Below are 72,089 nucleotides of genomic sequence, written 5' to 3' on the forward strand. Positions count from 1 at the left end.
TTTCAGCTATAATTCCTCAAGAGTTGGCATAGAATTTATGAGCTATTAACTCATCAGCTAGATATTTTGTATCTTATTTTTGTATATATACCTCCCCACAGAACGTATTTGTGGTTGGTGATTTTCTCTCTAAGACACTGTCTTGTAAATTTTCAGACTATCTAATAGAAATGGCTGGGAAAGTTCATGATCTCTGCACTGTTTGATGTCAAAGTGATGATATGCATTCTGCTACAGAATTCCTGTGTTGATTGATGGAGCAATAAGTTATTCTAAACCATGTTTTGTCTTTCTATGTTTTCTTAATTCAAATATATGTTTCATTAACTTAGCAAAAGAGAAAAATAATAGCTGAGGACTTGTTTGAATGCACCCTCTGCTCAATCTTTGATTGTTAACTGTGTTTTCTTCAGAATTAATCATAAACATGAATTCTTAACTGCTCATGTTTGTATTCATTCTATCATTATGAATGTTATTCGGGAATTCTTTATTGCCCAACTGGCCTTACAGGCCAATTGGGCCTCTTTCTCTTGCAACTGCTGTTTCAAAACCTACATTTCTTTTGCTACCTGAGATTCCCATTCTTGCAGCAGTTTTGTTAGCATTTCCACATTAGCTTTTAGCTCTTCCTCTTTCTACTATTTCTCAGTTGTTTCCTTGTCTGTTGAAGGTCCTCCTTGCTGCTGTTGCCCTCCTAAAATGGACAGCCTATCTTCCTTGTGGACTTCCTGTAGCTACAACTGTTTTTTCAGCAGCTCATTCTCCTCCTATAGCTGGGCTCTTTTGCAGCTTTCTACATGCCTTACCATGGGCAATTCTCCCCTTAATTCTTTTAACTTCTCCTCCATGTTTCCTATGTCCTCAACTCCCTTAGATTTGGTGATTTTCATCCATGTGTGTGTTCTTATACTCTCCTTCTCTATTTCGAAAAATAATGGTACAACAAATTTCTGTGGGATGATTTTCCCACCCTCTAATAGATTGTAATATGAGCCCAAATCAGGTTGAGTGGAAGGTTCAGGTATTTTTTCGGTTTTTCTCTCCCCTTGTGATTATTTAGCTACCTTCTCCTCCAATTTCTCAGTCTCTTTTAACTTGGCTAGAGTTTCCTGTAGAGATGTTGCAGCTTCCTGTAGAACTGCCTTTGAGTCCATCAACTTAATTTTCTCTCTCGATGTAAAGGTTTTTGGGCTTCCTCTTTCCTAGCTGATGGATATCTTGGAAGGAGACTCTTCCTTCTGTTTAGTGGGTGAGTCATCAATGACAATAGGTTCCCTGGATGGTGGCTGAGATTTGCCTACTTTGATCCTTGTGCTTTTTCTAGCTTTGAAGTACATGGACGTCCTTTTTCTATTTCCTTTTTGTTCTGTAGGGGTGCTTAATGCAGCAAGCACAGCTGTTGCCTCCTTGCCAACATCTCTGGGGATTTCTCTTCCTATTTTTCTTTTCCCTCACTTCTTATAGAAACCTCTGTGTCCACTGTTTCTGTCTATATGACTGATATCTTAGGGTGTGTCTTTCCCTTTGCTTTTTGGGTCCCTGCCCTAGCTGTGGCAGTCTTCTTTTGGGCTTTCTTGGCCTTTTTCTTCCTAACCTTTGTCTTTCTCCCTTTCTCTGTTTTTGCTGTTTTCTCCTTTGCTGTCTTAGGTTCAGCAGTCTTACCAAATTCTTCTTTTTCTTTCTATTCTTCCTCTACTTTTCCCTCTGCTAGAATGCCCTGTGCTCCCTCATCATGTTCTTTTGAATTTCTTTAGTTTGCTCCCCCTCCTCACTACTAGATGGGGTGATGTTCTCAGCCAAAGTTCTAATGATATCATCCCTAGACATATTTCTAAAGGTTTCCCAAGCTATGGGGACAGTATAGGTGTGTAAAGAATCTTCCACCAACAGTTTGATGAGCCCATGGTGGGCCAACTAATCTGGGATCCCTTCATTTTTCTTTGTACCACATTCAATTAAGGACTGAAGAAGGAAATATGGGATACTTAGTTTCTTGGCTGGAGTGAAGTCCATCCCATGCCTTAATTCATGTAACAACCTAAAATTATATCCATAGATGATGCTAAACCTCCCTTCACATGTGATATACTTCATAATTTGATAACTAACTTCACTCTAGAGAGGAGGCAAGCTTGTCCTTCTAACTCTGTTTTTGTCTTCTACAGGATGCTCCTCGGGCAAAAAAAATGTTTTCTTAGCAACTTGGCCCAATTGTAGACCAGTAATTCTACTGATGAGCTAAGGGGTAAGTTCAAGGGTCAAACCCCTAAAACTAATTGTGGCATGTGTCTTTGAATGTGGTCTCAGGGACATTAAAATTCTTCAGTTATTTCCTCATCATAACCCTGAATCTTGTCAAAGAAGGATATCCAATTTTCCCGAGTGAAAAGGTCCACCACCTCAGGGTGCTTGTGCAACTTGCTAGAGTCTGAGGGTTCTTTCCTTATGAATCCTCCTGACATGGTGTTGAGTTCTCTTTTTATGTTTTAACCAGAAAGGAAAATGCTTAGGAAAACAAACAGTCAATCATTGCAACAGAGGATAGCTGAATTTGGTTTCTTTTGAACCCAAGAAGGAATTTCTCATACATTCCTTACAATATCAAGTAGCAATAATTATCTTGTTTTAAGACTGCTATCACCCAGAATTTGACTATCTGTTTATCAAAAGAAAAAAAAATTACGGAACAGAGTATAAGGGCACAGGTTCTTTTCTCAACAGATAGATAGATAGGCACAGTCATTTTTTCACACAATCACACAGGCTGGCCCTTATTGCTGCATGTATCTTTCTTACAGGAGAATTTTGAAAAAGGATGGGGAGATTTCAAATGCAGAGAGAAAAAGAAACTGTGTAGACTCGTGGAAATATGCAAGCAGACTTTCACTTTTCTTCTCAATGCACAAGCAGACCTTTACTCTTGTTTTTCAATCTAATGGTGTGTTCTATTCACCACCTTGCTCAAACAAATCATGCACAAAGGAGTTTTCTCAAGCCTACCTCGTTTGGAGCTTGAAATTCGATGAAATTCCCAAGTTTTCCTTCCGCAGAGTTGTTCTATGCCTTTCCTGTAGAATCCTTCCTGTAGAAGGCTCCCGGTTCCTGTAGAATGAAACTGTGCTTCTAACAGAGCCCGATAGGTGGGAGATTTTCAAAAACAGGCAGAAAAACTGGTGGAGGATGACTGGTTAACTATTTTTGAAGTGGTGGATGCGTACTCTAGTCGAGAACATTGTGAGTGCATAATGAACAGAGGGCGGTGCATGTTTAAACTAAGCATCTTTTAACTGTGGCATGATTCGTGGTGAGGGGATGAGGTGGCCGGACCAGACCATTGATCCAACGTCACAGCCATAATGTTTCCACATGTTTCTGATTGCCATCACCTCCTTTCTCCCATTACCGACCACCACTACTACCAGTCCCGATGATTTCTTCCTGAATGGACACTCCACACGTGCTGGTTGCACATCTAATCAGCAGTTTTGAATTTAACGGAGCTCATTGGGATTCCACGAGGATGTGTAACTGGCCGAGGGTGGCTAGTTGACTGGCCACCAATTCCACTCAATCCGAACCATTCCCATAGTCATGCAACTTTAAGATATAATTTATGCAATTGAAGAATGAGTTTAGGCACTTACCTGCGTGGTTGCGGCTGTGTTATGCAGATTTCGGGTTTTGGAACCCATTCCTCCATTTGCTGTTGCTGCATGCACACTGCATGCTTGGCCTTGGCTATTGTTGATGTTCATATGTTCAAGTAGAGCTCCATGCATGTTTCTTCTGCCATAATTTGTTGTCCCTGTCTCTGGAGTATGTCTTTCAGAGGGATCAGCTGCTACAGGATTCCTATAGGATGTCTTGTAGCTGCTTCCTCTCCTAGAATGCACGCTAGAATGAGCAAGGCTATACTGTTGAAAAGGGTATCGGCTGATGAGGAGTCTAGATGGAGGGTACAGGTATGGTGAGTGAAAAACTGTTGCTTGATTTGTCATTAAAAAAATTTCGCTGGTAGTATGAAGAAAACAGGATTTCTGTGTGTGACTGTGCAGGGAAAACAAAATGAGTGCAATCAAGGTGTACAGAGATGGAAAAAGGTGACATATGGTGATGGATGGAAGCAGGGAGGTTTACAGGCCTCATGGGAAGATTCCCAACCTTCAGGTCCTCTTCTGAGATCGATTTTGGCTTGTCTGTAGGTTCTACAGGATCTTCCTGTAGAAGCTGAAATCTTAGCCCGAATGAGACCAAATCTTAGGAAAGGGTAGTGGTCATGGAGGAATGGATTGTGAGGGATGCTTGCAACCTAGTGCTAACCTCTATCTTTGTCTTGTTCGATCCTCCTAAAACCTGTAATGACCTTCCTGCAACCTGCAATTTATCCGACAAAAATTAGGTTTATTTTTCTTGTTCTTTCTTTTTCTTTTTTCTCTTTTTTTTTTCTGAGATAGTTGGGGTGCCTCCAGGAGCTTTTCACCCTCACTGTCTGCCCTTGGCACCTCCAAGAGGTTTTCACCCAAGGATCTTTTATTCCTTTTTTCCGTTTCTACTTTTATTTTTTTTTCTTTCAAGGTGTGGGTGGGTGGAGACAGGGGCCTGCTCCACTACCAGCACTGATTTACCTAGAGTTTCAATGAACTCCTACTTAGAAAGGGGCTTCTTGTATATTTTCAATCGATGCCCATTGACAAGCATGGGGATGGATTCTTCATCAATGGTCCTGATAAGGACTGAACCATTGTTGTTGCATTTCTCCACTGTATATGGTCCCAGCCATCTTGTCCTCAGCTTTCCTTTGAAATCCTTGTATCTTGAATCATATAACAGTGCCCAATCTCCTGGCTGAAATTGCTTTTCTTTAAGGTGCCGGTCATGCCATATCTTTCTTTGAAGTTGGACCACCTCTGAGTGGAGAAGGGCCTGCATTCTCTGTTCATCTAGTCCATTCAGCTGCAGTAATCTTTCCTATTGTGCATGGCTGAGATCTAGGTCCAGCTGAGCTGCCAACCTCAATATGTTATATTCAAATTCTATGGACAGCAAAGCCTTCTTCCCGTAGACCAGCTCATAGGGTGTGAAACTTGTTGTAGCTTTCCAAGTAGTGTTATAGGCCCAGGTGGCCTTAACCAAGCGATCTGCCCAATCTTTTCTGCTGCTACTCACCACTTTAGTCAAAATCTCCTCCAAAGCTCTGTTAGTGACTTCCACTTGTCCATTTGCTTGCAGATGATAAGGAGTGGATGTTATGTGCTTAATCTTATGATGAGTGAGCAGGTCTTCAATCAGGTTAGAGGTAAACTGACTTCCTTGATCTGTGACTAATTCTCTTGGGTAGCCAAACTTGTAGAAGATATTTTCCATCAAAAACTCAGCTGCCTTTTCTTCTGTCGCTGCCTTGATTGCCTTTGTTTCTACCCACTTTGTCAGGTAGTCTATGCACACAATGATGTAAGACTTTTGTTTCGAAGGAGGGTTACCAGGACCCAAAAATTCCATGCCCAACCTCTCAAATGGCTCTAAAGTCACTTGAGGTTGGAGCGGCATCTCATCCCTTGGAGTCGGTTTCCCCATCCTTTGATATTGGTCACATTGGCTGATGTATCTCCTGACATCTTGATTAAGAGTGGGCAAATAGTAGCCTACCTGTAGAATTTTGAAGGCAATTCTTTTTGCTGCAAAGTGGCCTCCACAGGGCCCATCATGACAGGTTAGGAGGATGTTAAAGACTTCCTCCTCCCTGACACAACACCTCAAAATCTGATCTGGGCCAAGTTTAAACAGGTTGCCCCCAATCCAAGTGAATGGGGCACTTTTCCTCATGATCTTGCTCTTCTCTTTTGAGGATAGGTGTGGTGGGAATTGTGCTGAAACCAATTAATTTGCTATATCAGCAAACCATGGAGAGAGTACTAAAATAGCGAACAGGTGTTCATCTGGCATTTGATCATCCACCATCACTTATTCACCTGCAGGAAAATCTAGTCTAGACAGAAAATCAGTAGCAACATTTTCCTTACCTGGCTTATCAACAATGGTCAAATCAAATTTCTATAATAAAAGTAACCATCTAATGATACGAGCATTTACATCAGGTTTATTCATCAGATACCTAATTGCAGCATGATCAGTGTGTACGAATGTTTGATAACTAGTGATGTAGTGTCTGAACTTTTTTATGGAATGGACTACAGCTATCAGCTCTTTCTCAGTTACAGTATAGTTTAACTCTACCTTGTACAGGTTTTTACTAAAAAAATATATGGCATACGATAGCTTCTCTTCAACTTGTCCTCAGGCTGCTCCTATGGCTTTGTTCGAGGCATCTGTGTGAATGTGGAAAGATAGGGCCTAGTTTGGACCTCTCAAGATTGGGGCAGTTACCAGCTTACCTTTCAATGCATCCAGAGCCTCTTGACAGTTGTCAGTCCATGTAAACTCAACTTCTTTCCCCAAAAGACCAAACAATGGAGAGGCTAGCTTACTGAAATTTTTAATGAATCTTGTATAATATCCCGCTAAGCCTAGAAAACTCTGAACATCTCTTACCTTTTGAGGAGGTAGAACCCTTTAGATGATATCAATCTTGTTGGGATCCACCTGTAATCCTTGCTGAGAAATTGTATGACCTAGCACAATCCCTTCAGTCATTAGGAATTCACATTTTTCAGGACTGAGGGACAAGTTCATTTCAATACACTTGGTTAAAACTTTTCCCAGGTTAGTCAATGCTTCTTGGAAGTTGGACCCATAAGGAGTAAAGTCATCCATATAGATTTCCACCGAATCATGAACCAGCTCAGCGAATATACTCAGTACTGCTCTCTGGAAATTGGAAGGAGTGTTGCATAACCCAAAGGGAAGGACATGGTAGGCAAAGGTACCCCATGGACAAGTGAAAGTGGTCTTATCTTGGTCTTCCAGGCTGATTTGGATTTGATTATACCCACTAAACCCATCTAGGAAGGAAAATAACTTCCTCCTTGCCAGGCCATCTAACACTTAATCTATGAAAGGCAAAGGGAAATGGTCCTTCTTGGTAGCTTTGTTAAGTTCTTGATAATCTACATAGATTCTCCACTTCCCATTTTTCTTGGGCAACTTTTGTAGTTCTTTTTTGACAATGTCCTTGAGGGCTAGATTCATCCTCCTCTAAGGCTACCTGATTAGCTTACAATCCTCTTTAATGTAAATGTGATGTTTACAAATTGAAGGGTGGACTCCTTTCATCTCCTTATAGCTCCAAGCAAAAGCATCCAAATGGCGGTTCAATAAGCTACACAGCTCCTTCTCCTGAGAGGGGGATATGGATGACTTGATGTTCAAGGTTCTTTCAGGGCCAAATTCCACATTCTTAACTCGGGGAGAGGTTGTATCATTCACACAGAGATCCACTAAAGCATTGGCTTGGGTTTCTTCTACCAACTCTTCTAATGGCAACACACTGGGAGGTGGATTTTGAATCAAATTTTCAATAAGGTCATCCTTGGTTTGAGGACCTCCCCTAGTGGCTTCACTGTGCATAATGGTGCAGAGTAGACTTCATCCTCATCTTCCTCCTCTAACTAGAGAGGTAAGTCATGTTCTAGCAGAGCTTGGGTAGGAGGATATAGGACTAGCTGTTTGGAATAGGCCCATTCTTAATGGTCATGCTCCCAGCTTGACAACTGATGTAAACATCTGCAGTAGCTAACCAAGGTCTTCCCAAAATGATCGGGTATCCAGTGAGTTTTTCCTTTGGCTGAAGGACCAAGAAGTCCGTAGGGTACTCCCAAGAATCAACGGAGACCATGACATCTTCCATAATCCCTTCGGGGGTCACAGTGGAGCGGTTTGCTAATTGCAGTACTGTCGAGGTATTTCTTAGGGAACTTTGAAGGTTGAGTTTGAGGATAGTGTCCCTAGTCATCACATTAATGGCAGCCCCTAGATCGATCAAGGTGTTGGGAATTATGGTGCCATTGATGTGGACATCGTCTACAAGACTCCCAGGGTCCTGATATTTTGGACAGTTTACTTGTCCCAACATCAGGTCGGACAGTTGTCCTATGACATTGATAGTTGCGACATCTCTCTTGTGCTTGCCTGGGTGCCTGAAACATTTCTCTTTGATCAATTTGTTGTAGATTGGTACATCTTTTATGGCCTGGAGAAGTGGTATTTTGACACATAACTGTTTAAGTTCTCCCAGAAGTTCAGTCTCTTTTGGGTTTGGTTGTGTGGTTTCGTTTAGTCTCCTAGGAAAGGGTGGAATGGCTTTGGGTTCACTTCCCTATTTCTCTTCCTCATCCTCCTTAGGAGGAGGTTGGCTATCTGGGAGGACATTCCCAGATCATAGGTTGATCTCCTGAATCTCCCCATCATAGGTAGGGCATGTTGTCTCCCCAGTATATACCTGTTGGGCCTGTCTGTTATTGGGGTTCGGGTTTGGTTGAGCAAGAATCTGGGGTTGCCTTAGAGGAGCAGGAGGTAATGGTTGTGGTTGAGCAGGTGGTGGAGGAAAAATAGCGGGAGGAGAGTTCTACTAGGGCCTCCACCCCTATTGAGGTGCATTCCACTGAGGTTATGGCTGAACATGAGAATGAAACGAATGAGCAGCAGGTTGAGTATGGTATTGAGATCGGTATGACCAAGGAGGGGGTGTGGACTAGGAAGGATAAGCAGGGGGACCCCAAGAAGGTATGTGAGTGGATTGGTTGGGGTTGTGATGTCACTTGCATCCCCTGCTGGTACGGTTTGGGTCCATGTGGCCTCCTTTGGTTTAGGAAATAGAGTGGTTCAGTGGCTCTATTAGCCCCTTGGTACATAGATTTAAGTCCGAGTAAGGTTGGGCACTAGTTTGTAGGGTGATCTACCTCACAAATGAAACATATCTCTACGAATTTTAGTGGACACTCGCTCCTAGGATGCTTCCTTGTACGTTTGGGACAAAAGATGGCCAAAGCCCTCTCAGCTTCCTCCTGCTTCTGTTGGAGTCGAAAGGTGTGCATTTGCATGGCAATGGTCTATCTCACCTCACTTTTAAGGTCTTCCATGTGGTTTGCAAACTCATGTTTGGAAAAGGTGGTGTTGGCTAAAAGCCGACCCCCCCTACCTCTTTTCCGAGCTGCCCTAGAATGGTTTCTAAACACAGTCTTTATGTCATCATAGGGTAGTTGGTAGATGTCTCCCCCATCCATCAAATGGAGGGTATCTAGAAGGTCTTCAGGGACTCCTTGGAGCAGAACTAGCTTCAGAGATTTAGGGTCAAGTGTGCACCTGGCCCTTTTATAACGAAGTTGGAACCTTTCTTCATTGTCTTCTAAAGATTCACCACTTCCCATGGTCATCCGAAAGATTTCTCCCTTTTTTTCCTTTGACCTACAGTGATCCTGGTATTTTTTGTTAAAGGCTTGCTGCATCTGAGCCCAATTTGTGATATTATTTCCAGGTAACCCTATGAACTAGCGTAGTGCTGCATCCTTGAGGGTAGTGGGAAAGAGTTTCAACTTTTGCTCGTTTTCTGCATAGTCATAAGTTCGACAAAGGATAGTAAACTCAAACAAGAAGGTATCAGGGTCTTCAGTGGTCAATCCATGGAAGTGAGGTAAGGCTGAGGAACTTATGTTTTTCATTTTTGTGTCCCCATTGGTCTCTCGGATGGAAAAGGTACCTTCTATTCTCTCCTCATCTCCTATACTGTTTCTGTGTTCAGCCATGGTCTCAGGAGGAATGCTTTCTTGCTCTTCTTATGTTATAGGATCTTTGTATATCTCTAGAGGTTCACTACTAGGTTCTTCTAGATCACTACCATCAAATAAGAGAGAAGGGTGACTCAATGATGTGGTGGGGGTGTTGGGTAATAATTTTCCTGAATTATATCTATTCCTACGAGGCATGAATTAAATATTTTTGGTTAATTTTTGTGTTTTTATCTGCTTGTACCTGCAAAACTGAATTGATTGAACAATAAATTGCAACTAACTAGAATAAACCTTGCTAGAATGAAAATTGTAGAATTGAAATGAAAGTAGGAAATGACTAATCTATGCTGCTGAAATGAAATTGAAGAAATGAAATGCTAAGCTACGCTTGCAGAATGAAATTGCAAAAATGAAATGCTAATCTATGGTTGCAGAATTGAAATTGCGGAAGGGAAATGCTAATCTATGAAAGCAGGAAATATCTAATCTACGCTTGCTGAAATGAAATGAAAGCAGGAAATTTCTAATCTACTTTTAAGGAAACAAAATTGTAGAATGGAAATGAAACAACTACTCTACTCTTTGTTGAAATAAACTACTTAGCAGAAGGTTGCAGTAGAGAATAGAAGAAAAGCAACAATCACAAATACTCTGATGCCTCCCTGGCAACGGCGCCAGAAAGATGGTGGGCTCTAGTATTGCAACAATGATGCTGCAACTCCTGGGACTCCATTCTTTACTTTTATCAACCCAGTTGTTTGTAACAAACTTGGAAGCGACGGTGCTATATGCAAAAGTACTAGCTCTTATCGCAGGCTGTCACTTGATTAGTTGGCACAAGTTCGCTAGGAGCTTAAGCCAACTTCTATGAGCTCTTAGAAGAAGCTTTTAACTATGATGGACAAATTCTAACTCAAAAGAGGCTAGTCTACTTGCAGAAAGAAGCTGAAAGTTGAAAGGAAATGCAAACCCTAGCAAACCCTAGTTTTACCGACTAATCCTACTGGTGCAAGAAAAGAGATGAAAGATGCGGAAGTGGATGCCATTGATTCTTGGAAAGGTAAAATGCATGTGACTAAGCTAACTCTGAAGTAAAATCTAGAAAGAAACATCTTTTTGTATTTTTGAGTAATCTTGCAGAATTATTATGCATGTGCTTTAACTGTTTTTGACTTTGCAGAGGTTGATTGTTAAAAGGAAATGGAGTGGGCACTTGCAGGAGGTTGGAAAGGTGAGAAGAGGGCCTAAGGGGTCCCTAGCACCCTTCCAAAGAGTTTCACAATGATCAGATCTCGAAAAAACTACTCACGTGAACTTATACGGGAAGTTTGCAGGGGTTTTACAGAATGTTCTACAGGAAGTTCTACAGGAACAAGCCGAAAGTGATTTTTAGATGATTGATGGAGGAAAAATGGTGGGGAAGTGGAAATGAAGGATGGAAAAGGATGTGAATGTAGAAATTTTGAATGATTAAACACTTATTCACAGATATTATCCCGATTATACACTATTGTGGAATGCATGATAATACATAACCTCCTCTACGTTGATCATCAATTTTGTAGCATTAAAAACAATGAAACATCAATCGCATGCGCACATTAACACAGTATGTAATCCGGGGAAAGCATACAGCTGAAAACCCCACACTATCTGTATATTATAATTATTGAGAACATGTAACAATACATAGTACAATACTCCTCACAAGTACTCAGTACTATCTCCACCTGTTACACACAAACTAGCTCAGATCTAAATCAATCATAGGTTCAAATCTCCTCTGCTGCTTGCCTGCCTCCACTACGCAATGCTACATGAGAATGGTTGATCCAAACTCGTATTTCCCTTGGTTGAACCACGCAATCCTCATTAGCAATTACTCAATCCATGCATGTGCAAATCTCATGCACAACTATAGTCACAACTGACAGCAATCTCAACTTCTAACACTTGTCTCCACTCAACTGTCCATGCACTGAGTTAACTGATGTATTCTTTAGTTGCTTTATGAGTTAATAATTAGTGAATTAATTAACAATTAATTCACATCACTCATCACTAGTGTATTAGCAGTTAAACTAAAGACAACTAGTTCAACCAAGTCAAACTAAACACAACTCCATCAACTCCTCAATCAACTCCACCAAACTCAACCACATGAGTTCTAACTGAAGCCCATCATGCAATAGCTCAACTAAACCATAAGAAAAGCATATTTCCTTCTGACAGCTTCATGTGCCACATCCGTAGCTCGAACTGAAGTGCTCCAAGAGGATAAGATAATGTTTATAGTCCAAATATTATTAAGAGCTAATAATATTCGACTTTTCTATTTTTAGACTAGCAGTCTAAAAATAGACTCCACCCATATGTCTAAAATAGAATTCCATCTATTTTTACGAACATGACCAATCATCCACAAATAGCATCCTGAAACTCATAGACCATGATCCATATGTCTAAAAATAGACTTTGCGCCAAAAATAGCCTGCGAGCCCACCTAATGAAGGCGACTCCTTTCCACTAAGCTCCATCATCTTGTTGCATTTTCAAAACTGCCTCTCAACAAGATATGGATTATCTACAACCCCTATCCTGCTACTCTGGAATTTTCTGCATGCAACACATTTGCCCGGTCCACTTGCTCCAACAACACTTGGAACAAAAACACTCCCAACTGACCACTCTATTGGGCTAGGAACATACTCTGATGCTGAAGCTCTACCTGTTGCTGAAAACTGCTCCCTCTCTGACATCTGTGCTACTAGAACATCTCCATGCATCTCGCACCATTGCACACTTCTCTGTGCCACCTAGCACTGTGCAAAACACTTGTGCTTCTCGCATTGCTACAGCCTGCTAGCTATGCATTGTCCTGGGATTCCTTGCAATGTCGCTCTCTCTGCCACTCCATCCGCATCTGTCTCTACCCAATCAGTTAGTTCCTGCTACTCCACATTGGGGCTCCCGTAGCAAGGTCTCATCCAAGAGGTTGGGTACCTCAAGGATCCTGCCCCTCCTCCTTCGGACGATCACTCTATATCGCCCCACCTCCTACCTGGAGGTATGGTTGCATGTGATCCCTCAGCCCACCTGGCTCGAAGTTTCCCCCTACTAGAGGTCTCTACATAAGTAGATGTCTCTACTCGATCTCCTCTCAGCTTCCTTTGTTGTGGCTGCTCCACAACCTCCTGAAGCTGCTGCACCAATCATGGCTCCTCCACAATTGTCTGAGACTTCTTCTGGCTCTGCATGTTGAGAGGTAATATATGCTCCCTCTCAAGCACCAAGTCTCCATCAGTTGCCTCGCTTCTCAAGGCTTTGCATGTATCTTGAACCTCAAGAGCATACAGGTTCTTGACCCGTGAACCAATCTGCTTCACCTGTCTAGTGATGATGTGTCTAAGGAAAACCTTTCCCTTACTGAAGACTACATCATAGCCTCCGTCTTCCAGCATCGCGATCGACACCAAGTTTCTCTTCAGTCCTAGTACATACTTGACATCGGTCAAGGTAAGGCGAGCTCCATGCTCCCTCTGAAAAATAATTGTGCCTACACTTGAGACACTATACTTCTCATCATTACCCATCGCTATGAGTATCTGGAGATCTTTCTCCTCCAAAGTATTGAACAAACCCTTGTCACTGGTCATGTGGAAAGAAGCTCCACCGTCAAGAAACCAACCACTTCCCACCATGGATGAAACCATGCATGCGAAGAGTGTGAAATCCAACTCAAACTATGAAGCAAGTGCCTCACCTTCAGATCCTTCCCCAGATCCCTTCTTGGATTTCCTCCGTGGACAATTTATAGCATAATGGCCCACCTCATGACAACGAAAGCATTGCACTTTCGATTTGTCAACCTTATTCCCATCATTGGAACAACTGGATTCGGAAAGAGAACCCTTCTCCTTCCCCTTCTTTGCTTTCGTAGACAAAGTGCAATTTTCTTCATCAGATGCCTTTGATGAAGATCCGTCCCTGGTATTCCGTCTGATCTCCTCTTGCATAAGATCCGACCAAAGTCTCTCCCATCCTAGAAATTTCTCCCGACCATTGACATAGTCCTGATAGGAATGCCAACTCTTCGGAAGACCAAGTAGAGCCAAGCTCACCAAGTCCTCATCATCGACAGTCACCCCCACACTTCCCAGCTCATCCCTGCATTGGGTGAACTTCGTGAGATACTTGGGCATACTATCTCCATTCTCACACTTAATGTTTCTAAGTTTATCCTTGAGCACCAACTTCCTCTGGTGGCTCTTGGTTTGGAATAGATCTGTCAATGCTTTCCACATCAAGTATGGAGAAGCCTTTCCATGCAGGCTGGACACAATGTGATCCTTCACACCCTCCAACAGAATCCTTCGACACTTTGCTATCTTCTTTTGCCAAGTATCAACTTGTGCAGTATCAGTAGGCTTTGGGACCTCAGCCTCTATGAACTCCTTCAACCCATTTTCATCTAACACTGCCTCCATCCTACATTTCCATGCAATATAATTCGAGCTGCCTTCAAGGGCATACTCCAATCGCAATCCATTGAAAGACATTTCATCTTTGACACCAAGAAAACACTGCTACAAATTCGAATTCCACCAGCTCAAAACTCAACCACTTCTGATCTAAAATTCGTGAGAACAAATTATTTCTCGTACAGAGATTGACTGTATGGGCTTTTATAGGATATCTCACCTTCCAAAGGAAGGATGAATCTAGAGGCTACTTGGCCCGATTACAGACTCTGCCTGAAGAAATAAAATGTAAACACTTTCTGAATAATAGATCTGATGATCAACAGCTCTGATACCATGTAGAAATTTTGAATAATTAAACACTTATTCACAGAGATTATCCCAATTATACACTATTGTGGAATGCATCATCAATTTTGCAGCATTAAAAACAATGAAACATCAATCGCATGCACACATTAACACAGTATGTAATCCGGGGAAAGCATACAGCTGAAAACCCCACACTATCTGTATATTATAATGATTGAGAACATGTAACAATACATAGTACAATACTCCTCACAAGTACTCAATACTATCTCCACCTGTTACACACAAACTAGCTCAGATCTGAATCAATCACAGGTTCAAATCTCCTCTGCTGCTTGCCTGCCTCCACAGCACAATCCTACATGAGAATGGATGAGAATGGCTGATCTAAACTCGTATTTCCCTTAGCTGAACCACACAATCCTCACTGGCAGTTACTCAATCCATGCATGTGCAAATCTCATGCACAACTATAGTCACAACTGACAGCAATCTCAACCTCTAACACTTGTATCCACTCAATTGTCCATGCACTGAGTTAACTGATGTATTCTTTAGTTGCTTTATGAGTTAATAATTAGTGAATTAATTAACAATTAATTCACATCACTCATCACTAGTGTATTTGCAGTTAAACTAAATACAACTAGTTCAACAAAGTCAAACTGAACACAACTCCATCAACTCCTCAATCAACTCCACCAAACTCAACCACATGAGTTCTAACTGAAGTCCATCATGCAATAGCTCAACTGACCCATAAGAAAAGCGTATTTCCTTCTAACAGCTGCATGTGCCACATCCGCAGTTTGAACTAAAGTGCTCCAAGAGGATAAGATAATGTTTATAGTCCAAATATTATTAAGAGCTAATAATATTCGAATTTTCTATTTTTAGATTGGTAGTCTAAAAATAGACTCCGCCCATATGTCTAAAATAGAAGTCCATCTATTTTTACCAACATGACCAATCGTCCACAAATAGCATCCTGCAACTCATAGACCATGATCCATATGTCTAAAAATAGACATAGTCTAAAAATAGACTTTGCACCAAAAATAGCATGTGGGCCCACTTAGTGAAGGCGACTCCTTTCCAATAAGCTCCATCATCTTTTTGCATTTTCAACAGTGAAGAGGTGTGGAACTTGGTAAGTGAAGCTCATGAGTGATGAATATGGTTGGATTTGTTCAAGGATGGAGAAAGCAATGTTGCACCAAAATATAGAAATTAGGGCAAATTGGGAAAGTGTGGCGAATGAAGGGAAGGAATCTTGAGTGAGGGGTTGGAACAGGTTGTATGATGGAGGAAGGGTAGGTAGGGATGTATTATAGGTGTTCTGCATATTACTTTCCGAAAACTGATCCAAACAAAGACAAAAAAAACAGGGATCTATCTATTTTGAACTAATCTGACCTAAAAACCAGAAATATGACGAACAACGGTGTATAAATAGGAAATCATGCAAGAGATCTATGGAAACTAATCAAGAACAGATCAAAATATGCAAGTACAACTGGTATCAACTTTTCCAACTAAAAATATAGCACTAGCAATTGCATAGAAAGGCAAGAACAATGTTTTTGTGGTAGCAAGTATGCCTTGTTCTCAGCTCATGGTCCCAAGGAGGGAGAGATGATATCAAGGATTTATTGATGGCCTTTTTGTAGATCTTTTCTGTTACCAAATTGTCAAATCAACCTGAAGCATGTAAAGCTATTTTAATCATCAAAAGCAACCTAAGTAACAAAGCAAGATCTTAACCTAAATAACAAAAATTATTCTATGAATGCAAGGAAAACACATAAAAGTACACAAAGGAGGTACTGGCACATGGGTTGGGCCCAACCCCAAGAGCTACAGCCTCCTAGGAAAGCTCAGAGCTAGCGCAAGGTGAAATTCATCTCCATTACTCAAAAAATAATAGTCATGTCACAAAACTGTTTACAGCAAGAGCTGGAAAATGAGCTGAAATGCAGAGCTGCACTAAAGTGCGAAAAACAACTGTTCAATAGCTAAACTACAAAGTCTTGAAGCCTTCCTACGCATGCAACACGAGGGCTCCCAACAATCCTCCTTAACTTTAGGAGCTTGGCTGCTCAAGACTGCAGTTAATTAGCCACTTCACAAAACCTGCTCGGCTGCCCTTTGAAATCATCTTTGGCGGGCTATTGAACTCTGAGCTGATGGTGGAGAACTCGAGGAAGGGATCATTTAGTGTAGGAGACACCCTTCCTACAAATCCTCAGCCTTGTTCCTTCGTATTTTGCTGTCAACTTGCTCATAAATGCTTGACCTTGGTCCAAAAGATGTCCAAAAATCTGCAATAAGCACGTTTTAGACTTTGTGGTCAAGTGACTATTCTCATTCATTTAATTAACATAAATATATTCAAAAGCATGCATAAAACTATGAAGAATGGTGGATTAATTGAGAATAATAGGCAAAATTAGTCCATAAAGTTACCCATTTTTGGGGCTCATCAGTTGGGCCGAGATGCTTGAATCTTTTTTTCGAGCAATTGGAACACAATGGCACTCCACAAACTCCTCATACTAGGGGGGCATCATTCCCACCTTTGCATGCCAGATCAATATCACATTCTTGGGTCATGATGGTTTTCCCTTGGCCATTGATTAACATAAGTCTCGGCCTAAATCCCACTAGATCTAGGTAGGGTCGATTACCCTCCCATTCCTTGGATATCTTTTTCTATCGGCCTCCCCGGTAAGCCATATGCCTATCGCATATCATAGAGGTTTGATACCATAACTTCAAATATTCTACTATATGTCCACGTAGTCCCCATATTTGACTTAGTGGTCAAGGATGATTCTAGACCTCCTCTAGTAGTTCATTCTCATTTTCCTCTTCCCTTAATTCTTCACAAGGAACCATTATTCCAAGAAGCATTAAGGCCATCTTTAGACAAGTAAGGCCACTTTCCTAAAAGTCGTAGATCACGATTCCAATGGTTGGTTTGTCTACTATGGTCTCCACAAGATTTAGGGGCCTTTTGTCATCTCCATATTCACCATAGCTCACTTAGCAAATGAATCCAAATTGGAGGGAAAACATCCTTTCATAGAAAAATTCCCAATTTTTCTTTCGCCCATTACGACTAGACCATAGGTTAGTTTGGTGAACCATCAGCACCGTTGGAAAGCTGTCACCGAGCTCCATAATGGGTCTTCCTCAATTTTTGATAATTTGACACTTCACTAGGAAGTGTTTCTTCCATGACAGGTCACTTCGTCACCTCTCAAAATCAAATTTTTCCATAAAGCCACACTTTTACTTTGAGGTCCACCTCCTCTTAATACTTTTCATACCATATGTCAATTTTCGTCATGAGTAACAATCATTTACTCATGTTTTCATGGTCCCCACTAGGCCTAGTCTGTGTGGTAGCGCCATCAAGTCACCCTTGGATTCTTGGAGTCTATTTCATGGCTCATCATATCATGTCATGGTAATCCATCCATATTTTCATATCGTTGATTCTGTGTTGCCCATTTTGGCCCCCAATCATACTGTCCTCATCCCTTCCAAAGTTGAGGCAATTGCTGCTAGGTCAACCATGCACTTTATGCTCTGACAAGGGAAGTCATTTTTTTGTCCCTCGGTCCCATTTCCCCATTATCCCTAGTGTTAGTCCATCAGTCCCATTACTATTTTCCCTCATTCTGTAGTTGAGGATCCTCATTGCCTCATCTATCACAAGGCCTATTATTTCAACATCAACTCATTTTTTCCAAAAGAACAGCCTAGAGGGAGATGTATCTCAGTTCCAACTTCCATTATTGTTTGATGCCTTGGATTGAGCATTGGGTCTCATTATTGCCTTTTGAATTAGTCATTTCATGTTCGTGATCCATGCACTTGATGTTCCAATGATGCGGAAAATTGTACCAGTGATTCCTGGGTGTGTGTGAGATGATTCAGACCTCATGAGGGGGTGGCCCTTCAGGTAGCCCCCCACATGCCTAGATGCATACCTACTTTCTACAGCCTCAGATGCAGCTCCACAGAGTTGATGGGTTCGACTCCTACCGATCATAGTGTTCATTGCATGCATGTCTCCTCCAAATGATCCATTCAGTTTTGTAGAGCCCTTCCTTGTTCAAAAGGGCTTCTCCGGTTGTTCTACCCTGCCTCCCACCCATTTATTTTCTTGAGGGAAGGGGCTTTGTATCTCATGTACTAAGATATTATTGTATTCAGTCTTGGCTCATGTTTTTACCAGGTGCATTCTGTATATGGGGACACATTGCATTATTTTCTGGCTCTGTTATGCCAACATGTCATGTACCATTTAACATGTACTTTACTGTTCATTTTCATATTTCTCGGCAAACCATTATTTTTGTACTAAGTTATCTCGGCATGTATGGATATGCCTCCCCCGCCTCATTGATGTCTGATATCACAACATAATAGGAGACTTGCAATAGTCTCGTCCCCTCTGTCACTACCCTCTCTCAGCTTAAACTTCAATGGTCTCTCTCTCTCTCTCTCTCCTTGACTCCTATGTGTTGTCTAAGTGATTGTGTCTTTAGAATGTACTTCGGTCATACGTTTTGCTCCTAACACTCATACGTTAGGGGGCAATCTATTATCACCAAAAAATTTATCATCTAGCCTAATTTACTAGATGGAACGAAGTATACCATTTAAAGCCAAGTTTACCCTAGTAAAATTGCTTTCGCTATGAGAAATTACCTAATAAGCCACCTTTATTAAGTAATTTATAGTTAAATCCATGAAGAATAATTAAATAGATCATTATTTATTTGATTTTCTTCCAGGAATAATTAATTTATCCACTATTTTATTATTATTCTTTGTTAAATTGGACTAAATCCCTTAGGAATAATTAAATAAATCCTTATTTGTTTATTATTCCTTAACTAATTCATTGAGATAATAAATAAATCATTTATTTATTTATTTTCTAAATTACACTTATTCTATTAATGTAACAAAAGTAGTACAAGGAGGCATCGGCCTCTGCAGAGCAAGCCCCAAATTATGCCATGTTTAACAACAAAATACTGGAAAGAGACTGCCCACACCGGGGAAACCAGTCCAAAACTATAAGAGTTTGCTACCCATGCAGGGGTAATAGCATGTAGTGCTAGAGTGGAATAGTTTTTTGAACAATCATCAAAATTAACAACATTGCATAAAAAAAAAACACCAGAATAGACCCATAGTATTGGGAGCCGGGAACCCAGAACCTAAAAAACATTGACCAGCTAGGTGTCATTAGGAGGAGGAGGTTCTTCCACTATTAGACACCTGTATGCTTCCATGTCATCTTCTGCATACTTTTTGTCTCTCGGATTTTCTTCCATGTTCTTGAAGCAACCTGGATTGATGCGTCCCTGAGCTGCATCTATGCATCCCTAAGCTGCTTCACTGCTTCTGTGCATCCTTGAGTTGCTTCGCTGCTTCTGTGCATCCCTGAGCTACTTCTAGGGGCTTTTCTCTTGCTGGTGGTGTTCCGTGCCTGAGTATTGCGGATTGGGTCTTCAGAGTTTTGTGGCTCCTCTCTTAATGCCACTGACATAGTCGTTATTATGCAGGGACATTCCAGCGTGCAGCGAAATTGAAATTATGCAGAATGACTAGGTTGTAGAGATGACATAGAGGCAGCAGGAGACTGGGGAGTAGCATCAACAGGCTGAGGACCTGGAGTCTGAGCCCGCCCCCGACCACTGCGAGTGGTTGGGTAGCATCTAGAGAAATGAGCCATCGAAGGGGAGGATGAGTCAGAGGGGGATGAGTCAGAGAGGGACAAGGAGGAGGGGCGATCTTCCTCTACTACTGCCCTTCCTGCAGCACATTCGATGACACAGACGAGGCATGCTCACTTGGGAAAAGTTGAGCGGATGAGGATGAGAAGGAGCAGTGCCAAAGAATGAGTGGTCAAATGGAACAAAAGGACCTATAATCAGCGGTTCAGAGCAGAGATTCAAGACCGAAGAACCAGTCTGTAGGCAACATAGAAGACTCTGCGAGAAATGTTCACCATCCACCATCTCAATGCAACATAGAAATTGGCAGTGTCTCCCTGTTTTCATGCATGAACTTGACTCTGCAGCAGCAGGGAGACAATTGCAGTTCAAAGGAGGCGGAGCGGGGGGAAGACAATCTGAATAGGCCATCTTAAAAACCAAATTAATGAAGCCTCGACCCGTACAGTTCATTAATGTGCCCTTAATATTGGTGGTGGCTTTCTGTATATGCTTTTGAGTGGAAGCATGGGTGGCCAGGTGGCCTCGCCACTTGCCAACCCAAGGTCGCTGCATAGTACCTGCGTGCCTAAACACCCGCATCCGGGAATCATTTATTTATTTATTATTTCTAAATAAAAGTTTAAATACCTTTTCCCTCCTAAACAAATACAATAAAATATTCCAAGTGGTTATTCCAAGAATGGGATCAATAATATTTTATTATTGCTCATTATTCGAGGATAAATCAATATTTTCTTATAAATAGAAGGATTTTCCATTCATTATTCACTTTTGATTATTTTCATTGTTGCACTATTTGTTGTAACTCTGATTATTTTCATTGTCGCACACCATGTTTTTACTAGGTTTATGCATTATAGAGGAGAGAGACTCTATAGAACCTGAAAGCGTTTGAGGATAGCCAAGAACCCATCCCATAGAGGGGGACTGATACCATATATTTGTTCCCTTCACAGGCATTATAATAAAATCATTCTTTACATATCTGGTTTCCATTGGATGTTTGGGGTTAGTACTCTTTCTTTCACTGTTTAACTATGATCGTAGCATAGATCAGAATTTTGGCAGGTTTTGTTTCTATCAATAACTATAGATCTACAATGTTTAGCAGTCATTTCTATTGTTGAGATTGTTTGTCATCCACAATCTTAAGTGGGTTCTTTTCGTACATCATTGAGACGAAAAAACTACAGCAATACTAAACATAAAGGCTCCCAAATGACATATCATTTGACACATTCACTCTCAAGCCTACATGACTTATGTGCCAAATACATGTCCTTAGACTTCAAAAATTCATATCTCCACATAGACAACTTGGAATTTGATGATTCTCATTGTGTTGAATTCATCTCCTCATCCTATATCATCTCCATCCATCACATTCCTAGTGGGCCTCATGGATTTACACCCAACATCTTGGGTGCAAAGCCCACACCTTGGATTCCAAACCCACAATGCCCTATTGTGGTGCTCGAACCTCCAAACCTGAACACTAGGGCTTGGAGTACTTCGCAAGCTACCAAAAAATCAACATTTCTTACATTTTTTCTTTATAATTATCTCATTATAATAAAATCATTGTACATCCATATTTAAATATGGATCTATCAAGTGCAGAGAGAGATCAAATATCTTAAGGTGCAAACCTCTTTTTTGAGTGCAAAACTTGAGGAAAGGTTTGCAACTGAGGATATTGATCAAGAGCTAATGTGGATCTATATTGGTTTAATTTTTTTTTTGTAAGCTTGGGAGGGCTACATCTTCATCATGTCCAATATATCACTTCGACCGGGACGGGGAATTGAACCGATCACTTTACATCAATGAGTGTCTTAACAGAGCACCTGATTACCATCTATCCAAGGGCCCATGGATGATCTATATTGGTTTAATTATTAATACTTAATAATTATAATTAATAATTTTATTTCACTTTATTTTTAAAATTAATTTTTTTATTTTTATGTAAGTTTACTTAGTCAAAGTAATTTAATCAATAATTATAATTCATAATATTTTTTTTAGTTTTACTATATTTTTTTATGTAATTGGATAGAGTAAAAATGTTTAGATAACATAACATAATAAGATATTGGAACATCTTGAAACATCTCTTCCATACTTAGCTCGAAAGTGTCTGTTGGCCTAAAAATGTAATAATAATAAATTGAGAAAAGATTATAAAATATTTTGATTGTGAAATGAGAGGTAGTCTTTTGGCATGTGGAAAGTGTCTCTTGGCCCAAAAATGTAATAATAATAAATTGAGAAAAATTTATAAAATATTTTGATTGTGAAATGAGAGGTGGTCTTTTGGCATGTGGTATTGATGAGCCATTTTATTGGCCCATGGTTTTGTAAAAAAACATGTTTACAAATTAATAATATCTATGGTAAAATAGATGGTTAAAAATCTTGTTATATTGTTAGTATAATTTTTTATGTACTTATTAATGAAATATAAATATGGTTACAAAATTATTATTTTAATTTATATTTTAAAACGGATCTTAATTTATAGTTACTATTTATATCTTATATATTTTAATGTGATTGAGGGTCAAGATATATTTGAAAAGTAATTATAATCTTTTTCATTTTAGATATAAAATTAAATTCAAATAAAATATTTGTAAAATATTTTATTATGGAATGAGAGATGACTTGTGAGCATGTGTTATTGATGAGTTATGGTATTGTAACAAAGCTTATTTACAAGTTAATAACATCTATGGTAAAGTGGGTATGAATACCCATAGTTAGAAATATTGTTATATTGTAAATACTCAAGCTTTTATGTTTTTATTAATTAAATTTAAATATGAATACAGAATCATTATTTTAATTTACAAAGTAAAATGGATTTTAACTAGCTACTATTTATATGTCATATATTTTAAAGCGGATATTACGATTTTCTTTTATCTAAAAAATTATTTGTAATTTTATTAATAAAAACAAAATTACAATATAACAAATTGAATTTTATTATTTTTATTACTTTTAACTTTTTAGGGGCACTACAACATCTTCCATACCGAGCTCTATATTACTTTTCACTTTTTATTATTATTTAATTATGTACATTAATATAAATTCAACATATTGAATTGACATGTAAAACTATTTACTTTTTTACATTACACCTACACATCTCCCCTATACTTTTGATATTTGTTTTTAATTATATTCTATTTTAATTATTTATTTTTATATTTATATTTCTCTTAATGTATATTTTTTTTGTGAGTTTTTTTTCTTATTTATTTTTTTATATTACATCATATTTTTCATCATTATATAATTTTAGATGGTTTGAAATATTGGAAAAATAAATTAATGATAAAAAAGAAAATCAAATTGTATTTCAAAATATTTCATTAGATGCAACCTTTTTTGTTCAATAATTAACTTGAGTGTAACTTAATTAAACTATTTAATTTTAAATTAATAAATAAATTTTATAAATAGATGAAAATATAATTTGGTCAATATTCACTAATATATTTTAAAATTTCAAAAATAATAAAATTTTAAATTTGTTTTTTAAATATTATATGTATTCATATCTAATCATTTTATTACATAAAATATTTATAAATTTATTATTATTTTTTATTGATGGAATACTTATAAATTTATTGATAAATTTTTATTGATTGTTAATTTGTTTTAGATGGATTTTTAATCAATTATAAGTTTTAATAAAATAAATTATATATAATTATTGATTTTAAATTATATATAATTTTAGTAAAAAACAAGAGTTCCAAGGTTTTAGATGCAATTTGTTTGGGAAAAAAATTGCTTTATAAAAATTAAGTATAGTAACATGATTTTCCTTAAATTGTGGTGATGAATTAGCTTATATTCATATCATATCTATATGTAATAATCCATAATATTTATTCTTCCACTCATTTATATTACTAAATTATAATTTAATTTTAATTTTATTACTAAATTATAATAATTTTTTCCACTATGTATTTTTCATTCTTCCCCTATCTATTTTTCATTCTTTAAATGACAATTTTAAACTCAACCAATCATAAATGACACTTAATTAATTGTCATTAATTATTTTTTTTAAATATCAATATAGGATATTGTCATTGATTAATTTTTTTAAATATCAATATAGTGTATTTAAAATTTATACATATTTAAACATGGTATACCATTCATATATATAAACTCACAAGTAGAATTATGAATCTATTCAATTCTTAAGAGATAAATAATTTAGTTATGAATATACTCCTTGATTTTTTCTAGTAAGAAGACAAAAATAATAATAATAAAGAATTTTGGTTCTTTTTGTATGGGATAACAAATAGTTCCAATAAAGAGTTTGATTTTTCCTTCCTAAATAATAAGAATTTTGATTTTTTCATAATTAATTATGTATTGAAATTTCTTCATAAAAAATTATAAATACCAATGTCAATCATACAGTTCGGCATGCTTTGTTTAAGCAACTTGAGTAGTCAATTTAAGTATATTTCATTTATGTATATAATTCACGTCAAATACATCACAAATCAAATCATGTTCGCATGCACATGCTTGAAAAATATATAATTTTTAATCTACTATGCTGACATTAATATCCTCCCTTTTTTTTTAATAAATTCTTAGCTTATTTAAATTTCCTTTTGTATAGTTATGTTTTGTAAATTATTTTCACATTCTTTATGTGCTATCAAGTTGTTCAATAAGAGAATCGTATTAAAAGAAATAAATAAGTTATTCAATAGAAAAATTATAATTAAAAAAGAAAAAATACACTAACAATCACCATCACTTTAAATGTTATTTTAAACTTAATTATTTTTATTAAACACTTATAATCATTTTTTAAAACAAATTTAGCGAAGCTCTTCTTAGATAGAGCTAGGAATGGTAAAAATTTATAAAAAAATATTACATAACACAATTATATATATATCATTTTAAAAACTTAAAATATATTATATGTATATATCATTTAAAAAACTTGAAATATATATGTATGGACATTTAAATAAAGAACAAATATATATAATGTTGAAATGATAAGACAAAATAAATATACAACATCATACCAAGAACCATTAAAAATGAACATTGAATGAGGGGTGCCAATCTGACAGAAACCCTAAAATGGTGGGGGCCAAGTTATGTTTTTAATTGAAATTTTGGTGGATGCTCGCTTTCATATCCGTCAAGTATCTTAGTCGTATTTGGCGTCATCAAGATCTCGAAACAGTGGATTTGCTTTGCCAAATTCCTGCAGAGGTGAAAGAATCTTCTCCCATCCAAATGTGGAAGAAAGTTCATGTTGCGAATTAGAGCAGATATGCTTTAATAATAGCAAATGCTTTCTGGAATGGACCTGAATATTTCAATAGTGATTGCTTGTTATCAGCATTTATTTTTCAATGAATGTATAGTGATATATAGTGATATTTGTGCTGGCTGAAAGGGATTGATCATTCAGATTTGTGTACAGATTTTGAAAAGTCAGGGCAGGGTAGATGAATAATAAGAGCGAAACAAATTCTCCACATCAATTCAGCTGAAAACAAAATCATAACAGACAAAGTTGACGCAAGAGGGAACAGGCAGCGACAACACCGGCAACGTCTCAGCGGTCAATAAAAGTGGCATGTTAACAAATTGCTGTGGTTGGAAACTTGAAAAATGTCAGGCCCCCTCTGATGAACAATAGCAGGCAATCAAGATTAGGAGTACGCGTGGGGTAAAATCTGTTTTATTCATAGCATCATTATTTATTCTGGTTGTCAATTCGTACATTTTGGAATAGTTTTTTACTCTTCTTTTTCAAAATCTGCAATTAAATTAGAAACTAACAATTGTGCTGACAAATAAAAATAAATTTTCTTATGGCTCTTTAGTTTCATCCTAATATTTTGTTAAATAAAAAAAACAGCTATCCACTAAAAAATATTATTATTAAAATTATATTTGTTTGTTGGTCAGTCAACATATATTATTAATTTGGAAAAGATTTACAAAGAAAGATTTTGATCATGATTTGACTGTCGGTCTCACTAGAAACAAATTTTTCAGCTATGGGACAATTACAAAAAAGACACTACAAAGATGGGTGTTGATATGTCTAGAAATAAAAAAGTCCCCAAAAAACATACAAAATATATACAAAACAAAATATGAGAGCCGAAACCAAGGAACCTAGTTTCGATGGTGCTCTAGAGGGGTTGGTGGATGAAATAGTGGGCGCTAACCACCGTGGACATGGAATTCCAAATCCTGCATCCTACTTTCGATGACCTCCAACCTTTCAGATATCTGCCTTTGATTTCTCCTCACTCACGACACCCTGTCCAAAATATCCCACTGCTACTGGATAACATTGTTGATGGAATCAATGACTTCCAAGTGGTCCTTCTATCAAAGATGAACGAGCTCTGCTAGCTGAGACGAAATCTCTTGAAGTTGCCCCACAATAGACGAGAAAGAGGGAGGTTCTCTCTCTTGGCATGGAGTTGGGTGAATTTCATGGGCCAACTCACCCACGTCGAGCTTGCCAACTCATTGCCATCTTGGCAGCCACCACCTGCACCACCACGCTCTTGGAGGGAAACGCCTCCCAGTTGCACACGACCCTATTGGCAGAGCATGGAAACTAGCACCCAAACCGCAGAGGATAGCGCAACCATAGTATAAGGAGACACCACCTCTAGCACAACCCGACACTTACCCTAGCACAAAAATCCTTCTTGTTGGATATCTTTTGACCCCCAAAGACAGGAACATAGCCAACACCAACACAACAACAACAACGCACAGACTAACCAAATCCCACACGGGAATCCAAACCCTTAGCTCCTATCCAGAAAAGCATGACCTCCAACGAGGCACCATCAACCTGCTCATTCCTACCCTTAGGACGACACTTCCTGGCACAATGACCCTGCACCACACACCCCATAACAAGACCTCCTTACTCGAAAAAAGCAATAAGAACAACATGGGAGCATAGCAACCGAGGTTGCAGGCTTCCATGCTCATTGCTAATTCTCCATAATAGAAAGTGGCAACTCATCGGGAATGTTTTGCAACTGCCAATACAACTACCTCACTAGCTACTTTGCCAGTACACAAAAACCCAGAGAAACCAAGCACCTATGAAGTAGAAACACTACATAAACACCTTACTAGATAGTCGAGCGACCACCTCTCTCCAATGAAGATGAGAGGTAGCTAAGGACCAAAACACACAACTCCTCCAACCCAAAGCTTTTCTCTCTCTATAGTCCCAGGATCTCAGGCATGGAGAGTGTCTGAGCACAAACCATCTGATACCCACACCACCCAACTACGCAGAAGCTCCATCAATGTGAACAAACAAACTCGCAGGCTCCCAAAGAGAACCAACACAAACTCAACGATGATCTCACCAACTCCAGGCACTCCCTTTCCCAGATGAACTATAAACAATCTCCAAAACCAACTACTCTCAATAACATTTGCACACTTGACGAAAATAACCCGAGGTCTGAAAGGACCCTCTGACGTCGACCAGATGTCCAACGCCTTAACAACATCTGGTCGGAAATCAAAATGATTAATTAACCTCAATCTCATCAAATCATTGTGCATTAGAACCGCCACCCCCATCGAGATTGTACTCAATTACTCTTATTTAACATACACCTTAATTAACCTCAATCTCATCAGATCATTGTGCATTAGAATCACCACCCCCATCCGGATTACAATCAATTACTCTTCTTTAACATACATTGTTTTAATTTAACTATAACCTCTTATAAATAATTAAATAATTTTTAAAAACATTTGAATAATACAGAGAAGTTAAATGTATTCCGCGTCATAATTCAATATAATATATTTATAAATTTAAATAAATTAATTAACTATATAGTTAGTCATCTTTATTTATATTTAATTATATTATAATTATTTTAATTTTTATTTCATTTAATTATACCATTTTAGTATTTTTTATTATTTAAATATAACTAAATTTAACACTTCGTAAAATCCATAAAACATTTAAACCCTCGCCATCTTTAAAATTTATAATTCCAATTTATTTTTATCAAATTTCAAATAAAATTTAAATGAAAAATACATTCAATAAAAACCCAACAAAAAAATTATACAAATTGATACTTCCAACATATTTTTATCAAATTCTAAATAAAAATTAAAAAATTACATTCAATAAAAACCTAACACAAAAAAAAGTTATACAATAACTTATCTATAAGATATTTATATGAGATATATAATCAAAATAAAATTATAAAAAATAAAATAAAATAATATTTATATATAATATATTATAAACACAAAAATAATAGAAGATTGGAATAATTTTATTTTATATTATTTCTAGTTGGTTTATATATGTATATCCAAATTTTATATTAATTATTTAGGTATAATTTTGATATAATATTTAATAAAATTAAAATTAAAATAAATAAATTTTAAATGATTTTTTTCACAACATCTTTTCTGATTAGTTTTAAGCAAAATTATATTTTTCTATAGATTAGACTATGCTATTTTTAAATATTTCAAATTTTAAAGTTATAAACAATTATTTAAACTAGAAAATAAAATGTATTTATTTAATCATCTATTTTTTATTAGCAAATAAAATGTATTTGTTTAATTTATTTATATTAAATGTTAAGTGTTAGTGTGGTCAAGGCATAGTGATTTTAACCAATTAGATACCCCTAGTTTGTACCTTAAGTTATGGTTTCTCAAACCAAGAATCATGCCTAAAGTTATAATTTAAACGATTTGAAAACAAAAAAACATATATGAAATGATAGATAATATTAAGCAATGTTTTGTACCAAATAGTCGATGATAAAAATTGCCCATTTGTAATCTGATTTTAAGAAAATTGTGAAATTAATTTTGTGATATTTTAATAAATTTTAATTATATGTATTATCAAAATTTGATTTAAATTATTGTAATAATAAAAATGAGTTAAGAAATTAAAAAAAAAAATTAAATTATTTAGATTTTCCAAAATTTTAATTAATTAATTTATTTAAAAATAAATATAGTGAAAAAAATATACCACCAAATTCTAGAAACAAAAATGCCAAATCCAACATTAATTATTATAATTCCCTTAACTTATTATTTAATGTCAAACAACTCCAAGGCTGATTGAAAAGTATAAAAATTATGGAGAATGAGATATCGCCAGTCATACAAGGAAAGTACAAACTGTCAAATTTTGCAATGCACGAAATTTATCGTTAATACGATTCGATTGTTTAGTTATTTTTTATGCCATGGGCCTATCCTCGGATTCCTTGACCATTTCTTCTCTTTCTTTCATATTGTTTATCTAGCTTTCACAGTCTCATTTTTTCTTTAATGCGACGTTCAGAGAAATTTGAGTTCTGAGATTGTAATGATTTATTACTAAAATTACAATTACAATTACATTTGTATTTATTTAAATTTAAATTATATATAATAACTAAGTTATATTATTTATATATATATATATATATATAATTTTAAATTGTTAAGTTGAGAGGTTTATTTCATAGTTACCAAGTTTAATTTCGAATTCAGATTCAAATTCGATACAATACAATAAAAATTCAGAAGGAAAAAATTCAATTCTGAAAAAATTCAGCACTATACATCTTAAACATATATAAATATATAACTTAAATACTTTTTTTTCATTTTCTTCCCATTTATTTTGAAATTTAATCAATATAATATACAAAACTCAAAAATATATCCATATTTAGTGTCTGATTTTATTTTAAAATCCTTTTTATAGTTAAGACATTTAAAAATTAAATATTTAAAACTTATTTTTTTTAAATTCCTTTTAACATAAATATATATTAAAAAAAATCAATTCTTAACATAAATATATATATATATATATAAAAATCAATTAGTTTTTAGTCAACTTCAAAATTTTCTTTCCTACTTATCTCAACTTTTTAAACCATTAAAGGAAACATTAAAATTTTGAAATCTGAAAATTTCTGCTTGCCATTAGTTTCCATTTGACCTCTTATCCTATTTCCATTGACATATTTTGTCTAAATTTTAAAATCTTGGTAAATTTCCATTGACATTAGTTTCCATTTTATCCGCTATCCTACCTTCATTGGCATCAGTTTCCATTTTACATTAGTTTCTATTTTACATGCTCTCTTGCCTCCATTAACATCTACTTTGAGTTTAAAAATAATTACATTTACCATTGGAGACACTTGAGTTTTTTTTGTTTATCTAATTAGAAAAATTAGGCTTGCATTTTATGTAACTAGCAAAAAATAGTAAGTAATACTAATTTGCAAAAAATAGTCCAAGAAATAATAAGAGTCCTCTGATTAGAAATGCTCACTCTCACATTTTATGCAGCGGTTCAATATTAAGTAATACTAATGTGCAAAAACAATAGTCCATGATTAGGAATGCACACTCTCACAGTATGAAGCGAATATGAACCGGATCGAATTTTTATGGAACTATTTGAAATACGAATCGAACTCACGAATTTCCGTATTTTTTTCATAGATTCGGACGTATTTGGTAACGATGGTTTATTTTACTGCTATGATGTGTAGCTCCTTTATTATTAAAGTTGAAATTTTGTTTATGTTCATTAAAATAAAAAATTAAATAACTATACAAAATATTGAAATAATGTTCACTTATAAAAAAAATTACAGGTAAAAAAATTGCATCTCTTCACTCATATTAAATCCATATTTAAAATAGATGTATGCAAATTTAAATAAAAATTAAAAAATTGAAATTTTTACAACAAATGATTCCCTCACAAAAAATATATAAATATGTAATCAATCTTCAATTTTAATGATCGACATGATTTAGAGTTTCTCAAATTTTAGCATTACACTGAACTCCCTAATAATCCATAATTAATAAATGACTCTTTCAATTCAACAAGTTAAAAGTGAGTAAAAAGATTTAAATCTTGTATGTATGGAGGTAAATAATCTGTAATATACAGCAACACATTCAATAACATTAACAAACAAATTGCACATGAGTGTACGGCTCAGCGGTCGGGGCAGTCGGCTAACTCGCACGCCGCCCGCATTCGAACCTCCATCGTGTTGCTGCACTGCAGCCTATGCTGGTCCATTGCGAATATTCTGGTTGATGTGATAGATTTGATGTGATAGTGGTCAGCGTTCATGATATGTATATATGTAAAAAAAAGGCCCCATATCGCTTCTTTGAGAACTAGTCCCTCCCATTTAAAAAAACATTAACAAACCAATTAAAATATATATATATATAATGTATTTTATATAGAATTAAATACACTCCTACAAAATACATATTACATATTATTGACCTAACCATAGTCAGAGAAAAATATATATATAGATAGATTGATTGATTGAAGAAGACTCGAGGCAAGAGACTCCGGCTATATTAGCGGAATCTTTTCGTTTTCCCAGATATTCCCATAAGTTTCAAAGTAGTTATCGAGGAGCCAGTTCACAACGCGGCTTTTAGGGTATGGTCATTTCCGCGAATCTAGTTAGCGAGATAGCCATATTGCCGCCACTGTAGTAGCTCTTGGTTCCTAATGTCTAACACGTAATTGTGAAGTATCCATGCATTCCCTGCACCATTCTGACAGCTTTAAATATTGGAAGTTACTAGGTTACCGAGTACCGACCAATGCGACTTAACAGTTGAAAATATAAAAGAATGTCCATACAATAGGTTAATTAATTCTGGCATAAGGAGATTATGTTATCTCAGCAAAACAGAATTTGGTTGAAGTTTCATGGCTGACCTGAGTATTGCATAATCGAAGTCTTATGTATGCGGAACTTTGCTTCGAAGTTGTAATGGTTGGATTTTTATTTGATTGGGATTTCAAATTTGGAATACTGTTAGAATGTTATCTTATTTTAAATGTTTATATTAAGTTATTCTTAATTTTCATATATGAAAAATTTCTAATCCTATCAATAAATAGAGAAATAAAGAAATACTTGATTTTTAAATATTTATTTTTTATTTTTTTAAGTGATTTATATTTATTAGTTAATAAATTATTTATAATTAAAAATTTATTAGGTGAGGTTTTTTTAGTCTAGTATGATAGAGATATTGTAATGTAATGTTTAACATTTTGATTAAGTCAAATTATATGCAAATAAAAAAAATTAATATAATATAATATCATGTAAATATTTTAACTCAATCAAAACAAAATAAAACAAAAATACAAATAACTTTTATAAAATAAAAATAAAAATGGTCCATAATATTGACCCATAGTGTTTATGTGGAATATAGCCTATTTAAAGGGGGAAATTAAACTAGCCTTGATCCATTTTAACTCTAGATCTACCAAGAGCCTATAGGGATCAAATATCTTGATATGCAAACCACTTTTAGAGTGAAAACAAATTTGATCCTTCTGGATGCTTGGTAGATCTGGAGTTAAGATGGATCTCGGTTGACATTTAAGATATCAAAATGATAATATTATTATTTATTGCATTGAACGGTGCTTTCCAAGTCAATATGGTAGATGCTTGGTAGATCTGGAGTTAAAATGGATCTCCGTTGGCATTTAAGATATCAAAATGATAATATTATTATTTATTGCATTGAAAGGTGCTTTCCAAGTCAATATGGTAGAGATATATTGTCCTATTAAACATTTTGATTAGGTCAAAATAAAACAAAATAAAAATAAAAATAAAATAAAATAAAATACATAAAATTCTCCACTGTAATATGGTAGAGATATTGTAATATCGTATTTAACATTTTGACTTGATTAAAATAAAATAAAATAAAATAAAATAAAAAAATATTTATAATTATAACTATAATTAATTATAATTAATAATTAAACCAGCATAGATCCATCTTAATTCATGATATACCAAGAGTCAATAGTGATCAAATCAACCTCTTTTAGAGAGAAAAGATATTTGATCTCTCTACCTACCTACTTGGTAGATCTAATGTTTTGATCCACTACTTGGTAGGTCTTGTGAAGATGGATTTGGGTTCGTAATTATGTTTATAGGCATGCCTATTTTGGAAAAGTGTTTTTAGAATTTTAATTTAATTGTCAACTAGGTTATATCCATCTTAACTCTGAATACCAAGTGACTAGAGGAATCAAATGTATTGAGATTGAAAAGAGAATTTGGATCTATGTTGGCTTAGTAATTAATTATAATTATAATTATAATTATTAATTATTAATTATTAATTTTATTTTATTTTTATGTAATTTGACAAAATCTAAATGTTTTATTGATAAGTATGATTATTAATTATTTTATTTTATTTTACTTTTCTTATTATTATTATTATTATTTTATCTAATCAAAATATTTATAGGACATTACATCATATTACATTTCTACCATATTGGCGTGGAGAGTACCTATTGGGGAAAATACTTCATAGCATGGTGGTCACCAATTAAACTCGGACATAATTTTAATTAATTTTAAAAATAATATACATTATAGTTTTATTCCATATCTCAAATATACTTAAGTATTAGTGTTTTGTTGGCTATATATTAGTTTTATAAATTAATATAAATGATAATATATCCACATATCCATCGTAATTCTCAATCTACAAAGCACTAAGAGGGACCAAATCTCATTAGATGCAAACCTCTTTTAGAGTGAAAAGATATTTGATCCCTCTCTGTGCTTAGTAGATGTGGAGTTTTGATCCCTCTAGCTACTCAGTACATCTAGTTAAGATGGATCTTAGTTTGTAACTAGCACAACTACATTATTAATAAATGTGCTTGATATACACCAATAGGTGTTCATGGATATGGATTTAATATTAATATTGATATTGTTATTAATAAATATATAAATATAATAATTATTATTATTATATTATAAAATATTATTATCGTTATATTATAAATACAATAATAATTACAACAATTATAATGACAACTTATAATAAGTATTATTATATTATAATAATATTATTGATATTATCAATAACATAATAAATATTGATATTAATAACCAAAGAAATTATTAATATTATAAACTCAAGGCATTATAAACCCTAGGGAATAATATTAAATATGAAGGATTTATATTATAAACCTAAAGGATTATTATTATAACCCCAAGGGATTTAAACTTTAGGATTAATATTATAGACCCTATCAATAATATTATACCCTAGGAAAATGAACCCTTATATTAATAAACCCAACGGTTGGATTTTATAAACCTAAGGTACTAATGTTGAAATATGGAAACAAGAATATTCCAATTTAATTTGTCCTTGAATTAAATTGTGAATTAAAATCGAATTTAGTTTTAGTAGCTACTTGGAAATAATTAATTAAGTTATTTTGACTTAATTAGTTGGAGAAATTCAAGTTACAAGTTTTTCTGAAGTCATGCAACAGTTATCCCTTAAATTAAGGAGATAAGATTGAGTTATATTTGAGTTGTAATTAGTTAACTTAGTTTACTAAGTTAAGTCCAGTTAAATTAGTTCCAAACTATTCGAGGAACTAATAGAGAGTTAACAGTCAGTTGATGCATGCATGCACTCAACTAGTGTACTCCAGTTAACTGAAGATTCCCTCATCAGAAACTCATGCATGTCTATTCTGAGAAAGACCCAGTTGAGATTAAAGTCAAGGACAGTGTAATATCAGTTGCATGTGTCTTCTTATAAAGAAAAATCATGCATGAAGTCAAGGCATCATTCGTTGAGGATTGCACAGTTCTGACAGTATGTGAGATCAAAGTGTTCCCCTTGGTTGAAAGAGAATCATCCCAGAGGAACAACGCAAGGAAATAAGAGCTTGGAGGGCAGAGAGGAAGGCTGGAGAGAAGCCGAGATTTCTTGTGAGCATCTGTGAGGATTGTACTAAGAGATGGCTAGCTGTGAGAGCTAAGGCTTTGTATAATTCCTATGTATTTCCACCTTGTATGATAATACAGATAGTGGGGTTTTTAGCTGAGGCTTTCCCCAAAGTATTTTCATGTGTATTGTGTGATTGATTATTCTTCTTCTAGTTATATTGTTCAGCTCGATCTTTAAGCTTCTGCAAATTGATAGTAGAAGTAGGTTATAGTATTCTGCTTTGATTTATATTACATTATCAGGCTAACCTACATCAGATTATTCGACATGATATCAGAGCTATGAATAGTATACTAAGAAGAGAATTCAAAGTTTGAAGTTCGAGGTTGTAGGTACAAATCGAATTCATATCATACTTCAAGGTTGGCCAATGGCATTCTATGGCTTGAGACTCGAGTATGCCTCGGAGGGTAGCTCGAATTATATAGCATGGAAAGATAGAATGGAGGCTGTATTAGAAGACAATGGCTTGAAGGATTTCATTGATCAAGAAATCCCAAGGCCATCTTTAACTAATGCACAAGAGTTGGCTGAGTGGAAGAAGTGTGTGTCGAAGGCGAGACGGATCATCCTTGAGGGAGTTCGAGGCCATATTGTCTCGAGTCTCCATGGGAAGGATACTCCATTTTCAATGTGGAAGACATTGAAGGACCTCTACCAGAAGAGTAGCGACCAGAGGAAATTGGTGCTTAAGGATAAGCTTCAAAGAATCAACATCGAGAAGGGCGATACTATTTCCACATATCTGAACAAGCTCACCACCAGCACAGATGAGCTTGGAAGTGTGGGAATAACTACTGCCGATGATGATATGGTGAGCCTCACTCTCCTTGGCCTTCCAAAGAGTTGGAATAACTACCAGGACTCTGTGAATGGAAGGGAGAAAGTACCAGATTGCGAACGACTGTGGTCGGATCTTATGCAGGAGGAGATTAGGAGGAGCACACAAGATGGTTCTTCATCCAAGGATAATGATGAAGAAAATCTGGCCTTAGCAACTAAGGAAAGGGAAGGGAAGTGGAAGGCTTCCCATTCCAAATCGAATTCTTCTCATGTAGGGAAGAAGGGTGACATGTCTAAAGTGAGATGCTTTAATTTTCCCAAGATGGGACATTATGCAACTAAATGCCCATCGAAGAAGTCCAATAAGGGATGCTCAGAAGGATCAGAAGGTGAGGCATTAGCCTCTCAGTTCGAAATTGACTTTACCCTCATCGCATGCATGGTGTCCTCGATGATGGGTTGTGTCTGTTATCTCGATAGTGGAGCCTCATTCCACATGACCGATGATAAAAGTTTATTCAGTGCCTTGGAGGAGAAAGACCTCAGGATGCACATAGATATGGGTGACGATGAAAGGTATAGTGTTTCAAGAGTGGGCACAGTTGCTTTTTAGAGGGAGCATGGAGCTCCTATCACCTTGACAAATGTGAAGTATGTGCCTGGACTGAAGAAGAATTTGGTATCGGTCACGATGTCCAAGGACAAAGGCTACGGTGTTGTCTTCAGTAAAGGAAAGGTGTGCATAAGACACATAGCCATGGGTTATACCAAGAGGATAGGGATTCAGGTGAAGAATCTCTATAAACTAGAGGTAGATGATTATGCAACATTGATTACGAAAGCAAAATTGGTGCAAAGACAAGACATTGGCGAGTTGTGACACAGGTGGTTGGGCCATTTGCATCATGGGGCTTTGAAGATAATGCAACAAATATCTACAGGACTTCCCAAAGGTAAACTTGAGCAAGTTGACACATGCAAAGGTTGTACCTTGGGAAAGTACATCAAGTCTTCCTTTCATGATCGAGACAGTCGAGCAAAGGCTACCTTAGAGCGAGTTCATACTAATGTGTGTGGACCTTTCTCGATGGAATCCACAGTGAATCAAAGGTATTTGGTGATTTTTGTTGATGACTATTCTCGTAAATGTTGGATTTATTTCATGTAGAAGAGGGACCAAACTTTCACAAAGTTTTGTGAGTTCAAAGCTTTGGTCGAGAAAGAGTCAGGGAAGAATATCAAGGCCTTGAGAAGTGAAAATAGTGGAGAATATGTCTCTCAAGAGTTTAAGGACTTCTGTGTGGTGGAAGGAATTAAACGAGATTTGACAGCACCTCATAACCCACAGTAGAATGGGGTGGCCAAGAGGAAGAATAGAAATATTGTATGGGTAGCACAAGAAATGTTGCATGACCAAGGCCTACCACTTCACTTGTGGGCTGAGGCATGCAACATAGTGGTCTAGTTGAAGAATAGAAGCTCGCATCACATACTTGGGATGAAGATGTTATCACCCCAAGAAACTCTCCTAGGTTGTATCTCAGAGATGCTCTGGAACATTACAAACTCAACAAAATGTTGGAGATGGATGAATGGAAGGAATGATGCTTGTTCAAGATAGATAACCACTTCTACCATGCTTAACTCCAGAGATGGGTGAACACCCCCAAACTACAAGGATTTATACCACCAATTACTCATAGTTTGAGGATTAGGTGAACATGGAGAATACTGACCACACCAGCAGATGCACAAGACCATGTTATGGCCAGCTGCAACCAGTAAAGAGGCCTGCAAATCTATTTCCTAATGCACAGACTGGACGACAACTCTCTGGAATTAAGTAAATAGAAACCTGCATAACACATTCAATGATACATACTAGACTTCAACACAGAGGTGGGATGACAGCCCCTCTAATGCTAAATATCAAGAACACATGAATAAATGCATAACAGGCACAGCTTAGAATAGAGTAGAAATGGAAAGTGAGCAATTAACAGAAAAAGAAGCTTGTATTAGCTGAAAATGAAGACCAGACGCTGCAAGTATCAAAGTAGTTACGGTCTCCAGAAGTTGAACCTTACATCAAAACAACAACCATTGACCCAGACTACATCTGTTTTCTGGGTATATATAGAGTTTGATTACGAAAATTCTCTACTATCCTATCTGTGGAGGGGTCATAATGGACCACCAACCACTTTAACTATCTAATATGGGTCTCTGCTACAATCTGCTTGCTTTAATGAACAAAATTGACATTTTTATGCTGCTCGGTTGCCCTTCCTGAATAGGTGGAGTGTTGTATAGAAGAAGTTCCATAACTAATAAATGCTTTAACTGCTCGAGGCTGGTCCTATTTCCACTCGACCATTCTGTTTCTTGAATGCATTTGTTGGAGATGAAATGCGCCGGGTACTTGGTAGATGATCGTTATCGTCCTTCATGTGCATGGCATGACCAGGGCGTGTTAAATTCATGGAGGATGTTCGAGTGGGCGGAGGATAGATATCGGTCGTTGGATCACACAGATGGATAGTGGATATGGCTCAACGGGAGATATCGGGAGAAACAGGAACAAACGATCGTGAACCATTGGATCTGGACGTGACGAATCCGACAGTTATCGGGTGGGAAAGATGTCTAGAGGTTAACCAGTGGAGACGAGTGGATAGGCGGTAAGTAGTATTCCCCGCATCGCTTTTCAAAGGTGGGTGGTAATTGTATGTGGGCTTGCGATAATAATCGTCAGGTGACACATGGTGGATGGGACGTGGCGAAAACCGTGTTGATCGTGAGTTAACGCGTGGTTAAGTTATGGCAGCAGGGGAAGCGATCGTCGTCCGATCACGGCGGAGATGATCGGACAACGAGAGATAGGTGGGTAGGTTATTTGCAGCGGGGACTGTTGGATCGGAATGATCAACGGCTGCGACCAAAGGACGACGATGGGTTGCGGAAGCGCGGGGTCATGTGGAAGCGGTCTTATGGGTTTTAAAACTTTGCGCTTGGGGCTTGAGAGTAAAGGTTTTTCATATGATTTTTGATAGCAAGCCCCGGGAAATGGAGGCGAAAGGAGGATGGACGAGGTGGAGGGGAAGGTGACAGCGATCAATATGGGCCTCCATTGAGCAAAACCAAGAACCAAACCCACTTCTGCTCATCGAACATCAGCAACATGTAGCAGAGCTAACACTGGCTCCTTCTGGGGATGAGATCCTCCCTGTGAGGTCTCAAGAACCTGTAGATCAATGCCTTTCTGATAAAAAAAAATTAGCAACATTCCTAATGTTCCATTGGGCATGGAGTCCGATCAATCCTACACTAAAATTGATAAAATAAAATATTTACAACTTTAAGGCCAAAAGACCTTAAACAGCATAAATTTTCAAAAAACGCCCATTAACTGGGCCATCAAAAACTACTTCTCCTCCCATACTTTGTAGTACGACGGTATTGTTCCCTTGAATCTAAGAAATGATAAAAGGCCCTGTCCAGAAAGCATCAAACTTCCCATGGTTTCCTTTCTTTTCTTTCAATGCATCCCACTTCAGAACCAGATCTCCAACCTGAAAATTATCTGATTTTGTCTTTTTGTCAAAAGCTTCCTTGATCTTCTTTTTATGGGCCGCAGACCTTTCTACCAGTTGTTCTCTGATCTGATGTATCTCTGCTAAATCAGTGATCCTTTTTGCCATGTCTTCCTCCTCATTTTGTTCTTGTTGCAGGATCTTTGCCACAGGGAGAGTTAACTGAATTGGGAACACAGCCTTCGTGGCATACACCAGTCTAAATGGAGAATTCCCTGTGGATTTCTTAATGGTCACTTTGTCAGCCCACAGTGCATACTTGAGCTTAGAATCCCAATTCTTTTTATTGCCTTCCAGCAGCTTTTTGATTATCCTTATCAGGCTTTTGTTGGAAGATTCTGCTAAACCATTGCCTCGAGGGTAATATGAGGTGGAATGAACTAGTTTAATGCCTATTGAATCACACATGTCAACTAACTCCTTTGCTCTGAAGGCTGCTGCATTATCTAAGATTATTTTATGTGGACAACCAAATCTAGTGAAGATATTCTCTGTCAAAAACTTCATGACCACATTATGATCAACCTTTCTGGTAGGGATTGCTTCAATCCACTTTGTAAAATAATCAGTGGCTACTAATATCCATCTGTGTTGGCCACTGGAATGTGGATTGATTTCTCCAATGAAATCCAAGCCCCACTGCTAAAAAGTTCCATTAGCATGTATTGGTTTCAAGGGCAAGGACTTCAATTGTTGTTTTCCTTCAAATCTCTAGTACTTGTCACAAGATTTAACAAATGAAAACACATCAGAAAATAAGGTGGGCCAATAGTACCCATTTCTGAGAATTTTGTGGGTTGTAGTTTTCCAATAATGATGCCCTCCAAACATGCTGGAATGAAATTGCTGCATAACTTCCATTGACTGTTCTTTGTCCAAACACCTCAGAAGCAATCCAGATGGATCCCTCCAATAGAGCAAATTTTCATTAACGCAATATTTAGCTGCCCTAAGCTTTATAGTTCTGGATTGACTTTGAGTAAGGCCTGGAGGAATTTCTAGCTTCAGCAATATTTTAACTATTGCAGAATACCAAGCACAATGAGCTAGACTTTTTGCCACTGACTACTTTCTTCCTGGTTCAGCTACTCCCTATTCTTTTGTTTGACCATTTTCTGAAATTGAGCCCATGAGGTTTATGTCCAATGTTCTGCAATTTTCTTCAGCTAACAATCTGGCAAGACCCTAACCTCTGACAAGTTTGGTGGGCTTCAGTTATATATTAAATTCAATTAACTTTGCAATCCATTTAGCCCTTCTTCCATCAGCATCAGGTTGTGTTAGGACATCTTTTATTCAAGCAGAAGGCACATATGCAATTATCTTGGAATGCAGAAAATAAAATCTGAAAGATTTCAAAGACTTGATAAGAGCATATGCTTGTTTTTCAATAATATCATACCTCAGCTTAGCATCCCTTAAGGTTTTGCTGAAAAATGCTACTGGATGTTCTGAACCTTCTTCATCTGCTTGCAATAAAACCACTGCAATGGTGTCTTTAGAGGCAAATGAAAATATATGGAACTCCTTGCTGTAATCTAAACTTATTAAAGTGGGAGCCTCCATAATAGGCTTCTTAATGGACTCAAATGATTTTCTTGTTGCATCAGTCCATCAGTCCATCTGACCTCTGACCCTTTCTTCAACATGGAGGTAATATGCTTCACCAATTCTGCAAAATTTGGTATAAACCTCCTCATAAAATTAATATTTCCCAGAAAGGATTGGATGTCCTTCTTTGATCTCAGGAAAGATAGGGCCCGTATTTCTTTTACTCTTTCTGGGTAAATCCAGACACCTGCAGTAGAAACAACATGTCCTAACAGCTTGCCCTCTTCCAAAGCAAACTGTGACTTTTTAGGATTGACTGAAATCCCAAACTTTCTGTACTTCAGAAACACTTTCCTCAAATGCTGCAAATGGTCTTGATGGCTGCTGGAGTATACTATTATGTCATCAAGGTAGATAAGGACAAATTTATCCTTCTCTCCCACAAATGCTATATCCATAGCTCTCTGAAAGGTGGCTCCAGCATTCATCAATCCAAAAGGCATCTTGGAATACATAAAAGTTCCCCAAGGAGTGGTGAATGTAGTCTTTTCTTGATCATCTGGATGTACATCAATCTGATTATAGCCTGAAAATCCATCTAGGAAAGACATTACTTTGGCTCCTGAGACCTTCTGTAGAAAATGCTCCATCTTGGGTAGAGGGTAGTTGTCTTTCTTAGAGCATTTGTTTAAGTTTTTGAAATCAACACACAGTCTGATTTCTCCACTTTTCTTCCTCGCCATTACTAGGTTGGCTACCCACTTGGAATATCTAAGAGGGGCTATGGTCTTGGCAGCTAGCAACCTTTTAATTTCTTTTTCAATCAGAGGGAGGAGCATAGGATTTATTGGTCTCAGTTTTTGTTTGAAAGGAATGGTATCTTTCTCTATAGGGATTTTATGCTGAATAATATTTTTATCATAGGTTTTCAGGTCACTATATTCCCAGGCAAACACATCAGCAAATTGCTTCACTAATTTGCAGTATTTAGAACTTTGCTCAGTAGATAGATGAGAAGTATCTAGGCTGACCTGGACTCCCTATGTCATGCTTACAGACTGCAGATTGATCTTCCTTTTGGGCAGCCTTGTAAGGCACATCATTTTGGTCAAACAACTTTTCTAATGGAACTAACCCCTTAGGAATATGATTGCTGGGAAGCTGGACAATGCTATCTTTGCCAATTTTATTTCTAAGGTGGAACTAGGGACTTTCTTGCAAGGCTTCATTCTCTTGGTCAATTTGCATTTCGAAAAATTCACCAATGACTTGCAAGGATCTATTCACTTCATCATCATCATAAAAAACTTTCCAATGCTGGACATTATCAGGCAAGGATGGTCTGTACTTCATTTGGACTTCATAAACTAGTCTGGGAGGCATGGGAGGAATAAACATGCTGGCAGACACAGCAAGGGAATCAGCAAGCTGATTTTTGGCTCTAGGGATATATGAGATACAAAAACTATCAAAAGAATCTCTGAGTCTCCATACCTCATCTATGTACGCTTTCAACCTTGGGTTTTTTGCCTGAAATGTTTTATTTACTTGCTGAATGATAAGATCAGCATCTCCAAACACCTTTATGTTCCTGATTCCTCTATCTTTTGTTGCGTTAAGGCCCAATATCAGAGCCTCATACTCTGCTATATTGTTGGTGACTTGAAAAGCCAGCTTAAAAGACAGATGTGTGCTTTCTTGTTCTGGAGATACCAACACCACCCCTGCTCCTGCAGTCTCCCTGGAACATGCTCCATAAAAGAACATCTCCCAAACCCAACTTCCTTGCTCTTCCTCAGCCTGATTTGTTGGTTTCTTGAGCTGCATTGAGGCCTTCTGGGATTCTTCTATTTGGAGTATACATGCTCCAAAATCACTGTTCACAGCATATATGGGATGATTAGTAGGATCCTTCTCATCACTGATAATGTACGCCAACTATGTTTTCCTGTACAATATCCTGCTTTCTCCTCCAAAAACTGGGACAGTGGCATAAGATAGAACATTCTGTAATGTCCCACCTAGTCTCTTAATCCATCCTCGAGACAACAGCATGCCAAACTTGGGAGGGACATCTCCTACCACAATATCAATCATCATACTCTTCATGGGCAGCTGAGTTAGGGTAATGGCTAGATCTTTAATCAACCCCCGACATTTCACCTTTCTTGAATCAAATGACAATAAATCATGATATGGTCTGGTGATGTCGAGGCCTAACTCTTCCATGACAGCTTCAGGCATTAAATTGTGGCTAGCCGCTGTGTCTAGCAGGCAGTTGTCGAGGATTTTGTCATGAATGGTCAAGGAGACATAAAATTATGGAGAATTATTATCAGCAAGTTGGATCATAGGGCTAAACACAACTACAGGCTTGTCATCTTGTAAATTGACACAATCAGTGGAGGTTTGTGTGGTGCTCAGCTCAAGAGCTTCAAGGTGCTTTCTAAACACTTCACTCTTTACCAACTCTACCAGAGGCATAGATATTTTTAACTTCTGGACTTCTGATTCAAAGCTGAAAGAGGGAGGTAACTTATTAGAACCTCTTAACTCTTGAATTGGAGCTTTGAGGATGACTGGATCAGCTACTGGTCTTCTCTGTCTAATATTCTATGACTCTGTTTGGACAACAGCTCTTTGGGCAGGATTCTTCTTGACACTTTTTGCATTTGACCTGAGATTATATCTTTGATGTTCGCCAGTCTACAAAACAACCTCTCTGTCCCACCTTTGACTATCTTATTCCCGCAGCAAAGATTCTTCGTATGTAGCCAATGTAAAAAAGGTGGCACTTCCTTTATCTTCCATACAATGAATTTCATCCTCATCTTCAAATTGTTCCTCCTCCATGACTACATTTTGAAAAGGAGCTTTAACTTTCTTTTCTTCATTTGATTCTTTTCCCCTTTGAATGATTTTCAACTATTCATTTTCTCTCTTGAATGGATTTGGGTTTCTTGGAGCAAATGTGTTTGGAAACCTTGTCTTCCCAGAGTTCTGCTCAACCTTCGGCTTAGATATTTTAGCAGCCAATGACTCGATCATCTTAGTAATTTTATCAAATTTGGGATCGGAAGGTGGGGCAGAGGAAGAAGATGCCTCACCTCTCTACCTCCTCTTATCAGCATGACTTTTAAGCTTTTCTGCAGCCATAATATTTGATTCCACCTCTAGTGCTACATCCTGCATATCAGCTAGAGTGGCACATCTTCTTTCTCTCAAAAGCAGGTAGAAATCAGAGTTAAAAGCATTGGCATAAGTGAGTTTGGCAGAGGTGGGAGTAGGCTTTACTTCAGCTGGTATCCTACTATACATGCGGTTAAATATTTTATTAAAATCAGGCAAAGACTCCCCTTTCTCCCTCTTTAGGTTTCCAAACTCTGTATGGTAATAGAGCAGGTATTTTCTATCTCCCCATTGTTTTAGGAATGCATCATCCAATGCCTCAATGTCTGTTATGGACCCATGGGGAAATTCCTTGAACCATTTTCTAGCCTCTCCATCAAGGCTCTGAACAAAAACTCTCATCCACACATCATCTTCACTGATATCTAAGTTATCAACATAACTATAAAAATATTCAAGGTGCTCTTCAGTTGTTACTCCCTCTGTACCAGTGAACTTGGCCATGTATTTTTGATATTCTCCTGTAGGCATGGAATTAAATGGAACAGGCAAGACCAGGGGTCCATACCTAGCAGCAATAATTCTTTCCATTTTCGTAGGTGCTTGCTGTCCTGCCATGACTGGGGTATGTGGAAGGACACTAGCAGATTGAGTAGTATAGGAAAATGCAATGGATGATAGATACATGGGGATGTTATGGACTGTATGGGAAGCTTTCTTTGGACTAAGATCCAAAGGGGAACTAACTGAACAAGGGGCTGTATAAATCTCTGAAGGAATTTCCTTACTAACAGTGCTGGGCTCTAAATCTTCAAACTGTATATCTTCAGCTATAACCTTATCTTTCAGAGATGCATGAGTTTTCATAGGCCTACCTGATCCTGATGCCCCTTTCTGTGATATTTTCTTTTGCCTAGCAATTTTCTCAGGGTCAGGCATTGGAACAACTGGTGATTTCTGAGGATTTCTTCGAGTGTGTCTCACGAACTCAGCCAGGACTATGATGTGGAGTCGCCAAAGGTTGGTCTTCCTCTAGTGGAGTCGTCAAATAGATGATTACAACCAGAAATGTGCCCAAACTTTACCTATCATCAAAATCTAGAACTATGCCATTCTCCCAGGGAAGCTGAGCTTCAATATCCTCTCCTCGGCAACGACACCAATTAATGTTATCACCCCAAGAAACTCTCCTAGGTTGTATCTCAGAGATGCTCGAGAACATTACAAACTCAACAAAATGTTGGAGATGGATGAATGGAAGGAATGATGCTTGTTCAAGCCAGATAACCACTTCTACTATGCTTAACTCCAGACATGGGTGAACACCCCCAGACTACAAGGCTTTAGACCACCAATTACTCACAGTTTCAAGATTAGGTGAAAATGGAGAATACTGACCACACCAGCAGATGCACAAGACCATGTGATGGCCATCTGCAACCAGTAAAGAAGCCTGCAAATCTATTTTCTAATGCACAGACAGGATGACAGCTCTCTGGCATTAAGTAAATAGAAACCTACATACCTCATTCAATGATACATACTAGACTTCAACACAGAGGTGGGATGTGTTACCAGGAAAAGTGTCTATTTAGAACTGCTCTATCCCACTAAGGTGTGACAGCTGCCTTAGAAACAAATAGAGAAAAAACTACTTTTGTATTTCCTTTATGAACTATAGATAGAGAGGAATAGGAAGAACCAACCTGTGTCTTGCGCTAATTCTTTGATCCAATCTCTCTCTCCTTTGACAGCTTCCAGCTACTTGCTCCCTTACTTTCCCAGCTTCACCAAGTACTTGTAAGATCACAGAAGAAGAACACTATACAAAGACATGGATCTATATTCATAAACAACTTAGGATCAGATTTAAGTTAACCATACAAATGTAGCAAGCATCAATGATACAAAAGCATGGAGGAAAAACTCAAATAGTTTTTATTGATAAACAAGAAAAGATCCAGGAGGAGTTACAACTGATGATTCCTGACCCAACATCAACCTCCCAGCAAAGAAGCCCCTCTTCACCTCCAACAAAGCATAGATCACCCAATACTCTGATGTTTGTCTCAAAACCAACAGCAATTCCTTACAATGTGCAAAATTCCAGCCTCTGGATCTCTGGGATGAGGGATCCATATATAGATGTATGTAAGGAGGATGAGTCAGCTTGTGATTTGATTAGTGTCTTCTCTCTGTCAGTTATTGCTTCCACTTGGAGACTGAAGGCCTCTTACTCATCCTTGGTCGAATTCAGTGAGGCAAGTGTCATAGGAGAAGATTCTGGAAGCTTCCATTGTCTCTCCACCTCGCGGAATGACACTGCCATTTGTCATTTCTCGCCCAACGCGCCCTCATAGTGCATTTAGGTGTGTTGCAACGCACCTAGCTAGTGTATTTAGGTGCAATGCAACGCACCTGGCCAGTGGAGCAGCTAAAATGATCCTGTTTTGACTTATTCTGAGTAGTTTCTGGTGGAGAACTTCTGGGAGAAGCTGTAATTTAGAGAAAGATTTCGGCGAAAATCACATGGAATCTCATCTGTCGATGCGTTTCGAACCAACCAGTGTGGTTCATCGTCAGGACAAATTGAAGAAACAGATCCAGCTTAGCATGTTAAATAGACCGAGCAGAGCCTCCAACGGCTAGTTTAACCAACCGTAAATATTGACTAATGGACCGGGATCAAAACATTTTTAATAAAAAAAGGAGATAAGTTATATAGGAGACCAATAAATCATTTAAATTAGTGATAATAGTTTATTATTAGTTGATTACCGCAGCAAGATGTTGGATCATCTTCATAATAGTGGGAGCTACAAAAAGCTTTCCAAAAATCCCTTGAAGAAGGTTGCTAGAAATGTGGTTGTGGCCATTAAATCCATTGGCTCGTTGAGTTGCTTGCACCATAAGCTCATTGAAAGCAACCCTATTACTCGTAGAATCTATGGTCTCCCAAAGATTCACAAGGAAGGAGCCCCCTTAAGGCCCATCGTCAACACCATTGGAGGTCCTACCTATCTTCTTGCGAAGTTCCTGGCTTTAAAGCTTAAGCCCCTTGTTGGTCGAACGGAGTCCTTCATAAAAGACTCTGCTTCCTTTATCGACGAGCTCAAGGACATTAAGCTTGATCCTGGGGACATTCTTGTCAGTTTTGATGTTGTCTCCCTGTTCACTTGCATCCCTATTAATGAGGCCATGATTGTGATCAACCGCCTAACAGATCCTGACACGGCTAGGTTGGTTGAGATCTGTCTCGCTTCCACCTTTTTCAGTTTTGAAGGGGAGTTCTTCGAGCAAACATGTGGGGTTGCAATGGAATCCCCCCTTTCCCCTGTTGTTGCTAATCTGTTTATGGAAGATTTTGAGTCCAAAGCTCTAAACTCTTCCCGGCTCCTTCCTAAACTATGGAAGAGGTATGTGGATGACACCAATGTCATATGGTCTCATGGCTAGGATGAGCTTGATCTCTTCTTTGATAATCTTAACAGGCAGTCCTCAGCCATTAAGTTCACTAAGGAGCAGGAATTTGAGGGATGCCTTCCTTTCCTTGATATTCTTATTTCTAGGAATGATGATGGTTCCCTCGCCCATCAAGTTTTTCGAAAGAAAACTCATACGGAGCAGTATCTTCATGCCAGTTCCCACCATTTCCCGGCTCAAAAGATGGGTGTTCTTAGTACCCTTGCTACTCGGGCCCTGAGGATCTCGGACAAGAAGAGCTTTGAGAAGGAAAAATCCCATCTGCTGGATGTCTTTGTGGAGAATGGGTACAGTAGATACATGGGTCATAGGGCTTTCCTTAAAGCTTCCAAGAATTCTCTGGTGAAAAGAGAGCCTAAAGATCGTGTTCCTGGTGTCCATCTTCCTTATGTTCAAGGGACCACTGATAGAATTGGTAGGATTCTCAGGAGACATAGTATCCCTGTGTCCTTCAAGCCCCTGAACACCATTCATTCGTCCCTCAGATCGGTGAAGGATCCCATCGACCCTAAAGATATGAAGGGTGTTTATATGATCCCTTGTTCCTGTGGGACCCCCTATATTGGGGAGACTGGTCATTCCATTAATCAGAGGATTAGCGAGCACGCAGCGGATCTGAAGCATAGGAGATCTAAGTCTTTTGCTTTGGCTGAACATGCTGAGAAAACCAATCATCATGTTTGTATTGAAGAAGCCAGTGTTATTGCTAAGGTTTCGCATTTCCATCATCGAAAATTCAGGGAAGCGCTTGAGATCGGAAAGAGACCAAGCAATCTCAATAGAGAGGATGGTTGGAAAGTCAGTAGGTGTTGGGTCCCAGCCCTCTCTTCCTAGTCGTTTTTTCGTCCTCTTTGGTTTTTGGTGTTCTTTTATCTTTATTTTCAGTTATATATATATATATATATATATATATATATATATATATATATATATATATATATATATATATATATATATATATAATATAGTATATAGTATATAGATATAGATATCTTCTGATGCCTTTTTTTCCATTCCTATTATTTTATTGATTATTTTATTTAAGGGCCTCCGTATAACTAATTTCCTTTCTAATTCTTTACTGCTTATATTTTTAACTAATTTCCGATCTATCATATCATCCTTTGATTTTCTTTATTACCTTTATTAACACACAATTTTTATAATATTTTTAAATAAAATTAATTTTATACATTACTCTATACATCTAATTTTTCCTTTATTATTTTTATTTTTTGTATTTTTATTTAATTATTTATTTATTTATTGTTATTTATTTAATTATTATTTTTATTATTTATTATTTATTTATTTATCTATTATTATTTTTATTTTATTTTTATTTATTTATTTATTTTTATTTATTTTATTTTTTTATTTATTTATTTATTTTATTTTTATTTTTATTTGTATTTATTTTATTCATTTATTTATTTATTTATTTTATTGTTATTTATTTTGTTATTATTTTTATTATTATTTATTTATTTATTTATTATTTTATTATTATTATTATTATTATTATTATTTTTATTCATTTAGTTATTTTTATTCCCATTTAACTCGTATTCACATTTTATTTTATTTTTATTTATTTATTTTATTTATTATTTATTTATTTATTTATTTTTTTATTTTTTATATTTTTATTTGTATTTATTTTATTCATTTATTTATTTATTTATTTTATTGTTATTTAGTTTGTTATTATTTTTATTATTATTTATTTATTTATTATTTTTATTATTATTTTTATTTTATTTTTATTCATTTAGTTATTTTTATTCCCATTTAACTCGTATTCACATTTAATTTATTCATAGAAGCGGTCCTTTGCAACTAATTTTCCTTTTAAAAATAATTAACCTATAATTTTTAACTATTTATTAATAAACTATTATCACTAATTTAAATGATTTATTGGTCTCCTATATAACTTATCTCCTTTTTTTATTAAAAATGTTTTGATCCCGGTCCATTAGTCAATATTTACGGTTGGTCAAACTAGCTGTTGGAGGCTCTGCTCGGTCTATTTAACATGCTAAGCTGGATTTGTTTCTTCAACTTGTCCTGACGATGAACCACACTGGTTGGTTCGAAACGCGTCGACAAATGAGATTCCATGTGATTTTCGCCGAAATCTTTCTCTAACTTGATATGGATCACAGAAGCCTAAACTCGATTATTGAAGCTGTAATTTGTTGACCTTGTTCCTTTAGGGGTTAGAACAACACTTTTAGGGACTTAGGAGCCCTTGGTTTATGGACATTTCATGCTTGGAGTTGTAAGGCACAAAAATGTCTATAACAGTTGCCCCCTAAAGTATGAGGCCGTTTAACCTTTTGGTGTCGGGTGAAATGCTTTATTATGAGGATCCGAAGTTCTTTCAATGCTCGGAGGAGACCTGTAATAAGATACGATACAATACATTATCTTCATACTGTTTTTCATGACCTAGCTGAGGTGGGCATTCCCATGCTCAGCTTTATAAATTCATTTTTATGTACATAGGACAGACAATCGTCTGAGTGTAGACTGATGATTCTGATAGAGTCATCATCCTTTTGGTAGGATGATTATCTGTGCTGCAATGCTGTACATTTAATGTCTTTATTTCCCTGGATATATATCGCAGCCCGGATGGATGAAACTAGATCCGAGGTCTTCAATCTCGTTCGATCTTCACTCGAAGTACAAGTCGATCCATGTGAGAAATGTTCTGAAGTCGAACATGGAAAGACATCGCTTGATTACCAGTCAATGATGTAAACTGTTAACAAGCGCGAGAGGAATCACCGATAATGATAATGATCCTCAAGGTACTGCAGTACAATTCACGTGGTGTGAATAAAGGACTTGGCGTCGAACACCACGCAAAATCTTTCGGTCGAAGGTCATTGATGTAAACCTGTCGCCGGAAGTGAGAAACTTGCCATTGAGGCATGCAAGCTTCAAAGTACTAAAGGGGGTGTTCCTAGACCAACTTCTTGGATAATGAGCTGATGTCGACAAGAATTGATTCGTCAATGGAGGGCCTTAATGAATCCCACATCAATGACATGGAACGGAGCAAATGATTTTGATGGAGGTGAAAACGATCTGATGATATACGGTTCAGGGTGGCGGTCATGAAAAAATGGAGTATAATGTATGGTAGTGGGTGGGACACAGGTGGCTTCTCTGGATGACTTCTCTTGAACATGTCGGCGACACTGATGTGATGGATTGGTAGCATTAACCCCAAATGTGGATGGTATGGTGTGACCATGGCGATGTGACCGGTGAATGAAACAACCCAACCCGACTCAGACACGGAGTGGAAGTGTCATGTTCAAGAGCGACTTGCTACCAATAAAGATTCTTTGAGTTTTCTTCCCAATTTTTCCCCAGTCATTGCTGACCAGTACCTCTTTATTTTTGTCAAGCTTGAGGAGGATAACATATGCTTGTTCTATAATTTGCCCTTCGGGCAAACCCATCGCTATGTTTTAACGAGCCTAGCGATAGTGAAACTCGTTCTCGTCTAAAGACAAGTTTGTCGCTATTAATCTTTTTAACGAGTTTAACGACAAAGATAACTCGGTCCTTTTCAATTTTAGAGAGTCTGAAAAGGTACGTAAAGGTAACTCCAAAATTCCTTTGTCGTCATCTAATCCCTTAAGTCCGAAAAAGTATAAAACAATACAGAAGGGATGAATTTTTGATAGTTTTAACGAGCCGAAAAAACAAGCGCTCGATCTTTTTGTGCAATAATCCCTCAGGTCCAAAAGATTAAAATCTAGAGGAGGGATAGCACTTCCTGTCCCTTTAACGATCTGGAGAGGCCAATGGCTCGGCAATCTTTTCATATTTTACGAGTCAGTTGAAAAGAGCTTAAAGGAGACTCGTCTTTTGAGGAACGAGTGATAAAACGGGTAACAGCTGATTCCAGGTAAGGTTTGGAATTTTCCAATCACGGCAGTGTCACAAGGATGGCTAGTGAAAACAATCTTCGCAGCTGTTCCTCAAAATGGGTAAACAATCAAATGGAGGTGAATGATCGGCCAATGAAAAAGTGGAGGTGACGGTGCAAACACGACCAAGGCTTTAATGGCTGAAGTACTACATTCACGGTGGTTATTTACCGGGGAATAGTTCATTTTTTAACGAGCTTAAACGCGGGTGGAAACATTTGCTCGGTGCGGGTTTATTTTTTAATGAGCTTGAACCTTGCGGTAACACTGCTCGATTAATCCAGTCGTATGATAAGAATGTCTCATATAAAATGGCAATTTTTAGAGTTTTGCCCCACATCCTTTCCTTATGCAAGTTAGGAAACGACCAATCCAAAAAACAGATAAATGATCACTCTTTGCTTGCACTCCAAAAGGTTTGCATGCCCCCAGGTATAAAACAGAGTTTCATGGTCACCCTCTATTCGAGCTGACAAAACATTTGTTTTATCAGGAAGGGTATACCTCTTACAGGTTACCCAAAGATTGTTCTATTCACGGTGCAAACAAAACACTTCTTCGGCGATGTCTACCGAGATAAAAAAAGGTGAGTGGCGGCGCTCGCCAACTCACATAACTTTGACAGGAGAATCTTGTTCTAGAATAACCCCCTCTTCCAATCACGGATGGGGGTACAGACTAGTCATATTCTCTTGCGGAAACCTACCTTATACCTGAAGTTTCCCTGCCGAAGCAGACCAGGATGCATGCCCCCTGGGTTTCAGTCATGTCCCCCCGAATTACTCGTGCTCATCGGGTGGACGGACTGGAGATTGAGACATTTCTTGTGTGAAAAGACCATTTAGGGATGGTATATGACTATTTGCTATGCGTGATCCGGGAAATGAAAGCTGGTCCACGAGCTTGACCACTCTTCCTTCGTGCGGAAAACACATTACTCTAAAGAGTGAGGAGACAATTGCTTCCATGCAATAAATATAGTCTTGTCCAAGGAGTAGATTGTAATCCAGGGGTCCTTGAACTACCATTATGTTCATGTGAACTGTTTTCCCTCTCAATGTTATGGACACATCGGGAAGGATCCCTAAAGGTCGACTGGTTCCTTTATCAAAGCCTGTCAGATTTCTCATCTCAGGCAAAAGCGATGGTGAACCAAGCGCTTTCCAAGCAGTTGAGGAAAGGATACTCACAGAAGCCCCCTCATCTATGATGGTGCCAGCCATAACCATTCTATATATTTGAACGATAATTCGGAATGGTATGCTTGCTGGTAAACGGGGTCTGCCTAGTTGATTCCAGTCGAAGGAGACAACTAGGTTGCTTGGAGGTGGGACCGAATAGACGGCCGGGTACGGCTCTGACGAACTTCCTTCCTGCGGTAAAGGAACGGGTAAATTGCCCCCATGTTCGTCGGAGTCTGTGCTTATGAAAAGAATTTGGATGGTGTCATCCTTGTTCTCTTCAGTGATTGTATCATCTGAAGATGGAACCTCTGAAGGCAAGACTGGGTCAACTGCCGCCTCGACCTTTTGACTTTCGTTTGGTATGGATTCAGATGGTTCATCTTCAATGATAGATGCTTCGGCCGACCACCTGAGCGGGTCAGCTGGATTTTCAACTAGTGACGGACTTGGCAAGAGTATTTTATATCCAGGAGGAAGTCGTAACGGTGAAACCGGACGATCATCCAAAACTCTTTTAGCTTCGTCTAAGAAGGGACAACAGTGGATGGCATGATCGCCTTTGCACAGTTTACAAGGAAATCTACATTTCCCTTTTTGTCCTGGGGCTTCACTTTCACTAGTTGATGGTGTGCTTTCAACATGATCATCAGAGGTTGACGACACCGGGTTGTGCAAACGAGGAGACCAGTCCCTTAATATCCGAGGGATGCAAGGACAATCTCTGTGAAAATGGTCTCCTTTGCAAATGACACATGGTGATTTAGGCCAGGTCAGTGCAGTGTGTGGATTTTCGTTAGACGACACTCATTTTCCCCCATTCGCCTTTGGCTCCTTCTTCTTCTTCTCTTTCTTCTTCTTTTCCTTCTTCTCCTTAGGAACTTGACTTTTGGCTTTACCAGCCCCATCAAGCGAAGAGGAAGGAGGAGAGGAAGAATTAGAGGAAGTAGAAGGCTGGTGGGCAACTCTGGACTCGTCTAATTGCTGATTCGATTGTTCAGGAATAGTGGTGTTCTGAACGACAGAGGTTGACAAGAGCCATACAGGCAAACCAATTGTCAGCCCTGGAAGCGACAATGTGGCCATATGGGGCGCACCAACATCTCCCCAAGAGGAGAAGGGACTAGGATTTCCTCCAAGGGGAATTCCTTGGTTGGTAGACTCCATTTTCTCAACCCAAGATCAATGTAGGAAAGGGTAATGAATATTCCGTTTTAAATAAATTTTATACGCTTTGACACAACTTGTTTTTTCAGTTTTTAAGAGTCGAGAAAAAACAAAAGATGACTCTAGTCTCCTTCGATTTTTAATGAGCCTGAAGTGACAAGTGCTCAGATGGACCTTTTCCGTTAAGGAGTTTGAAAAGGAACGAAAGGGACTGCTCTGGAGGTCTAGGTAGAGGGAGTACCAAACCAATCGCAAAAATGCAGAATACTTTTTATGGTACGGCAGTTAATCTTCCCAAATGTTGTTTTCAGTGCATTGCGATCGATAGGGCGGCAGACACGGCTTCCTATGGATAAAGGATTTAAGCCTATAGGGGTCTCCCAAAATATACTCGACGGTACGTGGGAGCACAAGTTCGTACTGGCACTTATCGTCTCAAAGTGGAGGAATCACCCAACCATCAGTGAGGACAACAGTTACCAGGCTTTACGATGCCAAAATACGTCTCTAGCCTAGACCTCTAAATGTTGTGCGTTAAGTTCCAAAGCGTTGTTAGATTCATTGAATTTATTTTAAGTTGATATTGCTTATGAAGTTTTCCTTTTGGGTTCACCACTAGATGTAGATGTAATTCCTAAAATGCAATCTAAAGATGATAAACAAACTTTTATCTCTTTTGTGCAATGAAAATCCTAGCTACTAGAGGAAAAGAAAGACACAATCTTTTCACAAAGAGCAAAGAGCACACTGTAAATGCACTTTCCTAAATCAAGCCAAACAGACTGTCTATATGCAAATGCACATGCATGTATTTGTTTTCAACTTTCTTAGTATTGATGCTAAAAAGAAAGTTGATGTACAAATCTGAATTTGCTTTCAAGCGACAAACACAAACAAGCTTCTTTTCTAAATCAAAAGATAAAGACGATTACGACACTTTACGATTTTGAAATGAATACTCGTTTTTGACACTAGAAAATCACAAATTCAGACCAAAGGCAATAGTAAAAGTATAATCGACCATCAATAGCAATCAAACTTTCTCCTATGATCGAAATCGACACTTGCAACAGATCTAAATCAAAGGATGACAGTACGACTATTCTACTTTTGCAATGGAAAACTGTAAACGACTCAACAAACACACAAAAACATCTACAGTTCTTTTGTACAAAGGAGGTGGAATAACAGCAAGGAAAAGGGGTTTTAAATAGGTATATACTGATCACAGTCAGCAAAATTCAGAGACAGAACTGGAAAGAATGAAGCACAAGAACCTCAGCTGCACAAGGCTAGTCTGATCAGTGCACCTGTAACACAGAGAAACTGCATTGCAGCGCAGGTTGCCCTTTCGGGAAGTGCATTGAAATGCAGGATCTCTTAACAGTACCTGCGCTGGGCCAGAAACTAGAGTCTGTCCGGGTTTTGGGTCACAGTTTGCAGTTCAGTCTTTGGTTTTTGGCTGAGTGAAAGCAATCAGTAATGCACAATCAGGGGTAGATCTAAGGAGGATCTAAGAGCTATCACAAGGGCAATCAGATAGTTTGTGAATCAGCTGTTCAAATCATAAACAAATCCAGTGAATGGATTGAAGCAGCAGATGTCTACTTTGCATTTGTTATGGCAAATGCAGTTCGAATGCTACTTATAAGTTTATGAAACAAACAACAAAGAGATACACAAACAAACTAATTAGATAATCGTCCCCAGCAGAGTCGCCATTTTGTTACCGGGAAAAGTGTCTATTTAGAACTGCTCTATCCCACTAAGGTGTGACAGCTGCCTTAGAAACGAACAGAGAAAAAACTACTTTTGTATTTCCTTTATGAACTATAGATAGAGAGGAATAGGAAGAACCAACTTGTGTCTTGCGCTAATTCTTTGATCCAATCTCTCTCTCCTTTGACAGCTTCCAGCTACCTGCTCCCTTACTTGCCCAGCTTCACCAAGTACCTGTAAGATCACAGAAGAAGAACACTATACAAAGACACGGATCTATATTCATAAACAACTTAGGATCAGATTTAAGTTAACCATACAAATGTAGCAAGCATCAATGATACAAAAGCATGGAGGAAAAACTCAAATAGTTTTTATTGATAAACAAGAAAAGATCGAGGAGGAGTTACAACTGATGATTCCTGACCCAGCATCAACCTCCCAGCAAAGAAGCCCCTCTTCACCTCCAACAAAGCATAGATCACCCAATACTCTGATGTTTGTCTCAAAACCAACAGCAATTCCTTACAATGTGCAAAATTCCAGCCTCTGGATCTCTGGGATGAGGGATCCATATATAGATGTATGTAAGGAGGATGAGTCAGCTTCTGATTTGATTAGTGTCTTCTCTCTGTCAGTTCTTGCTTCCACTTGGAGACTGAAGGCCTCTTACTCATCCTTGGTCGAATTCAGTGAGGCAAGTGTCATAGGAGAAGATTCTGGAAGCTTCCATTGTCTCTCCACCTCGCGGAATGACACTTCCATTTGTCATTTCTCGCCCAACGCACCCTCATAGTGCATTTAGGTGTGTTGCAACGCACCTAGCCAGTGTATTTAGGTGCAATGCAACGCACCTGGCCAGTGGAGCAGCTAAAATGATCCTGTTTTGACTTATTCTGAGCAATTTTTGGTGGAAAACTTCTGGGAGAAGCTTTAATTTGTTGACCTTGTTCCTTTAGGGGTTAGAACAACACTTTTAGGGACTTAGGAGCCCTTGGTTTATGGACATTTCATGCTTGGAGTTGTAAGGCACAAAAATGTCTATAACAGGATGACAGCCCCTCTAATGCTAAATATCAAGAGCACATGAATAAATGCATAACAAGCATAGCCTAGAACAGAGTAAAAATGGAAAGTGAGCAATTAACAGCAAAATAAGCTCGGATTAGCTGAAAATGAAGACTAGATGCTACAAGTATCAAAGTAGTTACAGTCTCCAGAAGTTGAACCTTACATCAAAACAACAACCATCAACCCAGACTACATCTGTTTTCTGGGAATATATAGAGTTTGATTACAAAAATGCTCTACTATCCTATGCGTGGAGGGGTCATAATGGACCACCAACCACTTTAACTATCTAATATGGGTCTCTGCTGCAATCTGCTTGCTTTAGTGAACAAAATTGACCTCTTCTACTGCTCGGTTGTCCTTCCTAAACAGGTGGAGTGTTGTACAGAAGAAGTTCCATAACTGATAAATGCTTTAACTGTGCAAGGCTGGTCCTATTTCCGCTTGGCCATTCTATTTCTTGAATGCAGTTGTTGGAGATGAAATGCACCAAGTACTTGGTAGATGATCATTGTCGTCCTTCATGTGCACGACATGACCAGGGCGTGTTGACTTCATGGAGGATGTACGACCGGGCGGAGGATAGATATTGGCCATTGGATCGCACAGATGGACGACGAATATGGCTTAGTGGGAGATATCGGGAGAAACGGGAGCAAACGATCGTGAACTGTTGGATCTGGACGTGACGGATCCAATGGTTATCGGGTGGGAAAGATGTGCGGAGGTTAACTGGAGGGGACGAGTGGATGGGCAGTAAGTGGTATTCCTCACACCACTTTTGGGAGGTGGGTGGTAATCATACGTGGGCTCGCGATCATAATCATCGGGTGACACGTGGCGGATGGGACGTGGTGAAAACCTCATTGATATTGAGTTAACACGTGGTTAAGTTATGGCAGCGGGGGAAGCGATCACCATCCGATTGCGGTGGAGATGATCAGACGGCGGGAGACAGGTGGACAGGTTATTTGCGGTGGGGACCGTTGGATCAGAACGATCAACGACTGCAACCAAAGGATGATGATGGGTTGCAGAAGCGTGGGGTCATGTGGAAGTGGTCTTATGGGTTTTAAGACATTGCGCTCGGGACTTGAGAGTAAAGGTTTTTCATATGATTTTCGATAGCAAGCCCCGGGAAATGGAGGTGAAAGGAGGATGGATGAGGTGGAGGAGAAGGTGACAACAATCAATACAAGCCTCCATTGAGCAAAACTAAGAACCAAACCCACTTCTGCTCATCGAACATCAGCAACATGTAGCAGAGCTAATAGAAGACAACAAAGGAAGCTTTCTCCGATAAGAGACCAGATGTGGGTCACTTTAGGATCTTCGTCTCATTGGTATATTGCCATGTGACAAAGGATGCACAGAAGAAGCTTGAGCCAACAACAGAGTTGGGGATACTTTTAGGGTACATTGATACACCTCACAACTATTAGGTGTACTTGCCTACCAGTCGAAGGACAATGGTTCGCAAAGATCTCAATTTTGATGAGCAAAAGGCCATGCAAGTTTCCCTTGAGAGGGAGCTCCAACTACAGGTTGTGTAGGAACTATTGGTTCCTAAGGAGGAGGAGCCTCAGACTAATGCAGAGCAATTGCATTCAGAGGTTACAGGAGTGGAGACATCCACTCAAGCAGAGTCTTCCAAAGATGGACAGAAGCGCACAAGAGAAGCTGACAAATTGTTGGATGATGCGAGAGAGAATGTGGGAGCACCATCTTCTCAGCACAGACAGAGGAGGTCACTTGAGAAGTATACAGGGTACATGGCCCTTACTGGGGAATGTGTTGAGACTGAGCCATCTTCCTTTGAGGAAGCATTGTAGCAGTCAATTTGGGTTGATGCTATGGTGGAGGAGTATGACTCCATAGTTCGTAACAGTGTTTGGGATGTGGTTTTGAGACCAGAGAACAAGTTAGTTGTGAGTTCCTATTGGCTTTACAAGGTAAAGCAAGTAGTTGATGATGGGAGGATCATGTTGCTGCAGTATATTTTGACAGAGGAGCAAGATGCTGACATTTTGACAAAGGCATTGTCAAAGTGTAAATCCGAGTTCCATAGAGATAGGATCAGGGTGGTAGATAATCCCTTTCTTGTTGAGAGGGAGTGTTGAAATATGGCAACAAGAATATTCCAATTTAATTTGTCCTTAAATTAAATTGTGAATTAAAATCAAATTTAGTCTTAACAGCTAAATGGAAATAATTAATTAAGTTATTTTGACTTAATTAGTTGGAGAAATTCAAGTTAGAAGTCTTTCTAAAGTCATGCAACAGTTATCCCTAAAATTAAGGAGATAAGATTGAGTTATATTTGAGTTGTAATTAGCTAACTCAGTTTACTAAGTTAAGTCCAATTAAATTAGTTCCAAACTCTTTGAGGAACTAATAGAGAGTTAACAGTCAGTTGATGCATGCATGCACTCAACTAGTGTACTCTAATTAACTGAAGATTCCCTCATCAGAAACTCATACATGTCTATTCTAAGAAAGACCTAGTTGAGATTAAAGTCAAGGACAATGTACTATCAGTTGCATGTGTTTTCTTATAAAGAGCATGCAGTCAAGGCATCATTCCTTGATGATTGCGCAGTTCTGAGAGTATGTGAGATCAAAGTGTTCCACTTGGTTGAAGGGGAATCATCCTAGAGGAACAACGCAAGGAAATAGGAGCTTGGAGGGTAGAGAGGAAGGCTGGAGAGAAGATAGGATTGCCTGTGAGCATCTGTGAGGATTGTACTGAGAGTTGGCTAGCTGTAAGAGATAAGGCTTTGTATAATTCTTATGTATTTCCACATTGTATGATAATACAGACAGTGGGGATTTTAGATAAGGCTTTCCCCAAAGTATTTTCATGTTTATTGTGCGATTGATTCTTATTTTTTGGTTATATTGTTCAGCTCAATCTTTAAGCTTCTACAAATTGATAGTAGAAGTAGGTTATAGTATTTTGCTTTGATTTATATTGCATTATCGGGTTAACCTACATCAGATTATTCTACAACTAATAAACCAAGGACTAATACTAAAATCCCAAGGGAATAATATTAAACCTAAGGGATTAATGTTGTAAACTCAAGGTATATAAACCCTAAGATAAATATTATAAACTCTAAAACAAACATGGTTGAACATGGTTGATTTTCATATTGAGTAATCTTTGTCACAATGTGATGTTGGACCATGAGACAATATTTGCCACAATGTGACCATGGTTATTGACCATGGTTGACCATAGTTGACCATGTTTGATTTTCATATTGAGACAACCCCTGTCACAATGTGATGTTGGACCATGGTTGATTTTCATAATGACCATGATTGACCATGGTTGGTGATGATTGATTTTTATATTGAGACAATATTTGTCACAATGTGACGTTAGACCATGGTTGACGATAGTTGATTTTCATATTGATACAATCTTTCTCACAATGTGACATTGGACCATGGTTGACGATGATTGAACACAATTGATTTTAATATTCAGACAATCTTTCGCACAATTCACATTGGACCATGGTTGACCATGATTATAAACCCAAGGAATTTATATTAAATGCTAGGATTAATATTACAAACCCTATGAATAATATTATACCCTAGGAATATCAACCCTTGGATTAATAAACCCAAGAAATTGATATTATAAACCAAAGGCACAAATAATTATCAACCCAAGGGGAATAATATTAAACCCAAGGGATTAATATTATAAACCCAAGGTATATAAACCATAAGGTAAATATTATAAATCCTAAAATAAACATGGTTTACCATGGTTGGTTTTTATATTGACGTAATCTTTTTCACAATGAATCATTGTACCATGGTTGACCATGATTGATTTTCATATTGAGAAAATATTTGTCACAACGTGACGTTGGACAATTGTCGACCATGGTTGAGCATCGTTGAGTTTCATATTGAGACAATCTTTATCACAATGCGACATTGGACCATGGTCGACCATGATTGACTATGGATGACCATTTTTTCACAATATGAATTGGGCCATGAGACAATGTTTGTCACAATGTGATCATGATTATCGACCATGGTTGACCATGGTAGACCATGATTAACCATGGTTGAGAATGGTTGACCATGGTAGACCATGATTAACCATGGCTGAGAATGGTTGACCATGGCTGATTTTCATATTGAGATAATATTTGTCAAAATGTGACAATGGACCATGGTTGACCATGATTAACCATGGCTGATTTTCATATTGACCAGGGTCGACCATAGTTTACCATGATTGGAAATGGTTGACCATGGTTGATTTTCGTATTGAGACAATATTTGTCACAATGTGACATGGACCATGATTGACCATGGTTGATGATGGTTGACAATAGTGGAAAATGGTTTATTTTCATATTGAGACAATCTTTGTCACAATGTTACATTGGACCATGATTGACCATGATTATAAATCCAAGGGATTATAAACATAAGAGATATAAACCCTAAGATAAATATTATAAACCCTAAAATAAACATGGCTGACCATAGTTGATTTTCATATTAATACAATTTTTGCCACAATGAGACGTTGGACCATGGTTCACCATGATTGATTTTCATATTGAGACAATATTTTTCATAATGTGATATTGGACCATGGTTGATTTTCATATTGAGACAATCTTTGTCACAATGCGAAGTTGGACCATAGTTGGTTGTGGCTAACCATGGATGACCATTGTTGTCACATTATGACGTTGGACCAAGAGACGATCTTTTTCACAATGTGACCATGATTATTGACCATGGTTGGCCATGATTGACCGCAATTGACCATGGTTGACTTTCATATTGAAACAATCTTTGTCACAATGCAACATTGGACCATTATTGACCATAGGACTAATAAACCAAGGGAATAATATTATACCCAAGGGAAAAATATTATTAACCTAAGGTATATAAACCATAAGACAAATATGATAAATCCCAAAATAAACATGGTTTACCATGGTTCATTTTCATATTGACACTATCTTTGTCACAATGCATCGTTGTACCATGGTTGACCATGATTGATTTTCATATTGAGAAAATATTTGCGATAATGCGACATTGGATAATGGTTGACCATGGTTGATTTTCATATTGAGACAATCTTTGTCACAATGTGACGTTGGACCATGGTTGACCATGATTTAGTATGGATGACCGTTTTTTCATAATATGACGTTGGACCAAGAGACAATGTTTGTCACAATGTGACCATGATTATCGACCATGGTTTACCATCATTGATCATGGTTGTCAATGATTGACCATGGTTGATTTTCATATTGAGATAACATTTGTCACAATGTGATGGTGGACCATGGTTTATTTTCATATTGAGAATGAATGACCATGGTTGACCATGATTGACCATGGTCGACCATAGTTTACCATGATTGAACATGGTTGACCATGTTTTATTTTCATATTAAGACAATATTCATTGGGCCATGATTGACCATGGTTGATGATGGTTGATGATAGTTGAACATGGTTTATTTTCATATTGAGATAATCTCTGTCACAATGTGACATTGGACCATGATTAACCATGATCATAAACCCAAGGGAATAATATTAAACCCAAGGGATTAATATTATAAACCTAAAGTATATAAACCCTAAAATAAATATGGTTGACCGTAGTTGATTTTCATATTAATACAATCTTTTCCACAATGCAACGTTGGACCATGGTTCACCATGATTGATTTTCATATTGAGACAATATTTGTCATAATGCGACATTGGACCATGGTTCACCTTGATTTATTTCTATATTGAGACAATATTTGTCATAATGCAATATTGGACCATGGTTGACCATGGTTGATTTTCATATTGAGACAATCTTTGTCACAATGCAAAGTTGGACCATAGTTGATTGTGGTTAACCATGGATGACCAATGTTGTTACATTGTGACGTTGGACAAAGAGATGATCTTTTTTACAACGTGACCATGTTTATTGACGATGGTTGACAGTGGTTGATTTTCATATTGAGACAATCTTTGTCACAATGTGACATTGGACCATTGTTGACCACAGTTGATTTTCATATTGAGACAATCTTTATCACACCACGACATTGGACCATTGTATACCATGGTTGACCATGATTAATTTTCATATCAAGAAAATCCTATGATAAACACTAAGATAAATATTATAAACCACATGATTATAAACACTAGGATTAATATTATAAACCACAAGATTAATATTGTTAACCCTATCCATCAGTTATAAGCCTCCATGGTCATCCATGGCCATTAACTATGGTTCACTATAGGTCACTTATAGATATACCATGACCATCCACTATAAGCCTCCATGGTAAACCATGACCATCCACTATGGTTCACTATAGGTTACTTATAGATAGACCATCATTCCCAAGGTAAGTATGGTTCACCATGGTAGTCATGTTGACTATTGTTAACTATGATGCCAATGTTGACTATAGTTAACCATGTCAACAATAGTCAACCATAATTAACATGTGTTAATGTATGAATATTATAAACCCTAACATAGTCAACCACATTATTATTCTTATAATAATTCTCAATTCCATATAATATTTAAATATAATGTATATCTATTTCATATATGTGGTTTTGATTTTTGTTATAATATTTTCATTCTATTTATTATAAAAATATAAAAAGTTAATATATTAATTCTTATAATAGTTTTAGTTTATATTAAAACATAAAAATTTAATAAAATAGATAATAAATTTAATATGAAAATAAATCAAACTAAATAGTTTATTTATTTTTCTCTTTATTTATGAAGTTAATTAAAATCCTTATCTCTTTACAATTTTTCACAAGTATTTTTGTTATAATATTTGCATTTTATATATTAATAAAAAAATACAGTTAGTAACTTAGCTCAAGTTGTATGTTTCTTGAAGATGCCAATTATGCCTAATGGAATGTACTCATTACTCTTTAAAAAATTGTAAAAATTAAAATATTGATTCTTATAAATATTTTAGTTTATATTAAAACATATAAATTTGATAAAATAAATGATAAATTTAATTGATATTAATTCTTATAATAGTTCTCAACTCCATATAATATTTAAATGTAATGTATATATCTATTTTATATATATGGTTTTAATTTTTGTCATAATATTTGCATTCCATTTATTATAAAATTGTAAAAATTAATATATTAATTCTTTTTAATATTTTAGTTTCTTTTATTTTTCAAGTTGTTCATGATATTTTTGACCTCTCACTTGAGGAGCCCCAACCCACGGGCATCTAATCTGTCAAAGCCAACCAGGGATTGCACTTGGCCTAGGCCACACCAACCCTTAGCTGACTAGATTTTTTAACATGTCTCCTCTCCCTCATAGATGACACAACCACCCCTATGAGATTTGATCCTAGGTTACCTTGTTGACTAGGCCCATCCTCTACCTATTGTGCTAGTAAGACTTGATGTTAATATTCTAGTTTATATGAAAATATATAAATTTGATAAAATAAGTAATAAATTTAATATGAAAATAAATCAAATTAAACATTAATTTATTATTAATTCTATTTACAAAATTAATTGGAAATTATTATCTTTATAAATTTTCAAATATCATTATAAAATTTATATTATTGAATGATCAATTACACTAACTTTTAAATATTATATGTTATTCCATAATTAAATATCATTTTTCAATTTATCTTACTGTTAACATGTAAATGAATTCAAACCATCCCATCAATAACATAAATGAGTCCAAACCAAATATGGGATCCGAATTCCTATAGGTACATTTTGATTTTGATTAAAAGGAACATACAACTATTATATATATGAGATTAAATTATTATTATTATCTAATTTTTAAGATTATAACCAAGTCAGACACCAAATTGGTGTATGAGACCTTTTTGTTTATGAGACAAGGGACCTACCTTCGTGCAAGGATTTGACTAGTAAGTCTATGGAGGCATAAATACTCCATCCCTCTAGTTTTGAACTTGTGATCTCTTATGAGGAAACACATGGTCTTAACCATTAGGCCCACTCAAAATATATCTTTCTATATTCAAAATCAACAAAAGATGCATAACAATATATTAAGAATAAAAATATGTACCTATACAACCCAAATTCTTAAATTGCGACTATAGGACACACTGTATAAGCATATATGTGACGAACAATGAGGGGTGAATGCAATCTCAGTTATTGTTAATATGGGTGAACTTGTATAGTTCAATACATCTATGAATTCACGAAAAACTATGTGAATCTAAAAAAAATTAACTGTTTTGTCAAAAACAAAAAAAATAGATAACCATTTTGAAAACTAAAATAGATAACCATCTGGAAAATCACAACAAAGAGTAACCACACATTTTTGGGTATAAGATAAATAATTCCTCTCTAATTTGCAAAATCGCATGGAGGAGATATTTTTAAAATTAAAAGAGGAGATACTTGTATTATCATACATACATGTGTCTCATTAACACAAGTGGAAGCATAATTAGATTTTATTTTCAAGACTCTACTAACTACTTGAAGGAAATTTATATGCATGCTAGACTGTACATGTATAATGATAAGTTTTGAAAGTTAAGTTTCAAAATATTTCGAGAAACTTCATTATTGTAACAAGCCTTACTCACTGATGAAAAGAACAACTGAATAGAACTAGCATTCTTTAAGTTGAGATTTATTAGATGAAAAATTTATAAAAAAAAATATGTGTTTGGTCAAATTTGAAAAATTAACTTTGGGATTCAATTAATTAACAAAATTTGAGGATCACTAATTTTCTACATTGTGATAGAGGGCTTTCCAGAAATTAGAATCATTGTCTTGTCGATGTAATTATGATTATAAGTATGTCTATTTTGGAAAAGTGTTTTTAGATTTTTATTTTAATTATCAACTAGTTTAAATCTATCTTAACTCATAATCTATGAAGGTAAGAGAGCAATCAAATGTATTGATAGGGAAACCTCTTCTAAAATGAAAAGAGAGTTTGTATCTAGGTTAGTTTAATTACTAATTATTAATTTCATATTTTAATTTATTTTTGTTTTTATGTAATTTGACAATGTGAATGTTTTATTGATAATTATAATTATTAATTATTTTATTTTATTTTTATCTAGTCAAAATGTTTAAATTACAATACATTATGTTACGACATGTCTACCATATTGGGGTGGAGGGAGCCTCTCAAGTCAAAATAATTCATAGTATGGTGATCGCCAATTAAACTGGGCCATAATTTTAGTCAATTTAAAAAATAATATAACTTATAGTTTTTATTCATAGCTCAAATATACTTCAGTATTAGTGTTTTGTTGGCTATATATTATTTTTAGAAATTAATATAAATTCTAATATATCCACATATCTACCATAATTCTCGATCTACCAAGAGTTAGAGGGATCAAATCTCATTAGATGCAAACCTCTTTTTGAATGATCTCTCTAGCTGCTTAGTAGATCTAGAGTTTCTATCTAGGTTGGTAATTATGTTTATAGGCATAATTCTTTTGGGAAAGTGCTTTCATACTTTTAATTTAATTATCAACTAGCTTATCCTAACTCAGAATATGTGAAGCCACGTGAGGAATCAAACATATTGAGATACAAACCTATTTTAAGGTGAAAAAAGATTTTGGATCTAGGTTGGTTTAATTATTAATCATAATTATTTCATATTTTATATTTTATATTCTATTTTTATTTTTATGTAATTTGTCCATGTCAAAATGTTTAACATTACATTATATTACAACATCTCTACCATATTGGGGTGGAGAGTGCCTCTTGAAGGGAATATTTCATAGCATGTCGATCACCAATTATATTGGGGAATAATTTTAATTAATTTTAAAAATAATATAATTTATAGTTTTTATTTCATATCTCAAATATACTCAAGTATTAGTGTTTTTTTCATTATATATTATTTTTATAAATTAATATAAATTATAACATATCCATATATCGATCATAACTCCCAATCTACCAAGTGTAGAGAGGGATCAAATCTCTTTAGATGCAAACTTCTTTTAGAGTGAAAAGATATTTTACCCCTATCAGTGCTTAGTAGATCTAGAGTTTTGAATCTCCTGCTACTTGGTAGGTCTATTCGAGATGAATTTGGGTTGGTAACCAACCTATATCCATCTACTGAATCTATCATGCACTGAGAGGGATCGAGTCTCTCGAGTTGCAAACCTTGTTTTTGGAGTGTATAAGGAAAGGTTTACACCTAAAGGGATTTGATCCCTATTGGCGCATGAGACATTTGGCATTAGATTGATTTAGGTTGGTTCCAGTTAAGGATATCAATGTCACATTTTTAGATTAACATTATTATGTATATGTTTGAGATAAACTTTATACTTTGAAATTTACATTATGGTTTATTTGCTTGGCATGACCATGTCATTCTCTTCTTTAGTTTAGCCTATGTTGTGTGCCTTGAATGTTTTGTATGTCTTTGTTTGGATGATTTGATTGGTTTGTGTGTTTGTGTTTGGATTTGGATGGTAATGTTTGTGAATGTTATAGTTGTGTGTATGCATTTATCTGTTAGTAATTAGTTGGTGATGAAGAAGGGAGACAATTTTGTCAATAGTTTGCACAAGGATTGACACTACACATCTATTTCATTTAATTTTATGTATCACAACTTTTGAAAAGTAATTAATTCTTAATAGTGTCCCTATAGGTATTACTAAATATATCTTGAGGAGTTAGTTTTAATAATTTACTGCATCAAGAATAATCTTCAAATAATTTGTTTGTTTGCTAATGTTTGAAATAATTTATTTCCTTCCAGAATAGTTTCATGATTTTTTTTATCTATAGTCTATTTTGCAAACTCAAGAAACAATATATTTTTGAATTTTTTTATGAGTGCCTAGATTTACAGAATCTTTACATTATATGTTTCTCCAAATAATTATTACATCTCTAGTTTCTATATGTCTTAAAAATGGACCTTGAATAGCATTTTGATGAAATATTTTTAGAGACTATTTGTTTGGAATGTTTATAAATATGGGTAAAAGCATGTTAATGTGTCTCATTATATGGCAAAATAAAAAAAGTACTCAAATAAAAAAAGATAAAAAAAATAATATAAAAATATCAATTAAATGAGTTGAGTTTCATACTTGTTAATTATAAAAAATAAATGCTAAATTTGTAACAAAGCTAACTCACAATAAATTTTGGTAAAAGCTATAGTGAACATATTTAATGGGTTTAGAAAATGTAAATAATGTTATAAAAAGTAAATACTAAATTTGCAAATAAGTCAATTGATAGTAAATATATGGTAAAAGCTATGGTTAATCACTCACAAAATATAAATAACTTAATGTAAAGTTAAATGAAATGCTAAAACTCTTTATATATATATATATATATATATATATATATATATATATATATATATATATATATAAAAGTAGAATTTCTAAACAAATAATTTTATATATTATATTTTGAATAATATAAAATACGTTATTATAATCATAATTAAAAATTTTATTATAAAAAATATAAAATATATTTTAAAAAATTTCAAAAAATAATTTTAACATTTTGTTATATGTTATTTTCAAATTTCTATTAAAAAAAATGATTTTATAAACTTGAAAGGGTAGTTTCTTGGGTCATGGTTTTATATATACGAAAATATGATTATTTTTACTAGTATTTTAATAATAATTAAAAAATATGCTTACTTTTTATTTTTAAATTTGTTTAGAAATCTTTAGAATGTTTACAACACTTCTCTTAAAGAAATTGGAATTAAAAAACATAAATCAATAGAGAAATGGGGGGTCGCGGTTTTCTCACTACTTAAAAATTTATGTAAAATATTAATGATACCTTTTAAAGAAAATGAATAAATTAGATAAAAATTATATATTAAATTTTAGAAAAAATATGACATGAAATTGAATTTAAATTGACATGTTTGTCTTCTTTTACCACCACCTAGTTTTTGATGATTTTGTGAATTTAAGAGTAAACATTCCAACTCCATTTATTTTTATATAACTTCTTTTCCACAAAAAGGGAAAAAGTGATACACATTAACATGCTTTTACCCATATATCTTTTCCTCTATTTAATATTTTGAATACATTGTGGTATGCAATTATCTATTAATAATTTTGAATATATGTAACTATCTATTACTAATTAGTTGGTGATGAAGAAGTGAGAAGATCTTGCCAAGAATTAATTTGCACTTTGCAGGAGAATCAATTTTGCACATCTATTTCATTTTAATTCTATGTATCACAACTTTCGATAGATAATTAATTCTTAATAATGTCCCCCTGTGTATTACTAAATATATCTTGAAAAATATTTTTAATAATTTATAACCTCAACATTTATACAAGTGTAAAACCTGAGGAGAGTCTTGCACCTCGAGAGATTTGATCCCTCTTAGTGCATGATAGGTCTGGTGTTACATGGATATAGGCTAGTTTTAGTTATGCATAGTCACACAAAATTTGTTGAACATCCAATTATCTCACCATTTTGAAAATGGTAAATATGAGATTAATTTGGTCATTTTAAGTTTATACTTGCTGAGTTACCTCAATTTTTTGAGATGATAGATATTGTTAATAACTTTAATGATGAAAAGTGATGAAATAATAATTTTGAACACAAAGTGATAATAATAGTGTTGAATGATAGAAAATGTGAATAATAAGAGTGTAGTCAATTACAAATAATCTTCATTGTGATCAATCTCGAACTATTTTCTTCTACTATTCTTATTGTCACTCATGTTATTTTTACCATATTTTCATATTGATTATATGAAAAGGGTAGTTGAAATGGTAAGCCATTCAAATATTTAACTCGAGATATTTTAGTAAGCATCATAGCTTGTCCCTCTTGCTCTCCAATATTAATAGTTTTAATTACTATAACACAAACATCAACGAACATTGTCAATAATTTTTTTGTGCTTACACTAAAATTAATGCACACTATTAATCTAACCACTTTACAATTAGTGTACCATCATACATCTAGTTACATTAAAGAAAAAATCAGCATCTAATGCAAGAAATCAAATAGGATTAGAAAACATCATATACATTGAAATCAATGCATCTAATGAAAGCGATCAAATGGGTTTGGAAATCAAAATCTACACTAAAACCAATACATCTTGTGCAAGCAATAAAATATAGTTAGAAATCAACATCTACATTTAAATCAATGTATCTATTGCAATGAATAAAATAGAATTAGAAAATATCTACCTTGAAATTAATGCATCTATTGCAAATGATCAAATAAGATTAGAAATCAACATCTACACTAAAATCAATGCATTTGGTGCAAGCAATAAAATATAATTAGAAATCAACATCTACACTGAAATCAATGTGTTTTGTGCAAGCAATCAAATATAGTTAGAAATCAACATCTACACAAAAATCAATGCATCTAGTGCAAGCAATCAGATAGGATTAGAATTCACCATCTACATGGAAATCAATGCATCATTGCAAGAAATATTCTTCCCTCTCTGCCCCCGTCCATTTATATCTATATTTCCCTCCATCCCTCCTTCTTTATCTTTCTATCCCACCACCCTAAATAGACAGACTCTCTCTCTCTCCATATCTTCATGTCTCGCCTTCCCTCACTCCCTCTCTCTCTCTCCCTCTTCTTCCCTCTCTTCACCTTCCATCTATATCTCTATCTCACCTTTGTCTCTTTATATCACCCCCAAATCATACACACTCTTTTTCCATATCTATCTATCTCTCCCTCCCTCTTCCTCTTCCTCTCTCTCTCTCTCTTCCCCTTCTCTACCTCTCTCCCCACTTCTATCTCTCTTCCCTCTTGTTCTCCTCTCTCCCTCTCTCTCCATCTCCCTTATCACTCCTCTCTTTCCACCATTTTCTCTTTATCTCTTTCTTCTTACCTCCCTCTCTCTCCCCTTCCAACTCCATATCTCTCCCTCCCTCTCTCCTTCTCTCTCTCACGTCCTCTCACTCTCTCCCTTTAAATATAATACGTGCATTATCTACCTTATCAACATGATGACCCTTAAAATTTACTTAGCCAAGTTTAACAACTCATTGGTTTCCATCCTCCAATGTTATTATATTCTATTAGGTTACATTGTAATGATATTTACATTTTGTGTTGTCTTAATATTTGAACTTCACTTGACATTGTATTGAAACTTTGCTTATTCACTTATGGACTTTATAAGAAAACTGGGCTTATTTGTTCTCCTATTGTACAACATCTCCTTTTTCATTTTTAAGATGATGGCATTACTATGTTATTGGCTTAGCATAAATCCCCTCCCAGTTCTAGATATGATGATTAATGCTATTTAGTTTTTATCTCTTTATGTACATTATTCCAACCCACCTAACTATTCTTCACCATTACAATGTATAGTTGTGGTCGACCATATATCCTTACGTCAATATTTAATACATATATATTATAGCCTCAAACCTTAAAATACCATGCCTATGCATAATATATGTATACATATATAACCTTGATATTATTCTCCATAGGAAGGTTATATATACTTAATGTTCATGATGAATGTTTTGGACCTTGAAGCCCCTCGTGGAACTTATATGCATGTGGATGCTATTTGGAATTCTGTCCACGTGAAGGAGTAATGCGGAAGAGGGACGGTGTAATCCAATGGTGGCGATTGATTTTCTTTGATCAACGATGGGGGTTGAACCGACATTATTAGGGTAACTACCACCCTCAGCCTCTTTTCCCCAACAGTTCGATTTGTGTTTGAATGGGTTGAGAGCCAAGATATACAACCTCAAGTTTACATTGGTAAATACAAGGGTTTTACCTAGCATTTGAAGATTTTTCTCACTATGTTCTGATTGTCTTGCTTAACATTTTGATGAGAATGAAGGTATTTTTTGTCAAGAAAAGATTTGCAAACTAGGTCTTAAAATCGACCTTCACGTTGTATTCAATTATTTATCTTTATTGTATATATATTTTCTATGCACTTTGATTAATATTAGGATAGATTATGTCGGGCTTGGTGGTATATTGCAGGTTAAACCATGGCTTCCTATGGAGGTTTTGTCATGGTGTTTACCTTTCTTTCAGGAATTTCAATTGTTGCTACCCACTTTTCCATGGGAATTATTCTCTGGTAAAAAAATTTAGAATTCAATCTTAATTAAAAACCTTATTGATCA

This window comes from Pinus tabuliformis, chromosome 7 (assembly GCF_031772625.1).
Source record: "Pinus tabuliformis cultivar Carrire ecotype Pingquan chromosome 7, CPIR1, whole genome shotgun sequence".
NCBI classification, from domain to species: Eukaryota; Viridiplantae; Streptophyta; class Pinopsida; order Pinales; family Pinaceae; genus Pinus; species Pinus tabuliformis.